The sequence below is a fragment of the Salvelinus fontinalis genome, unplaced genomic scaffold (assembly GCF_029448725.1).
Source record: "Salvelinus fontinalis isolate EN_2023a unplaced genomic scaffold, ASM2944872v1 scaffold_0586, whole genome shotgun sequence".
NCBI lineage: Eukaryota > Metazoa > Chordata > Actinopteri > Salmoniformes > Salmonidae > Salvelinus > Salvelinus fontinalis.
The window spans coordinates 62,666-124,201 of record NW_026600795.1 but is presented as its reverse complement, the minus strand read 5'-3'; the positions used below and the strand labels follow the sequence as shown (position 1 = coordinate 124,201).

Genomic DNA, 61,536 nt, shown 5'->3' with positions numbered 1-61,536 from the left:
CAGCTTGAGCTATTTAAAAACACTTTTTCAACAATTCAAGATAGCAGTTAGTTTAGTTTGATGTAAATAAAGATAGCTGAGAAGTGGGACTGTGTCATTGTTTCTGACAAGATCTCTCATTGATCTCGGGTTCAGCCACCAGGGGGCACCAAACCTCTTTGAAAAGTTCATGTGAATAGTTACCACTTCTCAGGAGATGATAGACTTAGCCTTTCAAATGTTTTGTAATGATGGGATGGCTATTGAACAGAACTTTAAAACCTGGTTTTCTTGTATGTACCAGTTCATGAAATCACACATTTGACCTTTATGCTCACTGAGCCTGTACATAGTCAAAGCTTTCCTTAAGTTTGGGTCAGTCACAGTGGTCAGGTATTCTGCCCTTTCTCAGCCTCTCTCCCTTTTCACTCCCTCTCTCCCTTTTCACTCCCTCTCTCTGCCTCTCTCCCTTTTCACTCCCTCTCTCTGCCTATTTCCCTTTTCACTCCCCTCTCTCCGCCTCTCTCCCTTTTCACTCCCTCTCTCCGCCTCTCTCCCTTTTCACTCCCCTCCGCCTCTCTCCCTTGTCACTCCCTCTCTCCGCCTCTCTCCCTTTTCACTCCCTCTCTCCGCCTCTCTCCCTTTTCACTCCCTCTCTCCCTTTTCACTCCCCTCTCTCCGCCTCTCTCCCTTTTCACTCCCTCTCTCCGCCTCTCTCCCTTTTCACTCCCTCTCTCCGCCTCTCTCCCTTTTCACTCCCTCTCTCCGCCTCTCTCCCTTTTCACTCCCTCTCTCCGCCTCTCTCCCTTTTCACTCCCTCTCTCCGCCTCTCTCCATTTTCACTCCCTCTCTCCGCCTCTCTCCCTTTTCACTCCCTCTCTCCGCCTCTCTCCCTTTTCACTCCCTCTCTCCGCCTCTCTCCCTTTTCCCTCCCTCTCTCCGCCTCTCTCCCTTTTCACTCCCCCTCTCCGCCTCTCTCCCTTTTCATTCCCTCTCTCTCCATTTTCACTCCGCCTCTCTCCCTTTTCACTCCCCTCTCTCCGCCTCTCTCCCTTTTCACTCCCCCTCTCTGCCTCTCTACCTTTTCACTCCCTCTCCCTCCTTAAGAACTTCCCATTTGAATCAATAAGGATTGCAGTTGTGGGTGACTATCTGGGTGGAGCAGACTGGGAGGCTGGTATTCTGACCTGGGCTGGAGCAGACTGGGAGACTGGTATTCTGACCTGTGCTGGAGCAGACTGGGAGGCTGGTATTCTGACATGGGCTGGAGCACACTGTGCTGGAGCAGACTGAGAGGCTGGTAAGTTGACCTGGGCTGGAGCAGACTGAGAGGCTGGTATTCTGACCTGTGCTGGAGCAGACTGGGAGGCTGGTATTCTGACCTGTGCTGGAGCAGACTGGGAGACTGGTATTCTGACCTGGGCTGGAGCAGACTGGTAGGCTGGTGCAGTGTCATCAGGCTGTGATGGTGGAGGCCATCCTGTTCTCGGGTTCTGCTTGTTTTATGCCAACCACCAGGTCATTATAACCACCAGGTCATTATAACCACCAGGTCATTATTACCACCAGGTCATTAGAACCACCAGGTCATTAGAACCACCAGGTCATTAGAACCACCAGGTCATTATTACCACCAGGTCATTAGAACCACCAGGTCATTATTACCACCAGGTCATTAGAACCACCAGGTCAGGTTGGTTGCTGATTATCTCAAGGGTTGGCAGTCAAATAGATTTGTGTTTTGCATTTAGCCAGTGAGTTACCATGATCACAATTTATTTTGACATGTTTTTCCCGTGTTGGAGATTAGTTTTATCTCTTATTCTTTTCTGTATTTTTTTTAAAACTGCACTGTTAGGGGCTCGTAAGTAAGAGTTCCAGTGTTGTATCCGGCGCATGTGACTAATACTATTTGATTTGAGTTTTGTTTGGGCTCGTTCCAAGGGGACGAGAGTTCTAGAAGCTAGTGAGATTTAGGAAGACGAGAGTTCTAGAAGCTAGTGGGTTTTAGGAAGACGAGAGTTCTAGAAGCTAGTGGGTTTTAGGAAGACGAGAGTTCTAGAAGCTAGTGAGTTTTAGGAAGACGAGAGTTCTAGAAGCTAGTGGGTTTTAGGAAGACGAGAGTTCTAGAAGCTAGTGAGTTTTAGGAAGACGAGAGTTCTAGAAGCTAGTGAGTTTTAGGAAGTCTAGAGTTCTAGAAGCTAGTGAGTTTTAGGATTCTATAGAAAGAAAAAGTAGAAAAAAATAATACGATTGTATATTATTATTTAGAAATATGTATTTTTTCTTGTTTTTAAATGTTGACAGCCAGTAGACACCATGTTTATATTGTAGAAGGTGAAGCATTGTAGATGATTATGTGAAATGGAAGTTGTGGAGATACTCTGAATGATTGGCTATGAAAAGCCAACTGACATTTACTCCTGAGGTGCAGATCTGTTGCACCTTCGACAACCACTGTGATTATTATTATTTGACCATGCTGGTCATTTATGAACATTTGAACATCTTGGCCATGTTCTGTTATAATCTCCACCCGGCACAGCCAGAAGAGGACTGGCCACCCCTCAGAGCCTGATTCCTCTCTAGGTTTCTTCCCAGGTTCTTGTCTTTTGTAGAGAGTTTTTCCTAGCCACCGTGCTTCTACACCTGCATTGCTTGCTGTCAGGGGTTTTAGGCTGGGTTTCTGTACAGCACTCTGTGACATCAGCTGATGTGAGAAGGGCTTTATAAATACATTTGATTGATTGTACAACTGAATGCATTCAACTGAAATGTGTCTTGGGAGCACTGATTGGTGTCACCTCGTTAGTCAGTATGTGTTACACCTGTGCTGGCTTGTCCATCTCGTTAGTGGGAAGGTGTTTCACCTGAGCCGGTCCAGGTTCTATTTAAGAGTGTCTGGCCCAGTGCTCCAGTTGTCTTGATAGATGTGGAGAGTCAACACCTTTAGTTGCTCCACCTTTTTGGTTTGCTTCCTGTCTTTAAGTTTGGTGTGGGTTTTTCTTTTGTTTTCCTCTTCTTGGCCAGATTTAGTGGGTCTCATGGTGGGTGTCTTTTAGGTCCCAGTTGTTGTTACTAGTCAACTTTCAGTCGACACCCCCATAGTGTCTTTGAGAAACCCTCCTAAAAAACAAGTTTATATTTTGGGTTGGATATTGCATCCAATTAGTGTTTTAATCAATGGCATTTCCTTAGAATGCTCATTGGTCTTTCAGTTGTTAATCTTCTGTTTTTTTATGCTGTTATTTTTGTGTACTAAATATTTCTGTTTATTTTCATTGTTTTCTCCTGTGAAGCCATTGTGTTGCATCCATGTCTGAAATGTGCTGTATAAATAAAGCTTGATTTGATTTCAACAAATGAACCCAATGACTGACCAATCAACAGACTCTTGGTCCATCTTAGTATGAAAATCAGTATCAATCCCACTTTTCAAGCCTGCTGAAGGCGTGGTGGAGTGGTAAACACCACCCCCGGCTCTACCAGGGGCTTGAGGTGGTCTCCCACAGCTCTGCTTATGTCATGTTCTGTGGCCTTGCCGTTCCATTTCTTGACTGCCCCTGCAACACAGAAAGAAACACATTTAGTCATATAATATAAAACACTCAAAGTAATGGATATTTACATTTACATTTAAGTCATTTAGCAGACGCTCTTATCCAGAGCGACTTACAAATTGGATATGGAGCATCTATGGCCTCAGTTACACCTGGCACCTAAATGTGACTTCTGTCATCTGATCACTCCAAGCTGAATTAGGTTCAGATCTACCAGGATGGGCCTTTGACAGTCTGGACGCAGTCAGGTCACCACATATAAATAAGCAATGTAAAGAGATGGGGTGAATGAGTGGGGAAAAGTACATTCTATACAAATGACCTTCATAATAACAATCAACTAATGTGTGTGCCTGAGGGGAAATTAACTTTCCTACTGACAAAATGGGTGAGAAATTACACCAAAACCAGTGGACAATTTGCACTGCTGCTGAAAAACATCATAGCATGATGTTGCCATGACCACCGCTTCACCGGGATGGTACCGATTTTCTCCAGACATGACACATGACATTCAGGCCAAAGAGTTGGTTTAATCAGACCAGAGAATCTTGTTTCTCATGGTTAGAGTCCTTTAGGTGCCTTTTGGCAAACTCCACGAGGGCTATCATGTGCCTTTTACTGAGGAGTAGCTTCCGTCTGGTCTCTACCATAAAGGCCGGATTTGTTGGAGTACTGCAGAGATGATTGTCCTTCTGGAAGGTTCTCCCATCTCCACAGAGGAACTCTGGAGCTCTGTCAGAGTGACCATCGAGTTTTTGGTCACCTCCTTGACCAAGGCCCTTCTCCCCCGATTTCTCCGTTTGGCCCGGGCAGCCAGCTCTAGGAAGAGTAATGGTGGTTCCTAACTTATTCCATTTAAGAATGAGGGCGGACACTGTGTTTTTGGGGACCTTCAATGCTGCATACATTTTTTGGTACATTTTCTCCAGATCTGTGCCTCAACACATTCTTGTCTCAGAGCTCTACGGACAATTCCTTTGACCTCATGGCTTGGTTTTTGCTCTGACATGCACTGTAAACTGTGGGACTTTATATAGACAGGTGTGTGCCTCTCCAAATCATGTCTAATCAATTGAATTTACCACAAGTGGACTCCAATCAAGCTGGAGAAACATCTCAAGGATGATCAATGGAATCAGGATGCATCTGAGCTCAATTTCGAGTCTCATAGCAAAGGGTCTGAATACTTAAGTAAATACATTTGCAAAAATGTTTACAAACCTGTTTTTGGTTTGTCATTATGTGGTATTGTGATGTCATTATGGGGTATTGTGTGTAGATTGATGTGGGGAAAAATATTCAATTTTAGAATAAGGCTGTAATGTAACTGAATGTGGAAAAGTGAAGGGGTCTGAATACTTAACGAATGCACTGTATACAGCTGGCAGAGTTTTCTACCTCTGGCAGAGTTTTCTACCATTGGCAGTTTTGTACACAGTCACGTGACACGTGGTATAGAAAGTCCAATCATAGGAGAGTACATGGGAGGCACTATACTGTGTGTCTGCAGGTGTCTATCTGATCAAAACCACTGATACAGGTGCCCCTCCACCCTCTGGTGGGATGGATCATGTCTACAGAGAAACCTAGATTCAAATACTTAGATGTGTGTGTATTGGGTATCTGTTGTGAAATTGTTAGATATTAATTGTTAGATATTACTGCACTGTCGGAGCTAGAACCACAAGCATTTCACTACACCCCCAATAACATCTGCTAAACACGTGTATGTGACCAATAAAATGTGATTTGATTTTGATTGTCAATAAACGTCCTATTTATCAAAGGTGCTTTTGGCTGGGGTCAAAATGACTCCAAAGGATTTGAATTTGTTAAAAGTCCATATTGATACAGAAACACTAAACCATGATTTATATTTAATAAGAACAAGTCGATTGACAAAGTCATGAAAAATTGGAGGAATTGAATAAACCACATTTTGGGATATGCCTCTGGGGTCAAAATGATCCATGTCAGAAGTATGGATCAATGCAAATATGTAGTGGGTGTAAAGGTTGTTTTAAATTCTCACTCATTAAACACGAATCAATCAACACATGCTTCTCTTTGAACGACTTTATATAATATTAAACTTTTATGAAATAAATGAAAAATAAACGTTTGGTTCCTCAACTGCGTTACCCACTCCAGTCAGCAGATGGCGATGTGCGTCTTTCAGGTTCAGGCGATGCTGCCAGTGTGACGTATAATCTAGTGGACGGGACGCTCCTTCAACAACAGCTAGTCAGACACCTCGGTAGCTTTCTAGCAAACACAGCTACAACATTCACGCTCTTTACACTGTTTTGGTGTATATTAGTCGCTGTGTATTAAACACATTTCTGTCGTATGTACTTGTTGGCCCATTTAATTATATGTTTACGTTGTTTGTCAGCTAGCTTGTTTGCTAAGTTAGCTTAGAACTAGGCTAGTCGCTAATGCTAACTAGCTAACATCTCCGACCATGAGTTCACTAAGCTACTCTCCTCCTGCTACAGAAGAGGAGGTCTGCTGGACGGAGAAAGAAGTTCTCGTGAAAGAGGAGGACGAAGAGGAGGCTGTTTCAATACAAAAACAAGTTGAGGTTGTTACCGTGAAAGAAGAAGAGAAAGACGTTTCAGTGAAAGAAGAGGAAGACGCGTTCAGAGTGAAAGAGGAAGAGGATGTTACAGTAAAAGGAGAGGAGGATGCAATTTTTGGAGTGAAAGAGGAGGAGGAGATTACTGTCACATTGGAGGAAGAAGAGGAGGTTGGAGATCTATTTAACACCAGTAAGTACCGTCTCTGCAGTCGTTGAACCAATATGCAGTAAAGAGGTTCTACACTTTAATGTTGTTCTGTAGGAATGGCTGAAGCTACACTGTAACGTGTAGAACATCAAGAGTGGACCATCAACAAAACGTTAACAATTGATCAAATGCATCCAATGACAATGCCTGAAATACTGTAGTCCTCAATATCTCCTATTAGATTAGCCCAATATTTAGTCTTAAAGGGGCAATCAGCAGTTGTTACATCCATTTTGGGACTTATACATTAATGATATGTACCCATTGTTTCTTGAAGAAATCACTTATAAATGCCTCATGAGCTTAGTTCAACTGTCGTACCCCATCAGAACCCAAAATATGAGCTTTTTTTTACTCCAATGTTTGTCAGTAAATATTAACAAACACTGTATATCCCCAAAACATGGTTAAAACTATAATGTTGGTATCATGGATGGTTGCATTTCTCCAGCCCCATCCCTCAGCTTTTTACCGAAACAGGCAGGGAGTACGCTTTGTTATTGTTTCTACTGCTGATTGCTGCCCCCGTTACTCCTCAAGGTCCAAGGACTGTATGTTATTTTCAGAGGTAGACTGGCTCTGGCAGCTAAAATAGTCAAATATTCCATCTAAATGTGAATCGATTCTCAACGGGCAGGGAGTACGCTTTGTTATTGTTTCTACTGCTGATTCTCTGCCCCCGTTACTCCTCAAAATAATTTCACATAATACTTTCATATCACATAACAATTATTTCACACGATACTTTCATATCACATCAAAATAATTTAAAATACTTTAACATCAAAATAATTTCACACAATACTTTCATATCACATCTAAATAGGTAACCAGTCTGTATAGATAGATAGCTAAGTGAATTAAATATCACCAGCTACCTAACTTCATATTAGCTATCTTGATGTATTTATCACTGTAAAAAACTAACTCCAAATGCATTTGTAGGTAGCTAGCTACCAACAATGGAGGAGGGTGAAAGGATAGCAGCCCCAACTGTCAGTGAGAGAGGAGGCTATTCTGGATAGGGCAGGTACTTTTGTGTAGTTCCTGTCCCTAGAAGTGAGGACGGAGATAATAGTAACATAATATTCAGTGTGGTGTAATTTGACTATAAAGAAGTGTGTTTCTTGTGAGGTTTTCTGTCCTCAGATAAAGAGCGCTATGAAAAGCCAGTCTACATATGAAGAGGTCCCAATGAAGAGCAGTGGTTCTCAGTCCTGGGGACTCAGAGGCACATTGTTGTTTTTGCCTCAGCACTGCACAGCTGATTCAAATGATCAACTCATTATCAAGCTTCAAGTGGTATTTATGTATTCATTTGTGATGCTATCCTTGATATGATCCTGTTATTGTCACATGCTACACATGCACATATGTGTGCCCATGCATCTATCAATCCAATGTTATCATGATTTGTTATCAGGGATATTATACTTTAGTAATCCACAATGACCTGGTGATGTAACAGTCTAATAATTACATTGTCTTCCATATTGCTACAGATACCTTGTAACTGGAGATTCCTTCAAAACGATTGCCTACAGTTACCGTGTAGGGCACTGCAAGGTTGGGTGACCAGGGTCATCTGGGACTGCCTCCTGGAGGAATTCAGATGTGTGAAGGCTACCTGTGTCCTGCGTAACTTCATGAGGATGGACACGCGGACCAGGAGGGGATCTGCAGATCGCCGCCGTGTCCCAGAGGAGGAGTCTGCTGCTCTGCAGGATGTTTCAAGGATGGGGTCCAACAACGCAGCAAGAGAGGCAATCCGTGTTCGGGAGATCTTCACCTCCTACTTCTTCAAAGAGGGTGCTGTTCCCTGGCAACACCATAGACTACACTATGCACAACCAAAGGCTCTTTTAAGAGGGTGCTGTTCCCTGGCAACACCATAGACTACACTATGCACAACCAAAGGCTCTTTTAAGAGCCATTCACATTGCAATAAGAGTATTCTTCCATTTACTTAGCAATGTCAACTGCAGTTATTCAATTCACAGTTTCTCTCCCTTTAACTGTGGCTCCTTCCACCTTCAACGAATAGGCAAGAGGGCCAACCATAGAGAATAGTAAGACACTTCCTTATTTCTATAACTACGCTATATTGTTTGTCCTCGTTCGTCCGTTCATGTTTTTCAGCATAAAGTACTCTGCAGCCACTTAGTGTGGTGTGGACACCAGGTGAGGCCACACACAGATTCCTGTTGAACACTGTGGCTTTACCTACCTTATTTTCTCAATAACAGTCTCTCTCCTTCACTTCATCCCTCTCTCCCCTTCTCCCTAAATCCTCTAGGTTATATCAGCTGTGTCGGTGAACCCCTCCTGCATCTGAACTGGCTACATAGAGGGCACAGCATGGTCAGAGGTGAGAGGTCACTTGTTCAGGACAACAGGAAGTATTATAAAGAGATGCTTTACATTGAAATACAGATAGATGCAGTAGTCCCAGAGTTAATGATCCCAGGTCAGTTTATATTATACAGGAAGTATTATTAAAGAGATGCTTTACATTGAAATACAGATAGATGCAGTAGTCCCAGAGTTAATGATCCCAGGTCAGTTTATATTATACAAGAAGTATTATTAAAGAGATGCTTTACATTGAAATACAGAGAGATGCAGTAGTCCCAGAGTTAATGATCCCAGGTCAGTTTATATTATACAAGAAGTATTATTAAAGAGATGCTTTACATTGAAATACAGAGAGATGCAGTAGTCCCAGAGTTAATGATCCAAGGTCAGTTTTGCATTTCACCTCCTGATTGATGACTAACAATGTTAGAATAAAAAATAAAAACACCAGGCTTAAACATGCTCTCTCTCTCCACCTGTCTCTCGTCTGCAGATATGTTTTGATGTGAGAGGATGCCAACCCCCAGTCCCATCATCGCCACCTCACCTGCTTTGAAGATAACCTTTGGGAAGACTAGAGACACTGTTATGTAATTGTGATGAACTGAGAGAATATTTATGTAGCACTGTGATTCATTAATCATGTGCTGCCTTCCCTGCTCCTATGTGCTTACCTCTTTCCCTTTCTGTCTTTTACACCTCTCCCACCACCACCTCTTTCTTCCTCTGTTTTTATAATTCACAACAGATGTGCATTGAAGGACAGATTGAACTTGTATTTATAACACTTGGATAATGAGCTTTTCAATAAAGCGTTTCACATTCTCTACTGGTTGAAATGAAGTGTAATGTGATGAAATACTCCACCTATCCTGTGTTTATCAGATCAATGCAGATGAAGGGCATTAGATGTTGAGATGAACCGGTGTTGGAGTATTTACATGATGCATAGGAAGTGTAGTGTTCTGTTTTTAACATTATATTTCATTATATTTCTGTATATATGAATTAACTAGTTAAATCCTGTTTCTAGTCTATTAGTTACAATGTGTAACCATTGATGTCCCAGGACCAAGATTGGTAAACACTGTTGAATTGTAATACATACATGCAGACACAGCGTCATTCAAAGACTGGAATTTGATACTCCTGGTATTGGATATGACTGAAAAATAATCTTGAAAGACATTCATACCTAAACTGCACCTTTATTTGCCATGGTAGAGTACATGATCAGTGAATATATTAAATGTACAGGCTACAATGTGGGGATCTCATGCATGGTAATAACTACATGTATATACGACTTGCATCCTTGGCACAACATGATATTATAATCTACTCAATCCATAGGCTTCATTAATGTCATTCAGGCTGTTTTGAAGTTGATACAACTGGCTATGATAGCTGAGGTTCATAGCTAGGTTCTGAACTAATATGTATACCAAACGTTTGGGTCCATACACAGATCGGCTAGATAGCTAGCTACACATCCATGGGCATACAGGGATTTTAATCATCCACTGCACAATAAGCAAGAACATAGCTAGCTACGTAATTTCATCTATCTGCATGGTAAATATCAGCAAGGAAAGCTTACAAAATTGTACATTAAATTTGCAGTAAATTCTTCAGCTAGCTAGATTCTTTACATCCACTGTTTTCCAAAACGACAGTCTGGTTTGCTGGTTGTTTCAGGAGTCCCTAAAACAACCAGAATTACAATTTCATACTCATGTCACAACACCCATAAAGCTAGCCAGCTAGCTGGCTAATGTTAGCTAGTCAGCTAGCTGGCTAATGTTAGCTAGTCAGCTAGCTGGTTAATGTTAGCTAGTCAGCTAGTTGGCTAATGTTAGCTAGTCAGCTAGCTGGCTAATGTTAGCTAGTCTGCTAGCTTGCTAAATCACGATTTTTGGAAATGAACTTTATGATAAAAAAATGCATAATCGTTTGTCTCTACATTAACTAACATTCCTGTCAACTGTGCATGTTTTTGCATGATTCGTTTTGACGTTATAATCCCTTACATTTGCTTCCATCTTAGTACTGTTGTCCACCATCTTTGATCCAGTTCAGTTTTGTGTAGGAGTACCCCTCTCTCCTAGTATTTCTGTCCACCATCTTTGATCCAGTTCAGTTCTGTGTAGTGGTACCCCTCTCTCGAACTATTTCTTTCAGCCATCTTTGCTGAAGAAAGTCTAACAATCACTAGTGCAGCAGCCTCCCCCGGTCCTAGTGCCGCCCCAGTAAGAAGTTTAAGATGCGATGGAATGGTTGACGAAAGAAATAAATCACAGAAAAAATATATAGACTGATATTGATTTATTCAGGGGGGGCTAATTAATATTTTAGTTCTAGCGACGTCTCTAGTTCCTACCCTTTAACTTTTTGTCTGAAAATTAAATATACATTTTACTCAACTACCCAATCCAGTCAGCAGTGTGGGAATTTAAGGCGCCGCTGCTACTGTGACGTATAATCTAGTGGACGGAACGCTTCTTTCAACAGCAGCAACAGACAGTCAGACACCTCGGTAGCTTGCTGGACACAATAGCCGAACCAATAAAGCTCTTTAGATGCTTTCGTTTTTTTATTAGCCACTGTGTTTTAAAACCACTTCTGTCGTCTAGTTAGTTATCCGATTTAATTTAATATTTACGGTGTTGTTGTTATTAGTCAGCTGGCGGACTGGTTAAGTTAGCATTAGCCTAGCTAGCTAACATTCCGACCATGCGGTCACTAAGCTACTCTTCTCCTGCTAAAGATAATATCTGCTGGATGGAGAAAGAAGCTCTGATCTTTCTGGTGAAAGAGGAGAAGGGAGAGGAGGATGTCACAGTAAAACAAGAAGTAGAGGGTGAGGCTGTTACAGTGAAGGAGAAATACGTTTCAGTAAAAGAAGAGGAAGAGAAAGGGGAGGATGCCGTATTTGGAGTGAAAGAGGAGGAAGGGGAGATGACTGTCACATCGAAAAAGGAGGACGAGGAGGAAACTGGGTGTCTGAGGCCGGTTTCCCAAACGCATCTTAAGGCATCCAACGATGAAATTAGCCATAAGATGGTTTTGAGAAACAGCGTCCTGATTAATACTAGTAAGTACTGTCTTAAATACCAAACTCGGCAGTTGTTGAACTGATGTGTGGCGTTAAAGGGGAAATCTGCAATTGCTACATCAATTTTTGGACTTTTAAATTATTTATATATAGCCATTGATTCTTGAAGAATATAACACATGCCTCATGAGCTTAGTTCAACTGTTGTACCCCATCAGGACCCCAAATAAGCTTTTTTTACTCTAATGTTTAGAAACAATGTAAACCAACATATCGCCTCAACATGGTTAAAACTATAATGTTGATATCATGGATGGTCTGTCTATGAATTTGAAAGTAGTTACATTTCTCTTATTACCAAAACAGTGGTGGAACGATTTTTTAAACCGCAACAAAATGGCTGCTCAGAAACTTGGTTTGGTAAACAGCTGGGGGATGGGGGCTGGAGAAATGTAACCACACTCAAATTCATAGAGAAAGCCATTGTAGCAACCTTCAGGCTATCCCCTGAATTCACTACACTATGAATACAAAGACTGGCCATCCATGAGGTCAAAATTATTGTTTTAAACAAAATTCTAGGATATATAGTGTATATTCTAGAATTCATCCATGATGTCATAGTGATAGTTTAACCAGGTTTCTAGGCTATATATTATATTCTAGAATTAATCCATGATGTCATAATGATAGTTTAACCAGGTTTCTAGGCTATATATTATATTCTAGAATTCATCCATGATGTCATAATGATAGTTTAACCAGGTTTCTAGGCTATATAGTATATTCTAGAATTACCAGTGTAGATTTCCTGTGGGGGTGAAATTATTAGAGCTGTTGATAAGTCATTGTATAATATTCAGCAATTTTTTTCATGCCCTTACTTTAAAGGCAAGACATATACCTAGATGTAATTACATTCATGAATTGGTTTGAAACCTTTGTTTTAAACCCTTCTCAAAGTTGTTGCTTTAAGTTGTTTGATGCTCTAAGCATGCTGTTTGATTAAATAATTACAGATACACAAGTTACTCGAGGTAGCCAGTCATCAATATAACCGAGAAAAACTCTTCCCTCCCGCTGCTGCTGGACTTTGTAAATTCTGTCGTTATGCTCCTGAAGTTTTCAGTAATTAACTACACCAGCGGTCGTCAAACTTTTCCATTTAGAGACAATGTATCTGACCATTTCTACCGATCTGCGTGCCAGTTATGATTTTCATATGCACATTTTTGTGGAACAGTTTCATTTAATTTGTAATAGTATCTCAAAATCATTGTCTGTGATTAATCTACATTCTATCTAAATCTAAATGAAAATTATACAAATCTAAAAGTAACTTTTATTGCCAACTATGTAAAAAAAATAGCCGACATAAAAAATAAAAACATTGCATTCTGCAGATAGAAAATATCCTGATAAAAATAAATATCCTAGAAATCACATTGGCTGCTCATGGCCTGTCTACAACAAACTTGAAACATTGTATCAACTATCAACTTGGTCCCCCGAAACTTGTGATGGCAAGCTTGCGACATTGTCTAAAATATTCTGGGCCCTCAGTTTCCCGCGCCAGTGAGTTTGGGACAGACACAGCTGTAGGCTATTTGTGCAAAAGATAAGAAGTAATCAGGTATTTTATTACATTTCCACTGGATCAGAGAATTACATTTTTTCCTTTCATGCCGAGTGGAAATATTTTACGAAAATACTTGAGGAACTATTGTCGTATGCAATTGATTTTGATTAGACTTTGTTTACTTGCTGTTTGAGGCGAAGAAAAAAAATACTTTGAGAAGCTCCACAGCTCATTAGTGGTGGTGCGTTAAGACAATGAGAAATACTATCAGACATCCTCAAATGGGCACATTTATAGGCCTACATTTGCACACAGGCCAGGTAGACTAGTCCTACTTCTATATGCGTAGTTAGGTGTGCGTCCTTACTCAACATTGACAGGAGTGTTTCAAACAAAAGACAATGAATAAATTGACTAAACTGACGCATCTTGCGGGGTCAGGTCTGGGTGATCTGACAGGGGCTGTTTAATTTAGTATCCGTTTGGGTCGGTTGGGGAATGATTGTATTTTCCCATGGTATGTTTTACTGAAGTTGACTGACTGAAAGGGAGTGTAACTTTATGACTGGATTTGGGCTAAACTTTGAACATTGAGATATTAAAGACATGATAGATCAGACGCAGAGTATATAAAGGAGTGAGATCTGTAGAAAGACAGAGTGGCTGTGGAATGTGCTTGGTGGACGGGAGGAGATCACAGGATTGCTATAGGGGAAGTGGATGGACATCTGTGGATTAGGCGAAGGAAGGGTTGAGGTCAGGTCAGATCCCCTGAAGGGAGTAATAAGGGTTTAGTATCCTGTTACCCTCTTCCTGTCGACACAGAAGATGTAAGGATTGGAGAGGAGGATTGTCCAAAGTGGGGTATATATACTTGTGATGGTGAGAACATGTTGTCTGAATTACAGCTCTAACGACCCTTTGGGATGAATTAAACTTGGTTAACCTCTCTTGTGTATGTGGGACGCTAGCGTCCCAACTCGACCACAGCCATTGAAATAGCAGGACGCCAAATTCAAAACAACAAAAATCTCATAATTCAAATTTCTCAAACATACAAGTATTATACACCATTTTAAAGAAACACTTCTCGTTATTCCAACCACAGTGTCCGATTTCAAAAAGGCTTTTCGACGAAAGCACACCATTAGATTATGCTAGGACAGTGCCAGGACAAGAAAAACCACACAGCCATTTTACAAGCAAGGAGAGGCGTCACAAAAAACAGAAATACAGCTAAAATGAATCACTAACCTTTGACGATCTGCTTCAGATGACACTCCCAGGACTCAATGTTACACATGTATGTTTTGTTCGATAAAGTTCATATTTATATCCAAAAGCCTCAGTTTAAATTGGTGCGTTATGTTCAGAAATACTTTGCCTCCAAAACTCTCCTGTGAAATTCCAGAGAGCCACATCAAATGACAGAAATACTCATCATAAACGTTGATAAAAGATATAAGTGTTTTACATGGAATTAAATATAAACTTGTTCTTAATGCATCCGCTGTGTCAGATTTCAAAAAAGCGTCGAAAGCACATTGTTCAATATTCTGAGTACAGCGCTCAGAGACAAAGCAAGCCATACAGTTACCAGCCATGTTGTGGAATCAACAAAAGTCAGAAACAGCGTTATAAATCTTCACTTACCTTTGCTGATCTTCGGTGGAATGCACTCGAAAGACTCTCAGTTCCACAAGAAATGTTAGTTTTGTGCGATAAAGTCCATATTTATGTCCAAAATCCTCCGTTTTGTTCAGGTGTTCCCTTCACTATTCCAAATGCACCAGGCACGCTCAGAACATCAATACGAAAAGTCAAAAAAGTACCATCAAAGTTCGTAGAAACATGTCAAACGTTGTTTACAATCAATCTTTAGGATATTTTTATCAAAAATCTTCAATAATAATCCAACCGGACAATTGCGTATTACAGAAGAATTACAGAAGAAAAAGAAAGTAAGGCGAGCATCACGGGAATGCGCGAGAGTGCACCAATGTTCTTCAGGAAGCCCCCTCGTCAAACAGCTCTTATTCTCTCATTTTCCACAATGGAAGCCTCAAACAACATTTTAAAGACTGTTGACATCTGCTGGAAGGCGTGGGAAGTGACCCCATAGACACAGTATATTAGTAAGTCATTAAATTGAAAAACTACAACCCTCAATCTCCAACTTCCTGGTTGGATTTCCTCAGGTTTTTGCCTGCCATATGAGTTCTGTTATACTCACAGACATTATTTTAACAGTTTTGGAAACCGTAGAGTGTTTTATATCAAAATCTACATGTTATATGCATATCCTAGCTTCTGCGCCTGAGTAACAGGCAGTTTACTTTTTGCACGCTTTTAATCCTCTTCGAAGGGGTTGACACTCTAGACCCAAACTATTACAGACCTATATCCATCCTGCCCTGCCGTTCTAAAGTCTTTGAAAGTCAAGTTAATTATCAAACAGATCACTGACCATTTTGAATCCTACCGTACCTTCTCCGCTGTGCAATCCAGTTTCCGAGCTGGTCACGGGTGCACCTCAGCCACGCTCAAGGTACTAAAGGATATCATAACAGCCATCGATAAAAGACAGTACTGTGTAGCCGTCTTCATCAACCTGGCCAAGGCTTTCGACTTTGTCAATCACCGTATTCTTATCGGCAGACTCAACAGCCTTCGTTTCTCAAAATGACTGACTCACCTGGTTCACCAAATAACAAACTAACAAACCTCCAAATGAACTTCAATGCCATACCTGGTTCACCAACTACTTATCAAACAAGAGTTCAGGATGTCAAATCGGAGGGCCTGTTGTCCGGACCTCTGGCAGTCTCTATGGAGGTACCACAGGGTTCAATTCTCGGACCGACTCTTTTCTCTGTATATACCAATGATGTTGCTCTTGCTGCGGGTGAATCCTTGATCCACCTCTATGCAGACGACACCATTCTGTATACATCTGGCCCTTCTTTGGACACTGTGTTAACAAACCTCCAAACGAGCTTCAATGCCATACAACACTCCTTCCGTGACCTCCAACTGCTCTTAAACGCTAGTAAAACTAAATGTATGCTCTTTAACCAACCGCTGCCCGTAACCGCCCGTCCAGTATCACTACTCTGGACGGTTCTGACTTAGAATATATGGACAACTATAAATACCTAGGTGTCTGGCTAGACTGTAAACTCTCCTTCCAGACTAATATTAAGCATTTCCAATCCAAAATTACATCTAGAATCGCCTTCCTATTCCGCAGCAAAAGCCTCCGTCACTCACGCTGCCAAACATACCCTTGTAAAACTGACTAACCTACCGATCCTTGACTTCAGCGATGTCATTTTCAAAATAGCCTCCAACACTCTACTCAGCGACCTGGATGCAGTCTATCACAGTACCATCCGTTTTGTCACCAAAGCCCCATATACCACCCACCACTGCGACCTGTATGCTCTCGTCGGCTGGCCCTCACTACATATTCGTCGCCAAACCCACTGGCTCCAGGTCATCTATAAGTCTTTGCTAGGCCGCCTTCACTCAGCTCACTGGTCACCATAGCAACACTCACCCATAGCACGTGCTCCAGGAGTTATATCTCACTGGTCATCCCCAAAACCAACACCTCTTTGGCCGCCTTTCCTTCCACTTGTCTGCTGCCAATGACTGGAACGAATTGCAAAAATCGCTGAAGTTGGAGACTTAAATCTCCCTCTCTAACTTTAAGTATCAGCTATCTGAGCAGCTTACCGATCGCTGCGGCTGTACACAGTCCATCTGTAAATAGCCCATCCAACTGCCTACCTCATCCCCATGTTTTTATTTACTTTTTTGCTCTTTTGCACACCAGTATTTCTACTTGCACATCATCATCTGCACATCTATCACTCCAGTGTTAATTTGCTAAATTGTAATTACTTCACTTTTATGGCCTATTTATTGCCTTACCTCCTTTCTCCATTTGCACACACTGTATATAGATTTTTCTATTGTGTTATTGACTGTACTTTTGTTTATCCCACGTGTAACTCTGTTGTTTTTTTGTCGGTCTGCTTTGCTATATATATATGAGAAATATACAAATAAAATCTTTACTTTATTGACAACACCCAAATGGATACTGTCATTAACGTGGTTCTTCAATAATTACTTATAAATCTTCAAACATATTAAACTGGACATTCAAACAAGCCTTACAATTATAATCCAAAGTAGTGTGAAATGTACTCATAATCAACCTGGAAATAGAGGTTACTCCCCGGAGTTTTCCCCCATTCACATTCAGAATACATTGTGAAAAACTAAAAGCTTTGCTCACCATTTTTGCTCCAGGCAGATATACTACATCCATAACTTGTGGTTTCCTCATTAGCAGATATACTACATCCATTACTATCGGTTTCCTCATTAGCAGGGAGGTGTTTCTGCAATCAAATTGTGTGCGCATCGCCCTTGTTCCGCAATTTTATTAAACACAGAAAGGGGCCATTATTGGAGACCAAAAGTCGTCTGACACTGCTTAGAGTTTCAACAACATGAATAACTTATTTCTAGTCTACAATCATCGATCTTACTACTAAAATATGACTATTCTTGCTCATTTTAAGACAATTGTCAAATAATTTTAACATTCATTACAGACGTCAAAAACATCATGGCTACGCTGTTGGCATCACCTTTTACAGTGGATTTCCACTGTTGTGGGCCTTTAATCATCTGACTTTGTTGTTCACACAGGAGAGATACGGGACTATCGTGGATCCTTTGGGGAGCCTCAACAACCTCATGATGCTGACGAGGCAGAGAAGAGTCTCTCCAGATCAGAACACCTCAATAAACACCTGCAGAGATCCACAGGGAATAGAACTCACTGCTGCTCTGACTGTGGGAAGAGATTCACCTCATCAGGCATTAAAATTCATCAGAGAACACACACAGGAGAGAAACCTTATAGCTGTGATCAATGTGGGAAGAGTTTTAGTCAATCTGGAGATCTGACAATACACCAGAGAACACACACAGGAGAGAAACCTTATAGCTGTGTTCAATGTGGGAAGAGTTTTGGTAGATCTAGCTATCTGACAGTACACCAGAGAATACACACAGGAGAGAAATCTTATAGCTGTGATCAATGTGGGAAGAGTTTTAGTCAATCTGGAGATCTGACAGTACACCAGATAATACACACAGGAGAGAAATCTTATAGCTGTGTTCAATGTGGGAAGAGTTTTGGTAGATCTAGCTATCTGACAGTACACCAGAGAATACACACAGGAGAGAAATCTTATAGCTGTGGTCAATGTGGGAAGAGTTTTACTACATCTAGCAGTCTGACTACACACCAGAGAACACACACAGGAGAGAAACCTTATAGCTGTAATCAATGTGTGAAGAGTTTTGTTACATCTGGGCAGCTGAATGTACACCAGAGAAAACACACATAATAGAAATCTTATAGCTGTGATCAATATGGGAAGAGTTTTACTCAGTCAAACAACACCAGAGAATACACACAGGAGAGAAACCTCTTAGCTGTGACCAGAGGTAATCTGATAAAAGATCTCTGACTAAACATCAGAAAATACATGAAGCAGTTGTTTCATGATATCAATGAATTAATGTCACAATGTAGAATGTTTTAACATTGTAGTAGGAGTATTTTAATGATGTCACAATGTAGAATGTTTTAACATTGTAGTAGGAGTATTTTAATGATGTCACAATGTAGAACCCTAAACGTTTGTCCCCTGTTCTATTGATTTCAACATGATATGGATATTAGCCTCAGGGGGAAAATCCAGGCTCTGAATTGGAAGAGTACTATTTATGTGATTTAGTAAGGACACATTATTCCCAGATTCTGTGTGGTTTTTGAGCTGTTAGTTTTAGCAGGACGTGCAACCTCATCTCCCTCCTGTCACATAAATGATTTTAGCATGATATCGATTAGTTATGACAAATTAGTGTTGCGTTCCTTTGTTTAGCGACCCCTACATTTAAATGCATTCCAACATCACGTACAACCGGATTTCCCCCCTAATTGATATCAGTGATGTATTGCTACTTGTCAAAACAACTTTTCTGGAAATATGATTATTGTGGCAGATGTTTGTGTAAATAGCACATGTTATGTTTAGGTTTTCAATTTATCCCAAACTGTTTCTGCATATTGGTTATTGATTTGGACACGTTAAAACTGTGTTTTGACATTGAGGCTATCCCACCTAGCACAGTGTAATTGAAAAGTTGTTGAAAATAAGACTATGCAATCAAATATTTTTTTTTACATTTTTTATTATACCATGCCTTACCATTAAGTGAATTTTTTGACAATACATATTATCAATGGGGTGTACATTTGGTTTTGGTAATTCATGTTTACAATTCATGTAACTTTTAGTAATCATAATTATTTATGCAATCAACTGACAATTTTCGGGTATAAATATATTGACATTGTTGCCCTTCTTTTAGAATAGCAGGGTTCATTCTCAGATGTGCCAACCCAAATGTACTAGAGCATGACATTGGGGACTGGGCCCCGATCCAACAACATGCCTATCGAGTGAACCCTGAAAAGAGAGAGAAGCTCTGCAGTGAGGTGGAAAGTTACTACGGATATTGCAGGAGTTTCCTCTTGAAATCAGACACGTCCGTGGTAAGGACAACTTGGTTGCTGATTGTCTCAAGAATGGGCAGTCAAAAAGATTTGTGTTTTGCCAGTGAGTTGCCATGGATCACAATTCATTTTGACTGCACGATTTTCCGTATTGGAGATGAGTTTTGTTTGGGCTCGTTCCAAGGGGACGAGAGTTCTAGAAGCTAGTGGGTTTTAGGAAGAAGGGAGTTCTAGAAGCTAATGAGTTTTAGGAAGACGAGAGTCTATAGAAAGAAAAAGGAGAAAAGATACGATATTATTATACGATTGTATATTATTAATTAGAAATATGTGTTTTTTCTTGTTTTTAATTGTTGACTGCCAGTAGACACCATGTTTATATTGGTGAAGCATTTTAGTTGATTATAATGTGAAATGGAAATTGTTTTCTGTTGGTGGTGAGCAAACTTGTCCAACAAAAATATAGGATATATTTGTTGTCTTAAGGGGGAAGGTGTTACAGGCTTTGGTTTTTCCATTTATGTTTTGAGGTTGGACTCGCCCATATAGCTTGTTAGCATGTATAGCTCGTTAGCACGTCTAGCTCGTTGGCACGTAGGACGCACTGATTGGTGTCACCTCGTTAGTAAGTATGTGTTACACCTGTGCTGGCTTGTCCATCTCGTTAGTGGGAAGGTATTTCACCTGAGCTGGTCCAGGTTCTATTTAAGAGTGTCTGGGCCAGTGCTCCAGTTGTCTTGATAGATGTGGAGAGTCAACACCTTTTAGTTGCTCCACCTTTTTGGTTTGTGTCCTAGCTTTAAGTTTGGTGTGGGTTTTTCTTTTGTTTGCCTCTTCTTGGGCAGATTTAATGGGTCTCATGGTGGGTGTCTTTTATGTCCCAGTTGTTGTTACTAGTAAACTTCCAGTGGACACCCCCATAGTGTCTTTCAGAGCCCCTCCTAGAACCTGTTTAGTTGTGGTTGTTATCAGTGATTCTTTGTTAATTCCATCTTCTGTTTGAGGAAAAATGTTGGTTTTCTTGCTGGAGAACGTAACATCAAACAATGGAGTAAGACATGATATTTTGGGTTGGATATTGCAGTGAATTGTTCATATTTTAATCGATGACATTTACTTAGAATGCTCATTAGTTTTTCAGTTATTCTGTTTTTTATCCTCAATATTTCTGTTTATTTTCATTGTTTTTTCCTGTGAAGCCATTGTGTTGCATCCATGTCTGAAATGTGCTGTATAAATAAAGCTTGATTTGAACATATTGCAAAACAAATGAACCCAATGACTGACCAAATCAACAGACTCTTGCCAAAGCAACACATATCTTGGTCCATCTTAGTGTAAATTCAGTATGTCTTCCACTATGGTATGTATGTTCAGTATCACTTTTCAACCAACCCAGTCCATTTGTTGAAATCAACAATATGTTAAAGGATTCAACTTCTGAAAACTGAAACTAATACATGGATCAAACAGATCAATCCCACTTTTCCAGCCTACTGAAGGCATGGTGGAGTGGTAAACACCACTCCCGGCTCTACCAGGGGCTTGAGGTGGTCTCCCACAGCTCTGCTTATGTCATGTTCTGTGGCCTTGCCGTTCCATTTCTTGACTGCCCCTGCCACACAGAAAGAAACACATTTGTCATATTATATAAAACACTCAAAGTAATGGATATGGAGCATCTATGGCCTCAGTTACACCTGGCACCTACATGTGACTTCTGTCATCTGATCACTCCAAGCTGCATTAGGTTCAGATCTACCAGGATGGGCCTTTGACATTTAAAATGGTTACGGTAGGGGTTGCGGGTAGACCGTACACAACGCAGAACGAACCACGCTACAAACAGAAGTTGACATTTAAAATGGTTTATTAAGGGTTTAGGTAGCGTTGTCCCAAGGATCCCGGGTAGCATTGACCATTGTGCATTCTTCTGTCTCTTTTACATAGCAGGTGATGGGTTCTGACTTCTGTACTTTTAAATATGAAATATCCTTATGTGAAATTGAATGAAACAATGTTTCATATGATGTACAATATTCCATGATGTTTCTATATGATAACAATAGAGTAATATATTTAATATGCCATATACTATTTTATAGTATTTTTTTAACAGTTTCACTAATTAATTTTAATTACCTTAATCATTATGACACACCCCTCACTATTATCATTGGTTACACTAATTGCACTGTTTGTCTACATAACCTGGTTCAAGTATTCATGACATCACCCTGAGGAAGGCACAGTGATGCCGAAATGTTGGTAAATACCCATTAAATTGCTGGGAGTTTATACGTGGAGTGTGAGACTTTCTTTATTTTGATAGTTTATAGTTTATTCGCCGTTAGTCAGCACCTCCACACAAACAATTTTTCTAGGTGTGCGCCAGCTCATGATTTTTAAGGGTAGGTAACAACACATCCGCCATGCTGATCCTCAACACAGTGGCCCCTCAGGGGTGCGTGCTCAGCCCCCTCCTGTACTCCTTGTTCACTCATGACTGCATGGCCAGGCACGACTCCAACACCATCATTAAGTTTGCCAATGCCACAACAGTGATCACCAACAACGAGGAGACAGCCTATAGGGAGGAGGTCAGAGACTTGGCTGTGTGGTAACAGGACAACAACCTCTCCCTCAACGTGACCAAGACAAAGTAGGTGATTGTAGACTACAGGAAAAAGAGGACCGAGCACGCCCCCATTCTCATCGACGGGGCTGTAGTGAAGCAGGTTGAGAGCTTCAAGTTCCCTGGTGTCCACATCACTAACAAACTAATCACGGTCCAAGCACACCAAGACAATCGTGAAGACGGCACGACAAAACCTATTCCCCCTCAGGAGACTGAAAAGATTTAGCATGGGTCCTCAGATCCTCAAAAGGTTCTACAGCTGCACCATCGAGAGCATCCTGACTGGTTGCATCACTTTCTGGTATACCAACAGCTTGGCCTCCAACCACAAGGCACTACAGAGGGTAGTGCGTACAGCCCAGTACATCACTGAGGCCAAGCTTCCTGCCATCCAGGACCTCTACATTGACTCTGTAACGGTACCCCCTGTATATAGTCTCCACATTGACTCTGTAACGGTACCCCCTGTATATAGTCTCCACATTGACTCTGTACCAGTACCCCCTGTATATAGTCTCCACATTGACTCTGTACCGGTACCCCCTGTATATAGTCTTCACATTGACTCTGTACCGGTACCCCCTGTATATAGTCTCCACATTGACTCTGTAACGGTACCCCCTGTATATAGTCTCCACATTGACTCTGTAACGGTACCCCCTGTATATAGTCTTCACATTGACTCTGTACCGGTACCCCCTGTATATAGTCTCCACATTGACTCTGTACCAGTACCCCCTGTATATAGCCTCCACTTTGAATCTGTACCGGTACCCCCTGTATATAGTCTCCACATTGACTCTGTACCGGTACCCCCTGTATATAGTCTTCACATTGACTCTGTACCGGTACCCCCTGTATATAGTCTAGCTATTGATATTTAACTTCTGCTCTTTAATTACTTGTTCCTTTTATTTCTTATTCTTATTTGTACTTTTTAAAACTGCATTGTTGGTTAGGGGCTTGTAAGTCAGCATTTCACTCTAAGGATTCACTGTAAGCATTTCACTACACCTGTTGTATTCGGCGCATGTGACTAATACAATTTGATTTGATAGACTCATAGTACAGAATGAATGACTGACTGCCCAGTTCAACATCAGTTCACCGTCTCACCTCATACTGTATTGGAGCAGCAGCAGCTGACTGCCCGGTTCAACATCAGTTCACCGTCTCACCTCATACTGTATTGGAGCAGCAGCAGCTGACTTGATCGTTGATGCTAATCAGCATGTGTTGAATCTGAGAGTAAATAGAGCCGACTACAACTCTAAAAATGAAGGGTTCAACTGGAGTTGTTCTCAGATCCCCTAAGAACCGTAGGGTTCTTGGTCAATGAAAAACAGCCCCACGAGGTTCTTCAAAGAACTTCTTAGAAGGTGGGGTTCACTCTAACTTTATGGAAAAAGGTTTATTCAATAAATATAGCAACTCCTCTCATATTGGGAAGAACCCCCCCCCCCCCCTAAATTTTCAGGACTTAAGTGCAGTTTATTTCAAATGTAGTACCCGGACGGAGAAAATCCAATAAGCGTTTTATAGTTTCATCTTTAAAGTGGACACACTCCCATCAGTTTGAGACAACTGCCCAGACTTTGTAGACAGTTTAATAATGCTTAAACCTCATCTTTATCAAATGATCCATTAAAGATACCAACTCAAAACCTACATTCGTCTACATATGGGTTGTTTAAATTTTATCTAATTATATTCCCAGTATTACTTTATCAAATCTCTAGTAATCGATTATACACACATACAATTCATCTTATTTTCATATATTGTCACGTTCCTGACCTGTTTTCTTTTGTCTTGTATTTATTTAGTTGGTCAGGGCGTGAGTTGGGTGGGTTTGTCTATGTGTGATTTTCTATGTTGGGATGTTTGTGTTCGGCCGGGTATGATTCTCAATCAGAGGCAGCTGTCAATCGTTGTCCCTGATTGAGAATCATACTTAGGCAGCCTGGGTTTCACGTGTGTTTTGTGGGTGTTTGTTTCCGTGTTTGTATTCGTGCCACACGGGACTGTTGTCGGTTGTATTCATTTTGTTATTTTGTTTCATGTTAGTGTTCAGTTTCGATTTAATAAATTATCATGAGCACTACCCACTCTGCGTGTTGTTCCGATCCATGAGGAGAACGACTATGACGACCGTTACATATATTCACAGAATCCATATAAAACGTAAGAAATTCTCAGGTACTCATGACAACCATTCCATTTGCTTTTTCAAGGACTCTCCATAGCTACGAAGCAGCTCTCCAAACATACTCACAGCGGAACCCAAAAAATATATGTTTGATTCCCGGACAATGACTGGAATTCAACGGTTCTCTAACCTCCCAGAGACCACGGCAAAATCAAGCCTCCCAGGAACTATAGACCTTCCGCTGCTTTCTAAACTATCATCCCCTCTCAATACCACCCCGTGATCTTCTATGATGGCAGTGAAGTAACAGAACGTTCTTTCAAAGCTTATTATCCACATGTCAATCATCTGATTCAGAATATTTCTATATGACGAACTATAGATCTCTGTGAGGAACTATAGATCTCTGTGAGGAACTATATAGATCTCTGTGAGGAAAAATAGATCTCTGTGAGGAACTATAGATCTCTGTGAGGAACTATAGACCTCTGTGAGGAACTATAGATCTCTGTGAGGAACTATAGACCTCTGTGAGGAACTATAGACCTCTGTGAGGAACTATAGACCTCTGTGAGGAACTATAGATCTCTGTGAGGAACTATAGATCTCTGTGAGGAACTATAGATCTCTATGTTACTATCCAAACTTCTGAACAAGACTCAGTCACACAACTCTCATAACGCAGTCACACAACTCACATATCACAGTCACACAACTCTCATATCGCAGTCACACAACTCTCATAACGCAGTCACACAACTCTCATATCGCAGTCACACAACTCCCATATCACAGTCACACAACTCTCATATCACAGTCACACAACTCACATATCACAGTCACACAACTCTCATAACGCAGTCACACAACTCTCATATCGCAGTCACACAACTCCCATATCACAGTCACACAACTCCCATATCACAGTCACACAACTCTCATATCACAGTCACACAACTCTCATATCACAGTCACACAACTCTCATATCAGTCACACAACTCTCATAACGCAGTCACACAACTCTCATATCAGTCACACAACTCTCATAACGCAGTCACACAACTCTCATATCAGTCACACAACTCTCATAACGCAGTCACACAACTCTCATATCGCAGTCACACAATGCTATTCCCAAACATACATAATCAATTAGTTGTTTTTGAACAATATTTTAATCTGCAGGAATATTTTCACATTTCTATTTCATGGTTATTTCCTAGGATAATGCAACTGATACATTTACATCTTTCAATACTTCTAAAATGGGGTCCAGGTTTAAAACAATTACAGGTTTAAAACAATTACAGGTGCACCTTACTATCTTATATTATATCATAAATGGTCTTAACTAGTAAACAGAGATTCTAGTTTTCATCCAGTTCACAGATAGCTGACTGGGCCCTGTTTACACCTCCACACAGGAATACACACTCAGAGCCTCCTGACTGGGCCCTGTTTACACCTCCAAGGTACCCCCCTCACACAGGAATACACACTACGAGGCTTTTCTAAAAAACTAAATTTTGCGTGTTTCGCTCACCTCTTTTTTTTTAAACTAGGTTTGAGATGTGGTATCCACTCGGCTCGCTGCCTCTCAGATCAAAGGTGGGTCCATCTGCTCCATTACCAAAGTGTGGTCTCCCTGAGCTGCCTCTCAGATCAAAGGTGGGTCCATCTGCTCCGTTCCCGAAGTGTGGTCTCCCTGAGCTGCCTCTCAGATCAAAGGTGGGTCCATCTGCTCCATTCCCAAAGTGTGGTCTCCCTGAGCTGCCTCTCAGATCAAAGGTGGGACCATATGCTCCATTCCCAAAGTGTGGTCTCCCTGAGCTGACTCTCAGATCAAAGGTGAGTCCATCTGCTCCATTCCCAAAGTGTGGTCTCCCTGAGCTGCCTCTCAGATCAAAGGTGAGTCCATCTGCTCCATTCCCAAAGTGTGGTCTCCCTGAGCTGCCTCTCAGATCAAAGGTGAGTCCATCTGCTCCATTCCCAAAGTGTGGTCTCCCTGAGCTGCCTCTCAGATCAAAGGTGGGACCATATGCTCCATTCCCAAAGTGTTGTCTCCCTGAGATCCCATGTTAAAGGGATCCCTGGTGCACCATTTACCAGGTCATCAGGAGCGTCACCAAGTCAAGATTAACATCCCCAAATGTGGTTAATTTCTTTCATATCAAATGAGGAGATAAACTTATCACACAAGTCAGAGATATTCTTAAACTAAATCTTTATTCACTTATTAATAAGGGAGCAGGTCAATACAACACACACATATAAAGTGAATCAATTGAGTGCTCTACGATAATGATGGCTGGTCGACAAATCACCCCCATAAGATTTGTTGAGAGCCACGAGACAAAAGTACAAAGGTCTTTTATAGCCAAGATACACCCCTTTCAACCTACATGACCAACAATAAACGTATAGAACGGGTCACAAGGTTAAGATTTGTATGAAAGATACTTATAATTCTCAGCAGACAGTATCTGCTGTAAAAACAGTACTATTTGTGTAGAGACCAGGGTCTGGCCCTGAGGTCATCTCTCCCTGGTACCATATAGAACTGAAACATTAACTCATGCTCTGGAATGTGGTCTCTTTAGGTTTTATCACCCAAAAAACATTGGAAATCTCCTGTCAGTGTTATCTCCCAGAGGCCCATCCTAAGTAGAACACACAGACACAATAGTTCTAAGAACCCTCTATTCTGTTGCATAAAACAACCATTTGATCCAATAAAAGTATTATACCATAATGTTGCAGTTTTGCTCACAGTGTCCACTAAAAGTTGACTAGTAACAACAACTGGGACATAAAAGACACCCACCATGAGACCCACTAAATCTGCCCAAGAAGAGGCAAACAAAAGAAAAACCCACACCAAACTTAAAGACAGGAAGCAAATCAAAAAGGTGGAGCAACTAAAGGTGTTGCCTCTCCACATCTATCAAGACAACTGGAGCACTGGGCCAGACACTCTTAAAACCTTTTCTCAATAGGGGGTGCTGTTTTCACTTTGTAAAAATTTAGTTCCCAAATTAAACTGCCTCGTACTCAATTCTTGCTCGTACAATATGCATATTATTATTACTATTGGATAGAAAACACTCTCTAGTTTCTAAAACCGTTTGAATTATATCTGTGAGTAAAACAGAACTCAAGTTGGAGCAAAGTGGGAAATCTGAAATCAGGCAGGCTGTTCTGGGGTCAGTTTATTATTTATTTAACCTTTATTTACATTATGTCTTCTATTGGTCGAGATGCACTGCATACGCCTTCCCCAGCAAATAGTGAGAATTGAAATGGAGTTGCTAGGCAGATCTGAGGCCATATAAAGGGTCTGGGAACGTGGGGTGCACTCTTTTCATCATTCGCCATGACGCAAGACAGACCTCAGGATGGCGTTCTGGGAAGCTCCCGTTATAGGCCTTAGATATATCCGGCTCTGATTTTATTCGATATAGGTGTTAAAGACATCATAATGTTGTTATTTTAAACCAAGTTATATCAGTTTATATCAGTATATTGCGATTTTTGGATATTTCTTTGTGCTGCGTTATAGTGAGTTGGGCTAATATAAGCTAATATAATGCTATATTGTGTTTTCGCTGTAAAACACTTAAAAAATCTGAAATATTGGCTGGATTCACAAGATCTTTGTCTTTCATTTGCTGTATGCTGTGTATTTTTCATAAATGTTTTATGATGAGTATTTAGGTAATTCACGTTGGTCTCTGTAGTTATTCTAGTTGCTTTGGTGAGAGTTGTGAGGGTGGCTGCAATGTAAAACTATGATTTATACCTGAAATATGCACATTTTTCTAACAAAACATATGCTATACAATAAATATGTTATCAGACTGTCATCTGATGAAGTTGTTTCTTGGTTAGTGACTATTTATATCTTTATTTGGTCGAAATTGTGATAGCTACCTATGCAGGAAAACAATGGTGGGAAAAAAAAGTTGTGTCTTTTGCTATCGTGGTTAGCTAATAGAAATACATATTGTGTCTTCCCTGTAAAACATTTTAAAAATCAGAAATGATGGCTGGATTCACAAGATGTGTATCTTTCATCTGGTGTCTTGGACTAGTGATTTAATGATATTTACTTGTGACGCTATGCTAGGCTATGCTAGTCAGCTTTTTTACTGATGGGGGTGCTCCCGGATCCGGGATTGTGATGAAGTAGAAGTTAAATAGAACCTGGACCAGCTCAGGTGAAACACCTTCCCACTAACGAGATGACAAGCCAGCACAGGTGTAACACATACTGACTAACGAGGTGACACCAATCAGTGCGTCCTACGTGCTAACGAGCTAGACGTGCTAACGAACAACCTCAAAACATAAATGGAAAAACCAAAGACTAACACCTTAAGAGAATGCTCACCACCAACAGAAAACAACTTCCATTTCACATTATAATCAACTGCAATGCTTCACCTTCACCAATATAAACATGGTGTCTACTAGCAATCAACAATTAAAAAAAAAAAGTTTAAAAAAAAGTAGTTTCTAGAATTTTTTGAAAAACTCACTCGCTTCTAGAACTCTCGTTCCCTTGGAACGAGCCCAAACAAAACCCACAGGAAAACCGTGCAGTCAAAATAAATTGTGATCCATGGCAACGCAATGGCTAAACGCAAAACACTAATATTTTTGACTGCCCATTCTTGAGACAATCAGCAACCAAGTTGTCCTTACCACAGACATGTCTGATTTCAAGAGGAAACTCCTGCAATATCCGTAGTAACTTTCCACCTCACTGCAGAGCTTCTCTCTCTTTTCAGGGTTCACTAGATAGGCATGTTGTTGGATCGGGGCCCAGTCCCCAATGTCATGCTCTAGTACATTTGGTTTGGCACATGTGAGAATTAACCCTGATATTCTAAAAACAGGGCAACAATGTCAATATAATTGTACCCAAAAAACTGTCAGTTGGTTGCATGAATAAATTTCATTACTAAATGTTACATGAAATGTAAATATGAAATACCAAAACCAAATGTACACCCCTTTGATAATATGTATTGTCAATAATTAACTTAATGGTAAGGCATGGTATAATAAAAAATAAAACAAAAATTTGTTGTTGATTGCATAGTCTTATTTTCAACGTCTTTTCAATTACATTGTGCTAGGTGGGATAGCCTCAATGTCAAAACACAGTTTTAACGTGTCCAAATCAATAACCAATATGCAGAAACAGTTTGGGATAAATTGAAAACCTAAACATAACATGTGCTATTTACACAAACTGCCACAATAATCATAATTCTTGTATTTTTTTAAACAAGCTCCTTATAAACTGCACAAGCACCAGAAACAGTGTTGTTTTGACAAGTAGCAATAAATCACTGATATCGATTAGGGGGGAAATCAGGTTGTACGTGATGTTGGAATGCATTTAAATGTAGGGGTCGCTAAACAAAGGAACGCAACACTTATTTGTCATAACTCATCGATATCATGCTAAAATCATTTGTGCGACAGGAGGGAGATGAGGTTGCACGTCCTGTTAAAACTAACAGCTCAAAACCACACGGAATCTGGGAATAATGTGTACTTACTAAATCTCATAAATAGTACTCTTTCATTTCAGAGCCTAGATTTTATTTTCATTTTTGAAGTGTTGCATTTTAATTCAAGTGGGTCACCAACGTGGTAAGTGTAACACAGCTCTTTTTGTGTTAGTCACTTTTTGTTAAATCATATAAATAGTACTCTTCCAATTCAGAGCCTGGATTTTCCCCCTGAGGCTAATATCCATATCATGCTGAAATCAATAGAACAGGGGACAAACATTTAGGGTTCTACATTGTGACATCATTAAAACACTCCTACTACAATGTTAAAACATTCTACATTGTGACATCATTTCATTGAAATCATGAAACAACTCCTTCATGTATTTTCTGAAATTTAGTCAGAGATCTTTTATCAGATTATCTCTGGTCACAGCTATACGATTTCTCTCCTGAGTGTGTTCTCTGGTGCACTGTCAGATAGCTAGATCTAGTAAAACTCTTCCCACATTGATCACAGCTATAAGGTTTCTCTCCTGTGTGTGTTCTCTGGTGCACTGTCAGATAGCTAGATCTAGTAAAACTCTTCCCACATTGATCACAGCTATAAGGTTTCTCTCCTGTGTGTGTTCTCTGGTGTGAAGTCAGCTGGCCAGATGTAGGAAAACTCTTCTCACAATGATTACAACTATAAGGTTTCTCTCCTGTGTGTGTTCTCTGGTGTCGAATCAGATGGCTTGATGTAGTAAAACTCATCCCACATTGATCACAGATATAAGGTTTCTCTCCTGTGTGTGTTCTCTGGTGTAAAGTCAGCTGGCTAGATGAAGTAAAACTCATCCCACATTGATCACAGATATAAGGCTTCTCTCCTGTGTGTATTCTCTGGTGTATAGTCAGATGACCAGATGTAGTAAAACTCTTCCCACATTGACCACAGCTGTAAGGTTTCTCTCCTGTGTGTATTCTCTGGTGTAATGTCAGCTGGCCAGATCGACCAAAACTCTTCCCACATTGACCACAGCTATACGGTTTCTCGCCTGTGTGTATCCTCTGGTGTAGAGTCAGATGGCCAGATGTAGTAAAACTCTTCCCACATTGACCACAGCTGTAAGGTTTCTCTCCTGTGTGTATTCTCTGGTGTGATATCAGGCTGGTTGACTGAGTAAAACTCTTCCCACATTGACCACAGCTATAAGGTGTCTCTCCTGTGTGTGTTCTCTGGTGTAGAGTCAGATTGCTAGATGTAGTAAAACTCTTCCCACATTGACCACAACTATAAGGTGTCTCTCCTGTGTGTGTTCTCTGGTGTAATGTCAGAGAGCCAGATGTAGTAAAACTCTTCCCACATTGACCACAGCTATAAGGTTTCTCTCCTGTGTGTGTTCTCTGGTGCACTGTCAGATCCCTAGATTGACAAAAACTCTTCCCACATTGATCACAGCTACAAGGTTTCTCTCCTGTGTGTGTTCTCTGGTGTAGAGTCAGATTGCTAGATGTAGTAAAACTCTTCCCACATTGATCACAGCTATAAGGTTTCTCTCCTGTGTGTGTTCTCTGGTGTGATATCAGGCTGGTTGACTGAGTAAAACTCTTCCCACATTGACCACAGCTATAAGGTTTCTCTCCTGTGTGTATTCTCTGGTGTAAAGTCAGAGTGCCAGAATGACCAAAACTCTTCCCACATTGATCACAGCTGTAAGGTTTCTCTCCTGTGTGTGTTCTCTGGTGTAGAGTCAGATGACCAGATGTAGTAAAACTCTTCCCACATTGACCACAGCTGTAAGGCTTCTCTCCTGTGTGTATTCTCTGGTGCACTGTCAGCTGTCCAGATTGATCAAAACTCTTCCCACATTGATCACAGCTATAAGGTTTCTCTCCTGTGTGTGTTCTCTGGTGTGTCGTCAGATTGCTAGATGTAGTAAAACTCTTCCCACATTGACCACAGCTGTAAGGCTTCTCTCCTGTGTGTGTTCTCTGGTGCACTGTCAGCTGTCCAGATTGACTAAAACTCTTCCCACATTGATCACAGCTATAAGGTTTCTCTCCTGTGTGTGTTCTCTGGTGTTGAATTAGATGGCAAGATTGATCAAAACTCTTCCCACATTGAACACAGCTAAATGGTTTCTCTCCTGTGTGTGTTCTCTGATGAATTTTAATGCCTGATGAGGTGAATCTCTTCCCACAGTCAGAGCAGCAATGAGATTTCTTCCCTGCGGGTCTCTGCTGGTGTTTCTGGAGGAGTTCTGATGTGGAGAGACTCTTCTCTGCCTCGTCAGCATCATGAGGTTGTTGAGGATTCCCAGAGGATCCACGATAGTCCCGTCTCTCTCCTGTGTGAACAACAAAGTCAAATGGTTCAAGGCCCACAACAGTGGAAATTCACTGTAAAAGGTGATGCCAACAGCGTAGCCATGATGTTGTACAACAACTGACGTCTGTAATGAATGTAATGATTTGACATTTGTCTTAAAATTAGCAACAATAATCATATTTTGTATTGTTTTCACATTAGTAGTAACATCGATGATTGAGCCAGATGACTTTTGGTCTCCAATATGGGCCCCTTTCTGTGTTTAATAAAATTGTGGCACGAGGGCGAAGCACATACAATCAAATTGTAGAAACACCTCCCTGCTAATGAGGAAACCACTAGTTATGGATGTAGTATATCTGGTAATGAGGAAACCGCTAGTTATGGATGTAGTATATCTGGTAATGAGGAAACCGATAGTTATGGATGTAGCATATCTGGTAATGAGGAAACCACTAGTTATAGATGTAGTATATCTGGTTGTAGAAACTCCTTCCCGCTAGTGAGGATAATAGTTATAGCAAAGATTTTAGTTTTTCACAAAGTATTCTGAATGTGAATGGGTGAAAACTCAGGGGAGTAGCCTCCATTTCCAGGTTGCTTATGAGTGCATTTCACACTACTTTGGATTATAATTGTAAGGCTCGTTTGAATGTCCTGCTTAATATAATGTTTGTGTGATCATCGCAAATCAACCGCTTTGTACTTAAAAAACCCTTCAACCAGTAAAATGTTCTTTGTCTTTTCCATCAGCCTGACAATGAGGGTTTGTACACTGTTTGCCAAATTGTCCCATAACTTCACCTAACAACAAATATACCTGTAATGAACGAAGAAGCACTTTGGTTGTTGTTGCATGACATACATAGTGTACTGTAGGACCCATAACAACAACATAGACCTACTGTAGGACCCATAACAACAACATAAACCTACTGTAGGACCCATAACGTCACCTAAAAACAACATAGACCTACTGTAGGACCCATAACAACAACATAGACCTACTGTAGGACCCATAACTTCACCTAACAATAACATAGACCTACTGTAGGAGCCATAACTTCACCTAACAACAACATAGACCTACTGTAGAAGCCATAACTTCACCTAACAACAACATAGACCTACTGTAGTACCCATAACAACAACATAGACCTACTGTAGGACCCATAACATTACCTAACAATAACATATACCTACTGTAGGACCCATAACATTACCTAACAATAACATAGACCTACTGTAGTACCCATAACTTCACCTAACAACAACATAGACCTACTGTAGGACCCATAACTTCACCTAACAACAAATAAAGGAAAATAGCTCTGTGTGTTGTACAATAGCCTATCCATCAAGGAACAGTTCTCTACACATTATGAGCAAAGTATCTCTCTGAGCAAACAGACTAACGAGACCCTACATTAAATCAAGCAGACAATAACATTATAAACATCAATTTGTTAGGGATGTTGGATCCAACGTGGAGCACGGCATAACTGTCTTTACCAGAGTAATGAATGAAGAAGCTGGTTGTTGTTGCATGTCGTGATGTTTGTCATGTGACTGTCATTCAGAAAATTATTTCCTGCATCAGCTGATGATAGTTTAGTAACTAAACAGCTACAGTATTAAGAATTATGTGTAATTATTGAAGAAACACATTAATGACAGTATCCATTTGGGTGTTGTCAATAAAGTTAAGGTGACTAGGTTAGAACCATTTGATTAAGCAAACTCTGAAATGATTTAGGATTTCTGTGCCCATGAAAACTGTTTTCCCAGCGTAACATAAGGAGACACTAAATGTTACATAGTTAGAGTGCATTTCAGAGATCTGAATACAAAAAACTGTCCTAACAGGACAATAATCTGTAGTGCGTTATCATTCTAAATGACCTGAATAAAGGAACAGTTCTCTGTGCTTTATCTTGGACTTATTTTTCTACTGTATTATTGATGTTTGATTATTGTATGTTTGTTACACTCCATGTGTAACTCTGTGTTGTCTGTGTCACACTGCTTTGCTTTATCTTGGCCAGGTCGCAATTGTAAATGAGAACTTGTTCTCAACTTGCCTACCTGGTTAAATAAAGGTGAAATAAATAAATAAAATAGATCAGCAACGGTGGCTTGCAAACAGTGGATAGTAAGTAGCCCACCTTTGGAATAACTATGTATAGTTATAACTGTAGTATCCTGTATAACTGTAGTATCCTGTATAACTATGTATAGTTATAACTGTAGTATCCTGTATAACTGTAGTATCCTGTATAACTGTAGTATCCTGTATAACTGTAGTATCCTGTATAACTATGTATAGTTATAACTGTAGTATCCTGTATAACTATGTATAGTTATAACTGTAGTATCCTGTATAACTATGTATAGTTATAACTTTAGTATCCTGTATAACTGTAGTATCCTGTATAACTGTAGTATCCTGTATAACGGTGTATAGTTATAACTGTAGTATCATGTATAACTATGTATAGTTATAAGTGTAGTATCCTGTATAACTATGTATAGTTATAACTGTAGTATCCTGTATAACTATGTATAGTTATAACTGTAGTATCCTGTATACCTATGTATAGTTATAACTGTAGTATCCTGTATAACTGTAGTATCCTGTATAACTGTAGTATCCTGTATAACTGTAGTATCCTGTATAACTGTAGTATCCTGTATAACTATGTATAGTTATAACTGTAGTATCCTGTATAACTATGTATAGTTATAACTGTAGTATCCTGTATAACTATGTATAGTTATAACTTTAGTATCCTGTATAACTGTAGTATCCTGTATAACTGTAGTATCCTGTATAACTGTGTATAGTTATAACTGTAGTATCATGTATAACTATGTATAGTTATAACTGTAGTATCCTGTATAACTATGTATAGTTATAACTGTAGTATCCTGTATACCTATGTATAGTTATAACTGTAGTATCCTGTATAACTGTAGTATCCTGTATAACTGTAGTATCCTGTATAACTGTAGTATCCTGTATAACTGTAGTATCCTGTATAACTATGTATAGTTATAACTGTAGTATCCTGTATAACTGTAGTATCCTGTATAACTATGTATAGTTATAACTGTAGTATCCTGTATAACTGTAGTATCCTGTATAACTGTGTATAGTTATAACTGTAGTATCCTGTATAACTGTAGTATCCTGTATAACTGTAGTATCCTGTATAACTGTAGTATCCTGTATAACTATGTATAGTTATAACTGTAGTATCCTGTATAACTGTAGTATCCTGTATAACTGTAGTATCCTGGATAACTGTGTATAGTTATAACTGTAGTATCCTCTATAACTGTAGTATCCTCTATAACTGTAGTATCCTGTATAACTATGTATAGTTATAACTGTAGTATCCTGTATAACTGTAGTATCCTGTATAACTGTAGTATCCTGTATAAATGTAGTATCCTGTATAACTATGTATAGTTACAACTGTAGTATCCTGTATAACTATGTATAGTTATAACTGTAGTATCCTGTATAACTATGTATGGTTATAACTGTAGTATCCTGTATAACTGTAGTATCCTGTATAACTATAGTATCCTGTATAACTGTAGTATCCTGTATAACTGTAGTATCCTGTATAACTGTAGTATCCTGTATAACTATGTATAGTTATAACTGTAGTATCCTGTATAACTGTAGTATCCTGTATAACTGTAGTATCCTGTATAACTATGTATAGTTATAACTGTAGTATCCTGTATAACTGTAGTATCCTGTATAACTATGTATAGTTATAACTGTAGTATCCTGTATAACTGTAGTATCCTGTATAACTATGTATAGTTATAACTGTAGTATCCAGTATAACTATGTATAGTTATAACTGTAGTATCCTGTATAACTGTAGTATCCTGTATAACTGTAGTATCCTGTATAACTATGTATAGTTACAACTGTAGTATCCTGTATAACTGTAGTATCCTGTATAACTGTAGTATCCTGTATAACTGTAGTATCCTCTATAACTGTAGTATCCTGTATAACTGTAGTATCCTGTATAACTATGTATAGTTATAACTGTAGTATAGTCTGGGAGGTGGTGAAACCACTCAGGCTTATTTGATGTGATCTAATGTTTTGATCATCTAGTTTTCCTTACAAGCATTCAGTCACCAAAGGGGGTTCGGTCATTCCTTTGTTTATATACTGTCTCATTGACAAAAATATTTTGGATTATTTGTTTACATCATTCCTTTGTCTCGACATATACAGTAAACGTGCTGAGGTTCTACTGTTGCCAAGGAGACACATTTTATTTATTTATTTACAGTTTGGAAGGTTGGGAGTCTGACATCCAGGATTCACATTTTATTATTTATTTAGTTTGAAGGGTTGGGGGTCTGACATTCAGGAGACACATTTTATTATTTATTTACAGTTTGGAGGGTTGGGGGTCTGACATCCAGGCGACACATTTTATTATTTATTTAGTTTGGAGGGTTGGGAGTCTGACATCCAGACGACACATTTTATTATTTATTTACAGTTTGGAAGGTTGGGGGTCTGACATCCAGGAGACACATATTTATTTATTTACAGTTTGGAGGGTTGGGGGTCTGACATCCAGGATACACATTTTATTATTTATTTACAGTTTGGAGGGTTGGGGGTCTGATATCCAGGCGACACATTTTAGTTCTAATGGTGCCGTTCTGTTATTCTTTTCAGCTTCTTTTTCCAAGCATCTTACATTACTCTGAGACTAGTTATCCTGGGATCTTACATTACTCTGAGACTAGTTATCCTGGGATCTAACATTACTCTGAGACTAGTTATCCTGGGATCTTACATTACTCTGAGACTAGTTATCCTGGCATCTTACATTACTCTGAGACTAGTTATCCTGGGATCTTACATTACTCTGAGACTAGTTATCCTGGGATCTTACATTACTCTGAGACTAGTTATCCTGGGATCTTACATTACTCTGAGACTAGTTATCCTGGGATCTTACATTACTCTGAGACTAGTTATCCTGGGATCTTACATTACTCTGAGACTAGTTATCCTGGGATCTTACATTACTCTGAGACTAGTTCTCCTGGGATCTTACATTACTCTGAGACTAGTTCTCCTGGGATCTTACATTACTCTGAGACTAGTTCTCCTGGGATCTTACATTACTCTGAGACTAGTTATCCTGGGTTCTTACATTACTCTGAGACTAGTTATCCTGGGTTCTTACATTACTCTGAGACTAGTTATCCTGGGTTCTTACATTACTCTGAGACTAGTTATCCTGGGGAATAATTTCAATACATTTGCAAAAAATCGAAACCTGTTTTTGCTTTGGCATTATGGGGTATTGTGATGGCATTATGGGGTATTGTGATGTCATTATGGGGTATTGTGATGTCATTATGGGGTATTGTGATGTCATTATGGGGTATTGTGATACATTTTAGAATAAAGGGATGCATATTACATTTTTGGCCAAATATTTGTTTAAAATCCAGGAACTTTACAACTTTATCTCTCTAGGTCATGCCAGTAGGTTACAGTAGGTTGTATCTCTCTAGGTCATGCCAGTAGGTTACAGTAGGTTGTATCTCTCTAGGTCATGCCAGTAGGTTACAGTAGGTTGTATCTCTCGAGGTCATGCCAGTAGGTTACAGTAGGTTGTATCTCTCTAGGTCATGCCAGTAGGCTACAGTAGGTTGTATCCAAGTGGAAACAATTATCAACCCAATGTGGAAAGTGTCGAATTTGGTCAACAACAAAATTAATGGCTTATTTGCTACGTGAGGTTTACTTGATCCAACAGAAGTTTCGTAATGTTTAAGTTGTTATGTGGACGCGTGACATACCGACAACTTTGATAAAAAACACTATAGGAGTTGTCTCCAGATCGCTATGCATATTCATGCTAGTAGCTTAGCATCTCTCTCCATTGAATACAGGCGGTTGACGACAACAACCCTCATAGAATATAAACAATAGATTACAATAATAAGATGAATCAACCAATCCAAAGAAAGGATAGGCGGGAGCTAGACAACCCGCAGTGCCGCTTTGTGGACAACGACTCCCCTTGTTAGGGCGGCGAGACATCTTGTCAGTATATCCATAATCTTTGGTGTAGCCAACCCAACTCTCACATGGCACTATTGGGGGGCACTGTGTGCAGTAAATCATCACTCCATGCCGTGCCCCCCAGTCTGCGGTCAGCAGATAGACCCTTCTGAAATATATATGTTAAGTCACTTTTTGGAAACGGAACGGAGAAAACAAGGGGTAGCTTGTTCTCTAGTCGTCTGATTCTAGACATATCAGTCATCATCCTGGGCCCTCCGTTGAAGAGGTATTGACGAGCCAACTCCGAATATCCCAAGTAAAAAACGAATTTAAGGCGGTACTTACTGGTGCTAATCAGATCTCCTATCTCCTCTTCATCTTCCAATGTGACAGTAATCTCCCCTTCCTTCTTCACTTCAAAAACGGCATCCTCCTCTTCTTTTACTGTAACCCCCTCCTCCTCTTTCACTCTGAACGCCTCTTCTTTCACTGTAACGTCTTTCTCTTCTTCTTTCACTGTAACGTCTTTCTCTTCTTCTTTCAGGGTAACAGCCTCACCCTCTACTTCTTGTTTTACTGTGAAATCCTCTTCTTCCTCCTCTTCTTTCACGACAATGTTCTGCCCCAGAGATTCTTTCTCCGTCCAGCAGACCGCCTCTTCTTGAACAAGAGGGGGGTAGTTTAGGGAGGTCATGGTCGGGGATGTTAGCTAGCTAGCTATCATTAGCGACTATGCTAGTGCTAACTAAACCAGCCAGCTACTATAGCTGACTAATACAAAATAACGTAATATTAAATAGGTTAACAACTAGATACGACCTAAGTGTGTCGAAAACACAGTAGCTAATATACACCGAAAGCGTATAAATAGCTTGAATCTTTCGGCTATGTTGGCTAGCAAGCGACCGAGGTGGTTGACGCGCTGTTTATGAAGAACCGTCCACTAGATTATACGTCACGCTGGCAGCGTCGCCTGAAAGACGCACATCGCCGTCTGCTGACTGGAGGGGAAACGCAGTTGAGGTTCATATTTTATTTTCAGACAAAGATTATTGTAAATGGATTTAATTAAATAATACCATTATATTGAGACATACAAAGACAGGAATGTGTTGATTGATTAGTGCGGATAAAAAATGTTTACCACAGCACATTTAAGGCAGTTTCATCAAGTTATACTACATCTAAATTAGCAGCTAGCTACTGTATATCTATACTGCTCCTACATGGTGTAACAATATATCATGTAGATGTATATAATGAACAGACTAGGTCTATACTGCTCCTACATGGTGTAACAATACATCATTTAGATGAATATAATGAACAGACTAGGTCTATACTGCTCCAACGTGGTGTAACAATACATCATGTAGATGTATATAATGAACAGACTAGGTCCATACTGCTCCTACATGGTGTAACAATACATCATGTAGATGTATATAATGAACAGACTAGGTCTATACTGCTCCTACATGGTGTAACAATACATCATGTAGATGTATATAATGAACAGACTAGGTCTATACTGCTCCTACATGGTGTAACAATACATCATGTAGATGTATATAATGAACAGACTAGGTCTATACTTCTCCTACATGGTGTAACAATACATCATGTAGATGTATATAATGAACAGACTAGGTCTATACTGCTCCTACATGGTGTAACAACACATCATGTAGATGTATATAATGAACAGACTAGGTCCATACTGCTCCTACATGGTGTAACAATACATCATGTAGATGTATATAATGAACAGACTAGGTCTATACTGCTCCTACATGGTGTAACAATACATCATGTAGATGTATATTATGAACAGACTAGGTCTATACTGCTCCTACATGGTGTAACAACACATCATGTAGATGTATATAATGAACAGACTAGGTCTATACTGCTGCTACATGGTGTAACAATACATCATGTAGATGTATATAATGAACAGACTAGGTCTATACTGCTGCTACATGGTGTAACAATACATCATGTAGATGTATATAATGAACAGACTAGGTCTATACTGCTCCTACATGGTGTAACATTACATCATGTAGATGTATATAATGAACAGACTAGGTCTATACTGCTCCTATATAATGAACAGACTAGGTCTATACTGCTCCTATACAATGAACAGACTAGGTCTATACTGCTCCTATATAATGAACAGACTAGGTCTATACTGATCCTACATGGTGTAACAATACATCATGTAGATGTATATAATGAACAGACTAGGTCTATACTGCTCCAACATGGTGTAACAACGCATCATCATTGGGTATTGTGATGTCATTATGGGGTATTGTGATGTCATTACATCATCATGTGGGACTTTAAGGCAATGCTGTTGTTGGTGAGTAAATTGTTTTACTCCACTGCTTCCTACACTTTAAGTAAAGTGAAGGCGACTATTTTGAGCCTCAGCCTTGATTTAAAATTTTATGGAATGTTAATATGTCTTGTCTTCAATGAAAATGACCTTTCAAACATGGAATGCAACATTGTATGGAACATTACTGTCAAGTGACTTGATGTCTACGGTGCCAAAGATATTGATAGGTGGGAGTGTTGGGAGTGTCCAGTGTGTTGATTTAACGATAATAATGTAAAAATCCCACTTTTAACAACCATCAGAACTGGTTAAAAAAAGGTTGCATCCCAATGTGGCAATAAACAGCAACGTGACGCGTCACAATGAACTCAAACGGTTTACCATTGGAACACTTGATGTAATTAAATCAAACGTTTTACCATTGGAACGCTTGATGTAATTAAATCAAACGTTTTACCATTGGGACGCTTGATGTAATTAAATCAAACGTTTTACCATTGGAACACTTGATGTAATTAAATCAAACGTTTTACCATTGGAACACTTGATGTAATTAAATCAAACGTTTTACCATTGGAACACTTGATGTAATTAAATCAAACGTTTTACCATTGGAACACTTGATGTAATTAAATCAAACGTTTTACCATTGGAACACTTGATGTAATTAAATCAAACGTTTTACAATTGGAACACTTGATTCACATTCTCCATGGTTGTCTCCAGCATGCTAAAGCGTTCACAGCTGGCGATCCCTCATCGTGATTGGTTGTTCCCCACCATTTGCAACAACGTCACTGAGCACCATCACTATCTTTCCTTCATGGATCTCCTGCATGTTTACATATCTGGCATTACTCATCTCATATGTATATACTGTATTCTATCCTATTCTACTGTATCTTAGTCTATGTATTACTCATCTCATATGTATATACTGTATTCTATTCTACTGTATCTTAGTCTATGTATTACTCATCTCATATGTATATACTGTATTCTATTCTACTGTATCTTAGTCTATGTATTACTCATCTCATATGTATATACTGTATTCTATCCTATTCTACTGTATCTTAGTCTATGTATTACTCATCTCATATGTATATACTGTATTCTATTCATTAACAAATACTAAGAGGGACCAAGAGTCTGTTGATTGGTCAGTCATTGGATTCATTTGTTGAAATCAAATCAAGCTTTATTTATGCAGCACATTTCAGACATGGATGCAACACAATGGCTTCACAGGAAAAAACAGTGAAAATAAACAGAAGTATTGAGGATAAAAAAAAACGAAGAACAACTAACTAATGAGCATTGCAAAGGAAATGCCATTGATTCAAATATTAACAATATGATGCTACATCCAACCCAAAACATAACTTGTTTTTTAGGATGGGCTCTGAAAGACACTACGGGGGCATCGATTGAAAATTGACTGGTAACAACTGGGACCTAAAAGACACCCACCATGACACCCACTAAATCTGCCCAAGAAGAGCCAAACAAAAGAAAAACCCACACCAAACTTAAAGACAGGAAGCAAACCAAAAAGGTGGAGCAACTAAAGGTGTTGCGTACTACGTGCTAACGAGCTATACGCAATAAAGCCTGTAACACCTTCCCCCCTTAAGACAACAAATATATCCTATATTTTTGTTGGACAAGTTTGCTCACCACCAACAGAAAACAACTTCCATTTCACATTATAATCAACCACAATGCTTCACCAATATAAACATGGTGTCTACTGGCTATCAACAATTAAAAACAAGAAAAAAAACAATTTCTAAATAATAATATACAATCATAACTTTTCTCCTTTTTCTTTCTATAGAATTCAAAAACTCACTAGCTTCTAGAACTCTCGTCTTCCTAAAACTCACTAGCTTCTAGAACTCTCGTCCCCTTGGAACGAGCCCAAACAAAACTCATCTCCAATACGGAAAACCGTGCAGTCAAAATAAATTGTGATCCATGGCAACGCACTGGCTAAACGCAAAACACAAATATTTTTGACTGCCCCCCGTGAGACAATCAGCAACCAGGTTGTCCTTACCGCGGACGTGTCTGATTTCAAGAAGAAACTCCTGCAATATCCAGTAACTTTCCACCTCACTGCGGAGCTTCTCTCTCTTTTCAGGGTTCACTAGATAGGCATGTTGTTGGATCTGGGTCCAGTCCCCAATGTCATGCTCTAGTACATTTGGTTTGGCACATGTGAGAATTAACCTTGATATTCTAAAAGCACAATGTCAATATAATTGTCAGTTGGTTGCATAAATAATTATCATTACCAAATGTTACATAAAATGTAAATATTAAATAATTGGTTGCATAGTTGCTAGGTGGGATAGCCCCAATGTCAAAACACAGTTTAACATGTTCAAATCAATAACCAATATGCAGAAACAGTTTGGGATCAATTGAAAACCTAACATGTGGTATATACACAAACATCGGCCACAATAATAATATTTTTAAAAACAAGCACCTTATAAACTGCACAAGCACCAGAAACACTGTTGTTTTGACAAGTAGCAATAAATCACTGATATCGATTAGGGGGGAAATCAGAATGTACTTGCTGTTGAAACTAACAACTAAAAAAACACATGGAAATGGGAGATATATTTTATCTCACTGGTTAGAGGACAACCTGCAGAAGACAGTCAGCTACATTTTAAAGTGATGCATTTAAATGTAGGGGTCACTAAACAAAGGAACACAACACTTATTTGTCATCACTCATCGATATCATGTCAAAATTAATTGTGTGACAGAAGGGAGATGAGGTTACGCGTCCTGTTAAAACTAAAAGCTCAAAAAACACACAGAATATGGGAATAATGTGTACATCCCTGATTAGAGGACAATTTGTAGAAAATAGATCGCTACATTTCGAAGTGTTGCATTATGATTCAAGTGGGTCATCAACATGGTAAGTGTAACACAGCTCTTTTTGTGTTAGTCACTTTTTGTTAAATTACATAAATAGTACTCTTCCAATTCAGAGCCTGGATTTTTACCCTGAGGCTAATATCCATATCATGCTGAAATCAATAGAACAGGGGACAAACATTTAGGGTTCTACATTGTGACATCATTTAAATACTCCTACTACAATGTTAAAACATTCTACATTGTGACATCATTAAAATACTCCTCCTACAATGTTAAAACATTCTACATTGTGATATTAATTCATTGATATCATGAAACAACTCCATGTATTTTCTGATGTTTAATCAGAGATCTTTTATCAGTGTACCTCTTCCCACATTGATCACAGCTATGAGGTTTCTCTCCCGTGTGTATTCTCTGGTGTACAGTCAGAGAGCTAGATGTAGTAAAACTCTTCCCACATTGACCACAAGTATAAGGTTTATCTCCTGTGTGTGTTCTCTGGTGTACAGTCAGAATGCTAGATGTAGTAAAACTCTTCCCACATTGACCACAGGTATAAGATTTATCTCCTGTGTGTATTCTCTGGTGTGATGTCAGCTGGCCAGATCGACCAAAACTCTTTCCACATTGATCACAGCTATAAGGTTTCTCTCCTGTGTGTATTCTCTGGTGTGATGTCAGCTGGCCAGATCGACCAAAACTCTTTCCACATTGATCACAGCTATAAGGTTTCTCTCCTGTGTGTATTCTCTGGTGTAGAGTCAGAGTGCTAGATGCAGCAAAACTCTTCCCACATTGATCACAGCTATAAGGTTTCTCTCCTGTGTGTGTTCTCTGGTGTAGAGTCAGTTGGGCAGATGTAGTAAAACTCTTCCCACATTGATCACAGCTATAAGGTTTCTCTCCTGTGTGTGTTCTCTGGTGTAGAGTCAGTTGGGCAGATGTAGTAAAACTCTTCCCACATTGACCACAGCTATACGATTTCTCTCCTGTGTGTATTCTCTGGTGTAGAGTCAGAGTGCTAGATTGACCAAAACTCTTCCCACATTGACCACAGCTATAAGGTTTCTCTCCTGTGTGTATTCTCTGGTGTACAATAAGATGGCTAGATGTATCAAAACTCTTCCCACATTGAGTACAGCTATAAGATTTCTCTCTTGTGTGTGTTCTCTTGTGTGACATCAAGCTGCTTAGGTGAATAAAACTCTTCCGACATTCATTACAGCTATATGGCTTCTCTCCTGTGTGTGTTCTCTGGTGTGATATCAGGCTGCTTAGCTGAGTAAAACTCTTACCACATTGAGTACAGCTATAAGATTTCTCTCCTGTGTGTATTCTTTGGTGTAGAGTCAGAGTGCTAGATTGACCAAAACTCTTCCCACATTGACCACAGCTATACGATTTCTCTCCTGTGTGTGTTCTCTGGTGTGATATCAGTCTGGTTGAATGAGTAAAACTCTTCCCACATTGACAGCTATAAGGTTTCTCTACTGTGTGGATTTTCTGATGAATTTTAATGCCTGCTAAGGAGGTGAATCTCTTCCCACAGTCAGAGCAGCAGTGAGGTTTCTTCCCTGTGGATCTCCGCTGGTGTTTCTTGATGTGTTCTGATCTGGAGAGACTCTTCTCTGCCTCGTCAGCATCATGAGGTTGTTGAGGCTCCCCAGAGGACCCACGGTAGTCCCGTCTCTCTCCTGTGTGAACAACAAAGTCAGACAGATGGTTAAAGGCCCACCACAGCGGAAATCCACTGTAAAAAGTGATGCCAACAGCGTAGCCATGATGTTGTACAACAATTGACGTCTGTAATGAATGTAATGATTATTTGAAATTTGTCTTAAAATAGGCAAGAACAGTCATATTTTGTCTTGTTTTCACATTAGTAGTAACATCTAAACGTGTTGTCTTGAAATAAGTTATTCATGTTGTTGAAACTCTAAGCACTGTGCCAGACGACTTTGGTCTCCAATATAGGCCCCTTTCTGTGTTTAATAAAATTGTATGTAGTATATCTGCCTGGAGCGAAAATGGTGAGCAAAGATTTTAGTTTTTCACAAAGTATTCTGAATGTGAATGGGGGAAAACTCAGGGGAGTAACCTCCATTTCCAGGTTGCTTGAGTGCATTTCACACTACTTTGGATTATAATTGTAAGGCTCGTTTGAATGTCCTGCTTATAATATGTTTGTGTCATCATCGCAAATCAACCGCTTTGTACTTAAAAAACCCTTCAACCAGTAAAATGCTTTTTGTCTAGCTTTTCCATCAGCCTGACAATGAGGGTTTGTACACTGTTTGCCAAATTCGCCCATAACTTCACCTAACAATAACATAGACCTACTGTAGAACCCATAACTTCACCTAACAATAACATAGACCTACTGTCGGACCCATAACTTCACCTAACAATAACAGACCTACTGTAGGACCCATAACTTCACCTAACAACAAATAAAGGAAAATAGCTCTGTGTGTTGTACAACAGCCTATCCATCAAGGAACAGTTCTCTACACATTATGAGCTAAGTATCTCTGTGTCTAAACAGACTAACGAGACCCTACTGTAAATCAAGCAGACAATAACATTATAAACATCAATTTGTTAGGGATGTTGGATCCAACGTGGAGCACGGCATAACTGTCTTTACCAGAGTAATGAATGAAGAAGCACTTTGGTTGTTGTTGCATGTCGTGATGTTTGTCATTTGACTGGCATTCAGAAAATGATTTCCTGGATTAGCTGATGATAGTTGAACATGTGACTAACTAAACAGCTACAGTATTAAGAATTATGTGTAATTATTGAAGAACCGCGTTCATGACAGTATCCATTTGGGTGTCAATAAAGGTAACTCTCGGTTAGAACCATTGGGTTTAGCAAACTCTGAAATGATTTAGGATTTCTGTGCCCATGAAAACTGTTTCCCAGCGTAACATAAAGAGACACTAAATGATACATAGTTCGAGTGCATTTCATAATTTTAAAAAATGGCTTTACTTAGTTATTTTTTTTTTTTAACTTAGCAATGTCAATAAAAATGTTTCTTTATAACTTAATTTAAATAGAATGTAGATTAACCACAGAGAATGATGTTGAGATACAAAGACTATTATAAATTAAATGAAACTGTTCCAATAAAATGTGAATATGAAAATCACAATTTGCACCAGATCAGTAGTAATGGTCAGATAACTTGGCACCAAATGGAAAAGGTTGCTGACTGAAACTATAGGAGCATAACGACTGCTGGTGTAGCCTATTACCAGAAACTATAGGAGCATAACGACTGCTGGTGTAGCCTATTACCAGAAACTATAGGAGCATAATGACTGCTGGTGTAGCCTATTACCAGAAACTATAGGAGCACAACGACTGCTGGTGTAGCATATTACCAGCAACTATAGGAGCATAACGATTGCTGGTGTAGCCTATTACCAGCAACTATAGGAGCATAACGATTGCTGGTGTAGCCTATTACCAGAAACTATAGGAGCATAACGACTGCTGGTGTAGCCTATTACCAGAAACTATAGGAGCATAACGACTGGTGGTGTAGTCTATTACCAGAAACTATAGGAGCATAACGACTGCTGGTGTAGCCTATTACCAGAAACTATAGGAGCAAAACGACCGCTGGTGTAATCTATTACCAGAAACTAAAGGAGCATAACGACTGCTGGTGTAGCCTATTACCAGAAACTATAGGAGCATAGCGACTGCTGGTGTAGCCTATTACCAGAAACTATAGGAGCATAACGACTGCTGGTGTAGCCTATTACCAGAAACTATAGGAGCATAACGACTGCTGGTGTAGCCTATTACCAGAAACTATAAAAGCATAACGACTGCTGGTGTAGCCTATTACCAGAAACTATAGGAGCTTAACGACTGCTGGTGTAGCCTATTACCAGAAACTATAGGAGCATATCGACTGCTGGTGTAGCCTATTACCAGAAACTATAGGAGCATAGCAACTGCTGGTGTAGCCTATTACCAGAAACTATAGGAGCGTAACGACTGCTGGTGTAGCCTATTACCAGAAACTATAGGAGCATAACGACTGCTGGTGTAGCCTATTACCAGAAACTATAGGAGCATAACGACTGCTGGTGTAGCCTATTACCAGAAACTATAGGAGCATATCGACTGCTGCTGTAGCCTATTACCAGAAACTATAGGAGCATAACGACTGCCAGTGTAATCTATTACCAGAAACTATAGGAGCATAACGACTGCAGGTGTAGCCTATTACCAGAAACTATAGGAGCATAACGACTGCTGGTGTAGCCTATTACCAGAAACTATAGGAGCATAACGACTGCTGGTGTAGCATATTACCAGAAACTATAGGAGCATAACGACAGCTGGTGTAGCCTATTACCAGAAACTATAGGAGCATAACGACTGCTGGTGTAGCCTATTACCAGAAACTATAGGAGCATAACGACTGCTGGTGTAGCCTATTACCAGAAACTATAGGACCATAACGACTGCTGGTGTAGCCTATTACCAGAAACTATAGGAGCATAACGACTGCTGGTGTAGTCTATTACCAGAACCTATAGGAGCATAACGACTGCTGGTGTAGCCTATTACCAGAAACTATAGGAGCATAACGACTGCTGGTGTAGTCTATTACCAGAAACTATAGGAGCATAACGACTGCTGGTGTAGCCTATTACCAGAAACTATAGGAGCATAACGACTGCTGGTGTAGCCTATTACCAGAAACTATAGGAGCATAACGACTGCTGGTGTAGCCTATTACCAGAAACTATAGGAGCATAACGACTGCTGGTGTAGTATATTACCAGAAACTATAGGAGCATAACGACTGCTGGTGTAGCCTATTACCAGAAACTATAGGAGGATAACGACTGCTGGTGTAGTATATTTCCAGAAACTATAGGAGCATAACATCAGAATTTACGAAGGCCAGCAGCAGCGGGAGGAGTAGGCTAAGGAAGAGGTTTTTTTTCTGATGGTTATCTTGTTTCAGAGGGGTGTCATCAGTAGCCCAGAATGACAAAGTGAAAACAGGTAATAAACAGAAATACCTTATTTACATAAGTATTCAGACCATTTGCTATAAGACTCGTAATAGTCACTTACAACATTAACAATGCCTACACTGTATTTCTGATCAATAAATGTGCTTTTCTTTCAAAAACAAGGCCATTTCTAAGTGACCCCAAACTTTGAACGGTAGTGTACATAACATTACATAAAACCCCTGAGTCTTCCTCACGCTTCAGAAACAGGAGATGACCTATTAGCCGTTCCGGCTCGCACAAGCCAAGGATCGAGCAAAGGCCACCCTTCTACATAATACAATACAGAATTCATTAGAAATTACAAAATATATAGACATGGCTGTGTTTCTTTAAATTAAGTGGAGTTTTGCCAGTAAGTATGTATCTACAACTTGTTCAGAGTCCACCTGTGTTAAATTCAATTGATTGGACATGATTTGTAAAGGCACACACCTGTCTGTATAAGGTCCCACAGATGACAGTGCATGTCAGAGCAAAAACAAAGCAATGAGGTCGAAGGAATTGTCCGTATTTTATTTCAGCTTACTAAAAAGTTTTTCCCTAATTATTTGTTCTATAATAAGCATGGAGGTTTCCCCTATCAACCAGTCAAGGTACTGGTAACAAAGCGCCTCGTAACCTAACTGGGAATGGGACAGACAGCGGAGTGGTAACAGACAGGGGCGATTTGTAATCAAATCTAATTCCCAGGAATGGGGTTCATATGAACCACAGAGACTGTGTGTGGGAAAATAACATGGCCCTGTCCAACCCTGCTTGTTCCCTCGACTCCGCTACCAACCACCAATCTCCAACAGGGCCCTTAACCTATATCACTAGACACCTCATAGTGAGCTACAGGTAGGAATCAGCAATGAATCCCAATAATGAGACACCTCTGGGGGGGGTGTCAGCAACATTTAAAAAAAAAATATATATAGTGTTTTATGACAAACCGTTTTTTTACAAATCCGTCAAGACACGAACTTAGACTTTACTGTGAAATGCTTTACTTACAAGCCCTTAACCAACAGTGCAGTTCAAGAAGAAAAAGTTTATTAAGTGGACTAAAATAAAAAAGTAATAATAAAAAGTAACACAATAACGAGGCTATATACAGGGGGCACCGGTACTGAGTCAATGTGGAGGCTATATACAGGGGGCACCGGTACTGAGTCAGTGTGGAGGGTATATACAGGGGGCACCGGTACTGAGTCAGTGTGGAGGCTATATACAGGGGGCACCGGTACTGAGTCAGTGTGGAGGCTATATACAGGGGGCACCGGTACTGAGTCAGTGTGGAGGCTATATACAGGGGGAACCGGTACTGAGTCAGTGTGGAGGCTATATACAGGGGGCACCGGTACTGAGTCAGTGTGGAGGCTATATACAGGGGGCACCGGTACTGAGTCAGTGTGGAGGCTATATACAGGGGGCACCGGTACCGAGTCAGTGTGGAGGCTATATACAGGGGGTACCGGTACCAAGTCAGTGTGGAGGCTATATACAGGGGGCACCGGTACTGAGTCAGTGTGGAGGCTATATACAGGGGGCACCGGTACTGAGTCAGTGTGGAGGCTATATACAGGGGGCACCGGTACTGAGTCAGTGTGGAGGCTATATACAGGGGGCACCGGTACTGAGTCAGTGTGCGGGGTTACAGGCTAGTTGAGGTAATCTGTACATGAAGGTAGGGGAGTGTAGTGACTATGCATAGGTAACAAACAACCAGCGAGTAGCAGCAGTGCACAAAAGGGAGGGGGGTGGGGGGGGGGGGGGGTCAATGTAAATTGTCCGGTGGTGATTTTATTAATTGTTCAGCAGTCTTATGGCTTGGGGGTAGAAGCTGTTGAGGAGGCTTTTGGTTCTAGACTTGGCGCTGCGGTACCACTTGCCGTGCGGTAGCAGAGAAAACAGTCTATACTGTTGACTGGAGTCTCTGACAATTTTGTGGGTTTTCCTCTGACACCGCCTATTATATAGGTCCTGGATGGCAGGAAGCTTGGCCACAGTGATGTACTGGGCTGTTTTCACTACCCTCTGTAGCGCCTTACGGTCAAATGCCGAGCAGTTGCCATACCAGGCGGTGATGCAACCGGTCAGGATGCTCTCGATGGTGCAGCTGTATTACCTTTTGAGGATCTGGGGACCCATGATAAATCTTTTCAATCTCCTGAGGGGGAAAAGGTTTTGTTTTGCCCTCTTCATGACTGTCTTGGTATATACCCACGTGGGTGATTGAAAGATCACACTCCAGTCCAGTTGATGGTGGTAATGCACCTTAAAGTTGGTTGCCAACTGCCATATAAAGTCCAAAGAAGAAAAAGAAGCCTAAAGGAAGGTGAAATTACAAGAAACGAATTTGGTTTACCGTTTGGGGTATTTCAACTGGTTACTTACTTTGATGTGATATGAAAGTATTGTGTGAAATTATTCTGAATTGATATGAAAGTGCAGCGATTTATGTTTCTAGAAATGTATCGCAATTGAGAATGGATTCACATTTAGATGGAATATTTGACTATTTTAGCTGCCAGAACCAGTCTACCTCTGAAAATAACATATAGTCCTTGGACCTTGAGGAGTAACGGGGGCAGCAATCAGCAGTAGAAACAATAACAAAGCGTACTCCCTGCCCGTTTCGGTAAAAAGCTGAGGGATGGGGATGGAGAAATGCAACCATCCATGATATCAACATTATAATTTTAACCATGTTTTGAGGATATACCGTGTTCGTTTATATTTACTGACAAACATTGGAATAAAAAAAAGCTTATATTTTGGGTTCTGATGGGGTACGATAGTTGAACTAAGCTCATGAGGCATTTGTAAGTGAATTCTTAAAGAAGCAATGGGTACATATCATTAATGTATAAGTCCCAAAATGGATGTAACAACTACTGATTGCCCCTTTAAGACTACATATTGGGCTAATCTAATAGGAGATATTGAGGACTACAGTATTTCAGGCATTGTCATTGGATGCATTTGATCAATTGTTAACGTTTTGTTGATGGTCCAGTCTTGATGTTCTACACGTTACAGTGTAGCTTCAGCCATTCCTACAGAACAACATTACAGTGTAGAACCCCTTTACTGCATATTGGTTCAACGACTGCAGAGACGGTACTTACTGGTGTTAAACAGATCTCCAACCTCCTCTTCTTTCACACGAAAAACTACATCCTCCTCTTCTTTCACAGTAAAATCCTCCTCTTTCACTCTGAACGCATCTTTCACTGTAACGTCTTTCTCTTCTGTCACTGTAACAGCCTCACCCTCTACTTCTTGTTTTACTGTGATATTGTCTTCTTCCTTCTCCTCTTTCACAAGAGCTTCTTTCTCCGTCCAGCAGATCACCTCTTCTTTAACAGGAGAGGTGATGTTTAGGGAGCTCATGGTCGGGGACGTTAGCTAGCTAGCTATCATTAGCGACTAGGCTAGTGCTAATTGGACCAGCCAGCTCCTATAGCTGACTGATACAAAATAACGTAATATTAAATAGGTTAACAAGTAGATACGACCTAAGTGTGTCTAAAACACAGTAGCTAATATACACCGAAAGCGTCTAAATAGCTTGAATCTTTCGGCTATGTTGGCTAGCAAGCTACGGAGGTGGTTGACGAGCTGTTTATGAAGAACCGTCCACTAGATTATACGTCACGCTGGCAGCGTCCCCTGAAAGACGCACATCGCCGTGTGCTGACTGGAGGGGAAACGCAGTTGAGGATCATATTTTATTTTCAGACAAAGATTATTGTAAATGAATTTAATTAAATAATACTATTATATAGAGACATACAAAGACAGGAATGTGTTGATTGATTAGTGCGAATAAAAAATGGTTACTACAGCACATTTAAGGCAGTTATATTAAGTCAAACTAAATCTAAATAAGTAGCTAGCTACTGTATGTCCATACTGCTCCTACATGGTGTAACAATACATCATGTAGATGTATATAATGAACAGACCAGGTCCATACTGCTCCTACATGGTGTAACAATACATCATGTATATAATGAACAGACCAGGTCCATACTGCTCCTACATGGTGTAACAATACATCATGTAGATGTACATAATGAACAGACTAGGTCTATACTGCTCCTACATGGTGTAACAATACATCATGTAGATGTACACTACCATTCAAAAGTTTGGGGTCACTTTGAAATGTCCTTGTTTTTTAAAGGAAATCAAATTATTTCATTTATTTACCTGTTTTTGCTTTGTCATTATGGGGTATTGTGATGTCTTATGGGGTACTGTGATGTTATTATGGGGTATTGTGTAGATTGATGAGGGGAAAAAATGATTGAGTCAATTTTAGAATAAGGCTGTAACGTAACAAAATGTGGAAAAAGTGAAGGGGTCTGAATGCTTTCCGAATGCATTGTATATATAGGGGCAGTACTTAGTGACATCACTTCATGAAACAGAAGGTACAAATATATAACATAGATTCACAATATCAACATTCAATGTATCAAAATATATGACCAGGCTGGAAGTGGAAACACCAGCCCAGCCACAATCCTAGAGGTTCACTGATGATCAACCTCCTCCTTCACATCTGACTCCTGATGATCAACCTCCTCCTTCACATCTGACTCCTGATGATCAACCTCCTCCTTCACATCTGACTCCTGATGATCAACCTCCTCCTTCACATCTGACTCCTGATGATCAACCTCCTCTTTTCACATCTGACTCCTGATGATCAACCTCCTCCTTCACATCTGACTCCTGATGATCAACCTCCTCCTTCACATCTGACTCCTGATGATCAACCTCCTCCTTCACATCTGACTCCTGATGATCAACCTCCTCCTTCACATCTGACTCCTGATGATCAACCTCCTCCTTCACATCTGACTCCTGATGATCAACCTCCTCCTTCACATCTGACTCCTGATGATCAACCTCCTCCTTCACATCTGACTCCTGATGATCAACCTCCTCCTTCACATCTGACTCCTGATGATAAACCTCCTCCTTCACATCTGACTCCAGTGATCAATCCAGAGCGTCTTCTTTTTTGGGGAATCCCGATGGACGACGTCATCGAATAGGACGTCATCACCAACACCGCCCACAAGTTAATTGTCTTTCAGGTTATCAATGGGAGGAACATTAGCAATATGTCCTGTCTGGTAACTTGTCTCGTTCAAAGGATTCACATTGGCAGGTGAACAGGGAGAAACCCCATTTAAAAAACTCAGTTGATCTTAAACTGCGGAAAAACTTTTGGAAGTCTTTAACTGCATCAAAGTCTGTGGCCTGTGATGTTGGGACAAATGATCGTCCCTTATTATACAAGAGACAAAATCCACAAATTCTACAGCACAACGGCAGAGTCATGTCTTCAGTGTAAAACTAACAATGACTCAATAATCCTTCTGGGAATGTTATGATGTCATAAAGTTATGGGCGGAGTTAGAATGTTGGCTGTCAGAAGTACAGTTATACAATGTAAAATTACTTTTAATCCGTCTGTCTGTATATTTCAAAACATGGCATTTGAGGGTGCAGTGAGAAACCCCAGAGTTGGACGATACTTTTCTCGTCAATCACCCTTAAATATTATACTTAATTAATACCTGGAAATCAACCAATCCGCTGTTGTTTATTCAAAAGAAAGGTCAAATGCTTTATTATGTAGTGGGTCTGGGCAGGTGTGATGTAGTTAATGGAGATGGAGGTGTGTTCTAGTAGGTCTGGGCAGGTGTGATGTAGTTAATGGAGTTGGAGGTGTGTTCTAGTGGGTCTGGGCAGGTGTGATGTAGTTAATGGAGTTGGAGGTGTGTTCTAGTGGGTCTGGGCAGGTGTGATGTAGTTAATGGAGATGGAGGTGTGTTCTAGTGGGTCTGGACCAGTGTGATGTAGTTAATGGAGATGGAGGTGTGTTCTAGTGGGTCTGGGCAGGTGTGACGTAGTTAATGGAGATGGAGGTGTGTACTAGTGGGTCTGGGCAGGTGTGATGTAGTTAATGGCGATGGGGGTGTGTTCTAGTGGGTCTGGGCAGGCGTGATGTATTTAATGGAGATGGAGGTGTGTTCTAGTGGGTCTGGGCAGGTGTGATGTAGGTAATGGAGATTGAGGTGTGTTCTAGTGGGTCTGGACAGGTGTGATGTAGTTAATGGAGATGGAGGTGTGTTCTAGTGGGTCTGGGCAGGTGTGATGTAGTTAATGGAGATGGAGGTGTGTTCTAGTGGGTCTGGGCAGGTGTGATGTAGTTAATGGAGATGGAGGTGTGTTCTAGTGGGTGTGGTGTAGTTAATGGAGATGGAGGTGTGTTCTAGTGGTTCTGGGCAGGTGTGATGTAGTTAATGAAGATGGAGGTGTGTTCTAGTGGGTCTGGGCAGGTGTGATGTAGTTAATGAAGATGGAGGTGTGTTCTAGTGTGTCTGGGCAGGTGGGATGTAGTTAATGGAGATAGAGGTGTGTTCTAGTTGTTCTGGGCAGGTGTGATGTAGTTAATGAAGATGGAGGTGTGTTCTAGTGGGTCTGGGCAGGTGTGATGTAGTTAATGGAGATGGAGGTGTGTTCTAGTGGTTCTGGGCAGGTGTGATGTAGTTAATGGAGATGGAGGTGTGATCTAGTGGTTCTGGGCAGGTGTGATGTAGTTAATGAAGATGGAGGTGTGTTCTAGTGGGTCTGAACAGGTGTGATGTAGTTTTAATGGAGATGGAGGTGTGTTCTAGTGGGTCTGGGCAGGTGTGATGTAGTTTTAATGGAGATGGAGGTGTGTTCTAGTGGGTCTGGGCAGGTGTGATGTAGTTAATGGAGATGGAGGTGTGTTCTAGTGGGTCTGGGCAGGTGTGATGTAGTTAATGAAGATGGAGGTGTGTTCTAGTGGGTCTGAACAGGTGTGATGTAGTTTTAATGGAGATGGAGGTGTGTTCTAGTGGGTCTGGGCAGGTGTGATGTAGTTAATGGAGATGGAGGTGTGTTCTAGTGGGTCTGGGCAGGTGTGATGTAGTTAATGGAGATGGAGGTGTGATGTAGTTAATGAAGATGGAGGTGTGTTCTAGTGGGTCTGGACAGGTGTGATGTAGTTAATGGAGATGGAGGTGTGTTCTAGTGGGTCTGGGCAGGTGTGATGTAGTTAATGGAGATGGAGGTGTGTTCTAGTGGGTCTGGGCAGGTGTGATGTAGTTAATGGAGATGGAGGTGTGTTCTAGTGGGTCTGGACAGGTGTGATGTAGTTAATGGAGATGTGTTCTAGTTAATGTAGTTATTGTTTGTTTACACAATTTAAAACAAAATATTAAAACATTTCCAATGCAAAGTAACACCTCACAGTTCTATTTTTGGAGTTATTACATTAAACCAATCAGAATTTAGAAGAATGCCAAAGTCAGGTGTGAAGTAATATGGAGGACCAGCCTATTCCCTATGATGTATACTACAACAGAAATATCTTCAAATGTCTAACTTTAAATTAAACCAATCGTTTGCACTCATGACTTGAGTGATTAAAGTAAACCAACGTTTTGTACATACATAACACCATCCAACCAAATCAAAGAATGTTAGCTATATGCAGTTATTTTAGCCAGTCAGCTAACATTAGCTATATGCAGTTATCCTAGCCAGCCAGCTAACATTAGCTATATGCAGTTATGTTAGCCAACTAGATAACGTTAGCTTTTTAGCCAACTAGCTATTAGCCTAACCAGCGTAGCCAACCAGCATGGTTATGGTCAGCGAGACCAACTAACGGAGAAAAAGTTACAAAACTCCCGTAGTCTAATTCACAGAGAACATGCTGAAAAGTAGTGATGGGGAAACAAAGCTTCCTGAATCATTGGCTCTTTCCAGCCAATTGTGTCAAAAAAAATAGGTTCGTTACTCAATGCTTTGAGCGACACAGAATTTAGAACAGCCACATTTTCATAGATGAAGTCACATGCCGTAGCAGCATAGCCATTTTTTTTTTTTTTTTTACCATTATTTTACCAGGTAAGTTGACTGAGAACACATTCTCATTTGCAGCAACGACCTGGGGAATAGTTACAGGGGAGAGGAGGGGGATGAATGAGCCAATTGTAAACTGGGGATTATTAGGTGACCATGATGGTTTGAGGGCCAGATTGGGAATTTAGCCAGGACACCGGGGTTAACACCACTACTCTTACGATAAGTGCCATGGGATCTTTAGTGACCTCAGAGAGTCAGGACACCCGTTTAACGTCCCATCCAAAAGATGGCACCCTACACAGGGCAGTGTCCCCAATCACTGCCCTGGGGCATTGGGATATTTTTTAGACCAGAGGAAAGAGTGCCTCCTACTGGCACTCCAACACCACTTCCAGCAGCATCTGGTCTCCCATCCAGGGACTGACCAGGACCAACCCTGCTTAGCTTCAGAAGCAAGCCAGCAGTGGTATGCAGGGTGGTATGCTGCTGGCATTATGTCATATATTAAAGGTGTTCAAGAGCATCAAATCCATGCTGCGTTGTGGGTAAACGGTGACTGGCTGACTGATTTATAAATAATAATGAGTAGTTATTTATGATGCAAGGTGTTTTGTAATTTAGTCAGTCAGCAGCCACCTGCAATGTCGGCTGCAATGTCGAACGAGCCCAATACCAAACCAATCAGGTGTTCGACGAAATTATTCTTCAGACGTCATTGATCACGTGCTGCTGATAAAGTGACACTGCTTTGAATTATACCGCTCAGCGACTTCAGTACATGCCTCATAGCTCCAGTCTCAAACTTAACCCCGTTCTTGCTGAAGAAGAGAAGGTCTGCTGGATGGAGAAAGAAGCTCTCGTGAAAGAGGGGGAGGAAGAGGAGGCTGTTACAATACAAAAACAAGTAGAGGGTGAGGGTGTTACCATGAACGAAGAAGAGAAAGACGTTACAGAGAAAGAAGAGGAAGACGCGTTCAGAGTGAAAGAGGATGACGAAGTTTCAGTGAAAGAAGAGGAGACTGACGATGAACGTAAGTACTGTCTTAACAGAAACACAAACTCTGTGGTTGGAAGTTGAACTGATGTGTGGTGTGCTTGGTGTTAAAGCTGAAATCTGCAATTGCTACATCCATATTTTGACTTAAATTATTTATTTATATATATATATATTTATAGCCATTGATTATTGAAGAATATAACACATGCCTCATGAGCTTAGTTCAACTGTTTACCCCATCAGAACCCAGAATAAGCTTTTTTTACTCCAATGTTTAGAAACAACGTAAATCAACACTGTATAGCCTCAACATGGTTAAAACTATAATGTTGATATCATGGATGGTCAGTCGTTTCATACATAGGTCTGTCTATGAATTTGAGAGTAGTTACATTTCTCCAACCCCATCCATCATCTTATTACCAAAACAGTGGCGGAATTACTGCTTGGTTATTGGTTGAACTGCAGATTGGTTGATTGATTGTTGTGTGGCTTTTTTTAAAGGGGCAACCTAGTTTTTAAACAAACAAAATGGCTGCCCAGAGTCCTGAGCTGTGTTAGAATATTCATACTAACAGCACTATTTGTGATGTTAATTGAGTATATAGTCTGCTTATTGGTCATAGTATGATGTAGTTTAGTATGTCAAAAGTTCCCGGTTGTCGTACTACATTCGCCAAAATATGATGTATACACGCAGTACTTTAGGGCCCATAATGCAATTCTTCAGAAAATGGACGTGGCTTAAACGTTTTCAGATTTGAAGAAAATTGGGGAAAATATGCAGCTGAAGTCCAACTAGAGAACGGATACAAATTAACTGCTTTAAATAATTATGACAAATGTTGAGTGATGCAATAAAGTAATGACTTTTCAAATAAGTTACCTGACACGTTATATGACTATTGTTGTTCACTTGACAATCTTAAGACAAATGTCAAATAATGAACAGTCATTACAGATGTCATTGTTTGTACAACATCATGGCTACACATCACCTTTTACAGTGGATTTCTGCTGTTGTGGGCCTTAAACCACCTGTCTGACTTGTTGTTCACACAGGAGAGAGACGTGACTATCGTGGATCCTCTGGGGAGCATCAACAACCTCATGATGCTGACAAGGCAGAGAAGAGTCTCTCCACGTCAAAACACCAGCAGAGAACCACAGGGAAGAAATCTCATTGCTGCTCTGACTGTGGGAAAGGTTGCACATCTTCATCAGAACTTAAAATACACCAGAGAACACACACAGGAGAGAAACCTTTTAGCTGTGATCAATGTGGGATGAGTTTTACTACATCTAGCTCTCTGATTCGACACCAGAGAACACACACAGGAGAGAAACCTTATAGCTGTGATAAATGTGGGGTGAGTTTTCCTTCATCTAGCCAGCTGACTTCACACCAGAGAACACACACAGGAGAGAAGCCTCATAGCTGTGATCAATGTGGGATGAGTTTAACTACATCAAGCAGTCTGATTCGACACCAGAGAACACACACAGGAGAGAAACCTTTTATCTGTGATCAATGTGGGAAGAGTTTTCCTACATCTAGCCAGCTAACTTCACACCAGAGAACACACACAGGAGAGAAACCTTATTGCTGTGATCAATGTGGGATGGGTTTAACTACATCAGGCAGTCTGATTCGACACCAGAGAACACACACAGGAGAGAAACCTTATTGCTGTGATCAATGTGGGATGAGTTTTACTACATCAAGCCATCTGATTCGACACCAGAGAACACACACAGGAGACAAGCCTTATGGTTGTAATCATTGTGAGAAGAGTTTTACCAAATTTTGCTCTCTGACTGTACACCAGAGAACACACACAGGAGAGAAACCTTATACTTGTAATCATTGTGAGAAGAGTTTTCCTACATCTAGTCAGCTGACTTCACACCAGAGAACACACACAGGAGAGAAATCTTATAGCTGTGATCAATGTGGGATGAGTTTTACTACATCAAGTAATCTGATTCGACACCAGAGAACACACACAGGAGAGAAATCTCAGCTGTGATCAATGTGACAAGAGATACTCTGATAAAAGGTGTTTAATCAAACATCAGAAAATGCATGAAGAAGTTGTTTCATAATATCAATGAAATGACGTCACACTGTAGAATGTTTTAACATTGTAGTAGGAGTATTTTAATGATGTCACAATATAGAATGTTTTAACATTGTAGTAGGAGTATTTTAATGATATTCTACCTTATAATTTGCCCTGTTCAATTGATTGCAGCATGAGATGGATATTAGCCTCAGGGGAAAATCCAGGCTCTGAATTGAAAGAGTATTATTTAACAAAAAGTGACTAACAAAAAAAGAGCTGTGTTACACTTACTGCGTTGGTGACCCACTTTAATCAAAATGCAGCACTTCAAAATGTAGCTAGCTGTTTTCTACAAGTTGAAAAAGCTGCTTGTTTAAAAAAATACATGTAATATGATAATTGTTGCAGATGTTTGTGTATATACATAATATGAAAGCAGTATAATAAATTGGTCTATAATCAATTTTATTAACAATCTGACATCACTCCAGTATTTCTTGACAACATTCAAGTGCTAATTGTCTTTATTCCACTACTGAGGAATCATGACTCAAATCACCTCATATTTCAAACATCCAGCCTGACAAAAGATACATGTTTTATTATTCCATGCCTCACCATTAAGTGAGTTATTGCCAATACATATTAACAAAGGGGTGTACATTTGGGTTTGATTTTCATATTTACAATTTGTAACATTTAGTAATCATAATTAGTTATGCAACCAGCTGACCATTTTGGGTACAATTATATTGACAATATTGCCCTGCTTTTAGAATATCAGGATTCATTCTCAGATGTGCTAACCCAAATGCATGACATTGGGGACTGGGCCCCGATCCAACAACATGCCTATCGAGTGAACTATGGAAAGAGAGAGAGAAGCAAGGTGGAAAGTTACTACGGATATTGCAGGAGTTAGTTGGTTGCTGATTGTCTCAAGGGTGGGCAGTCAACAAGTTTTGCGTTTAGCCAGTGCGTTGCCATGGATCACAATTTATTTTGTTCCAAGGGGACGAGAGTTCTAGAACTTAGTGAGTTTTAGGAAGAGTTCTAGAAGCTTGTGGGGGAAAAATATATGATATATTTGTCTTAAGGGGGAAGGTGTTGCAGGCTTTGGTTTTTCCATTTCTGTTTTGAGGTTGGACGTTATCACGTATAGCTCGTTAGCACGTCTAGCTCGTTAGCACGTAGGACGCACTGATTGGTGTCACCTCGTTAGTCAGTATGTGTTACACCTGTGCTGGCTTGTCCATCTCGTTAGTGGGAAGGTGTTTCACCTGAGCTGGTCCAGGTTCTATTTAAGAGTGTCTGGCCCAGTGCTCCAATTGTCTTGATAGATGTGGAGAGTCAACACCTTTAGTTGCTCCACTTTTTTGGTTTGCTTCCTGTCTTTAAGTTTGTTGTGGGTTTTTCTTTTGTTTTCCTCTTCTTGGGCAGATTTAGTGGGTCTCATGGTGGGTGTCTTTTAGGTCCCAGTTGTTGTTACTAGTCAATTTTCAGTGGACACTCCCATAGTGTCTTTCAGAGCCCCTCCTAAAACCCCACCTGTTTAGTTGTGGTGGTTGTCAGTGACTCTTTGTTAGTTCCCTCTTCTGTTTAAGGAATATTTCTGGTTTTCTTGCTGGGG

The 61,536-nt window shown here is 40.2% G+C and overlaps 3 protein-coding genes and 2 long non-coding RNA genes across 8 annotated transcripts; 3 read left to right on the top strand and 2 right to left on the bottom strand.

Annotated features, from left to right (window-relative positions):
* The first annotated feature begins 5,741 nt into the window (after nucleotides 1-5,741).
* Nucleotides 5,742-9,515, top strand: LOC129846561 (uncharacterized). Of its 3 annotated transcripts, XR_008758273.1 has the most exons (5): nucleotides 5,743-6,313; nucleotides 7,466-7,633; nucleotides 7,834-8,400; nucleotides 8,628-8,699; nucleotides 9,180-9,515. It is a non-coding gene; the product is annotated as an uncharacterized LOC129846561 (long non-coding RNA). The 3 variants fall into 3 exon arrangements; XR_008758271.1 differs by having other exon boundaries at nucleotides 5,742-7,633; XR_008758272.1 differs by lacking the exons at nucleotides 5,743-6,313; nucleotides 7,466-7,633; nucleotides 7,834-8,400 and having other exon boundaries at nucleotides 8,520-8,699.
* Nucleotides 9,516-9,878: 363 nt separating this feature from the next.
* LOC129846562 (uncharacterized) lies at nucleotides 9,879-10,964 on the bottom strand. The gene is made up of 2 exons (XR_008758274.1): nucleotides 10,717-10,964; nucleotides 9,879-10,390 (listed from the first exon to the last, which is right to left on the bottom strand). It is a non-coding gene; the product is annotated as an uncharacterized LOC129846562 (long non-coding RNA).
* Nucleotides 10,965-11,185: 221 nt separating this feature from the next.
* On the top strand, nucleotides 11,186-21,185 carry LOC129846560 (zinc finger protein 239-like). The gene is made up of 2 exons (XM_055914507.1): nucleotides 11,186-11,780; nucleotides 18,046-21,185. The coding sequence occupies exons 1-2, from the start codon at nucleotides 11,420-11,422 to the stop codon at nucleotides 18,750-18,752; spliced, it is 1,068 nt and encodes a 355-aa protein (XP_055770482.1). The 5' UTR covers nucleotides 11,186-11,419; the 3' UTR covers nucleotides 18,753-21,185.
* An 8,615-nt stretch (nucleotides 21,186-29,800) lies between these two features.
* Nucleotides 29,801-52,553, bottom strand: LOC129846554 (zinc finger protein 271-like). 2 transcript variants are annotated; one of them, XM_055914499.1, is made up of 3 exons: nucleotides 52,052-52,553; nucleotides 44,208-45,578; nucleotides 29,801-32,378 (listed from the first exon to the last, which is right to left on the bottom strand). In XM_055914499.1, exons 1-3 carry the CDS (start codon nucleotides 52,314-52,316, stop codon nucleotides 30,661-30,663), a joined length of 3,354 nt encoding a protein of 1,117 aa, XP_055770474.1. In that variant the 5' UTR covers nucleotides 52,317-52,553; the 3' UTR covers nucleotides 29,801-30,660. The 2 variants fall into 2 exon arrangements, with proteins under 2 accessions (XP_055770474.1, XP_055770472.1); XM_055914497.1 differs by lacking the exons at nucleotides 44,208-45,578; nucleotides 52,052-52,553 and adding an exon at nucleotides 38,970-39,535 and having other exon boundaries at nucleotides 29,801-32,573.
* A 5,026-nt stretch (nucleotides 52,554-57,579) lies between these two features.
* LOC129846556 (zinc finger protein 180-like) lies at nucleotides 57,580-60,664 on the top strand. The gene is made up of 2 exons (XM_055914501.1): nucleotides 57,580-57,874; nucleotides 58,903-60,664. The coding sequence occupies exons 1-2, from the start codon at nucleotides 57,622-57,624 to the stop codon at nucleotides 59,868-59,870; spliced, it is 1,221 nt and encodes a 406-aa protein (XP_055770476.1). The 5' UTR covers nucleotides 57,580-57,621; the 3' UTR covers nucleotides 59,871-60,664.
* Nucleotides 60,665-61,536: the final 872 nt, after the last annotated feature.

Bases quoted from the DNA above. Each gene is read 5' to 3' on its own strand.
- LOC129846560 (XM_055914507.1), top strand. From the start codon at position 11,420: ATGCGGTCACTAAGCTACTCTTCTCCTGCTAAAGATAATATCTGCTGG. The intron at 11,781-18,045 runs GTAAGTACTGTC...TTGTTCACACAG, and splicing joins CAGCGTCCTGATTAATACTA to GAGAGATACGGGACTATCGT.
- LOC129846554 (XM_055914499.1), bottom strand. From the start codon at position 52,316: ATGAGCTCCCTAAACATCACCTCTCCTGTTAAAGAAGAGGTGATCTGC. The intron at 45,579-52,051 runs GTAAGTACCGTC...TTGTTCACACAG, and splicing joins TGGAGATCTGTTTAACACCA to GAGAGAGACGGGACTACCGT. The intron at 32,379-44,207 runs ATGGAGTTGTTT...ATCAGAGAACAC, and splicing joins GATTAAACATCAGAAAATAC to ACACAGGAGAGAAACCATTT.
- LOC129846556 (XM_055914501.1), top strand. From the start codon at position 57,622: ATGCCTCATAGCTCCAGTCTCAAACTTAACCCCGTTCTTGCTGAAGAA. The intron at 57,875-58,902 runs GTAAGTACTGTC...TTGTTCACACAG, and splicing joins AGAGGAGACTGACGATGAAC to GAGAGAGACGTGACTATCGT.